Raw genomic sequence first — 68,986 nt, 5'->3', positions numbered from 1 at the left:
AGCCGGAGGGACACCCGAGGCCCACGGCCCTGAGACCCCTTTGCAAAAAGCCGGCTTCCCACGGAAACAGTTTTCCTTAGGTGCAGACCCTCTCACAAGTGGTTGTGGCAAGGTAAAGCAAATGCCCTCCACTTCTCTGGAAGAAACCACAGTGCCCAGCCATGTTCTAAGCCCTCCCATCCTCCCTGGGCTTCTGGCAGCAGGAGTGAAAAGAGAGGAGCAGAGCACTGGGACCCGTTTGACAAAAACTGGCTTCCCACGGGAAAGCCTTTCTCCACGTGCAGACATGCTCCCAGGTGCCTGTGGCAAGGGGAAGGAAATGCCATACACTGACCTGGAAGAGTCCACAGGGCCCAGGCACAGTCTGAACCCATCCCTCAACCCGGCGGTTTTGGTAGCAGGAGTTCAAGCCCAACGAACACAGCCCGGAGACCCCTGGGGCAAAAACGGCTTCCGACGAACAATAGGTGCTTGCTGTGGAACACCTATCCCAAGTGGGGGTAGCCAGCTCAACAAAATGCCACACACCCAGGTGTAAGAAACAACATTGCCCAGGCATGGTCTAAGCCCCTCACCTCGTCCCTGTGCTTTGGGGAGCCGGAGGGACACGCGAAGCCCACGGCCCTGAGACCCCTTTGCAAAAAGCCGGCTTCCCACGGAAACAGTTTTCCTGAGGTGCAGACCCTCTCACAAGTGGTTGTGGCAAGGTAAAGCCAATGCCCTCCACTTCTCTGGAAGAAACCACAGTGCCCAGCCATGTTCTAAGCCCTCCCATCCTCCCTGGGCTTCTGGCAGCAGGAGTGAAAAGAGAGGAGCAGAGCACTGGGACCCGTTTGACAAAAACCGGCTTCCCACGGGAAAGTCTTTCTCCACGTGCAGACATGCTCCCAGGTGCCTGTGGCAAGGGGAAGGAAATGCCATACACTGACCTGGAAGAGACCACAGGGCCCAGGCACAGTCTGAACCCTTCCCTCAACCCGGCGGTTTTGCTAGCAGGAGTTCTAGCCCAACGAACACAGCCCGGAGACCCCTGGGGCAAAAACGGCTTCCGACGAACAATAGGTGCTTGCTGTGGAACACCTATCCCAAGTGGGGGTAGCCAGGTCAACAAAATGCCACACACCCAGGTGTAAGAAACAACATTGCCCAGGCATGGTCTAAGCCCCTCACCTCGTCCCTGTGCTTTGGGGAGCCGGAGGGACACCCGAGGCCCACGGCCCTGAGACCCCTTTGCAAAAAGCCGGCTTCCCACGGAAACAGTTTTCCTTAGGTGCAGACCCTCTCACAAGTGGTTGTGGCAAGGTAAAGCAAATGCCCTCCACTTCTCTGGAAGAAACCACAGTGCCCAGCCATGTTCTAAGCCCTCCCATCCTCCCTGGGCTTCTGGCAGCAGGAGTGAAAAGAGAGGAGCAGAGCACTGGGACCCGTTTGACAAAAACTGGCTTCCCACGGGAAAGCCTTTCTCCACGTGCAGACATGCTCCCAGGTGCCTGTGGCAAGGGGAAGGAAATGCCATACACTGACCTGGAAGAGACCACAAGGCCCAGGCACAGTCTGAACCCTTCCCTCAACCCGGCGTTTTTGGTAGCAGGAGTTCAAGCCCAACGAACACAGCCCGGAGACCCCTGGGGCAAAAACGGCTTCCGACGAACAATAGGTGCTTGCTGTGGAACACCGATCCCAAGTGGGTGTAGCCAGCTCAACAAAATGCCACACACCCAGGTGTAAGAAACAACATTGCCCAGGCATGGTCTAAGCCCCTCAGCACGTCCCTGTGCTTTGGGGAGCCGGAGGGACACCCGAGGCCCACGGCCCTGAGACCCCTTTGCAAAAAGCCGGCTTCCCACGGAAACAGTTTTCCTGAGGTGCAGACCCTCTCACAAGTGGTTGTGGCAAGGTAAAGCAAATGCCCTCCACTTCTCTGGAAGAAACCACAGTGCCCAGCCATGTTCTAAGCCCTCCCATCCTCCCTGGGCTTCTGGCAGCAGGAGTGAAAAGAGAGGAGCAGAGCACTGGGACCCGTTTGACAAAAACCGGCTTCCACGGGAAAGTCTTTCTCCACGTGAAGACATGCTCCCAGGTGCCTGTGGCAAGGGGAAGGAAATGCCATACACTGACCTGGAAGAGACCACAGGGCCCAGGCACAGTCTGAACCCTTCCCTCAACCCGGCGGTTTTGCTAGCAGGAGTTCAAGCCCAACGAACACAGCCCGGAGACCCCTGGGGCAAAAACGGCTTCCGACGAACAATGGGTGCTTGCTGTGGAACACCTATCCCAAGTGGGGGTAGCCAGCTCAACAAAATGCCACACACCCAGGTGTAAGAAACAACATTGCCCAGCCATGGTCTAAGCCCCTCACCTCGTCCCTGTGCTTTGGGGAGCCGGAGGGACACACGAGGCCCATGGCCCTGAGACCCCTTTGCAAAAAGCCGGCATCCCTAGGAGACAGTTTTCCTGAGGTGTAGACCCTCTCCCAAGTGGTTGTGGCAAGGTAAAACCAATGCCCTCCACTTCTCTGGAAGAAACCACAGTGCCCAGCCATGTTCTAAGCCCTCCCATCCTCCCTGGGCTTCTGGCAGCAGGAGTGAAAAGTGAGGAGCAGAGCACTGGGACCCGTTTGACAAAAACCGGCTTCCACGGGAAAGTCTTTCTCCACGTGCAGACATGCTCCCAGGTGCCTGTGGCAAGGGGAAGGAAATGCCATACACTGACCTGGAAGAGACCACAGGGCCCAGGCACAGTCTGAACCCTTCCCTCAACCCGGCGGTTTTGCTAGCAGGAGTTCAAGCCCAACGAACACAGCCCGGAGACCCCTGGGGCAAAAACGGCTTCCGACGAACAATGGGTGCTTGCTGTGGAACACCTATCCCAAGTGGGGGTAGCCAGCTCAACAAAATGCCACACACCCAGGTGTAAGAACCAACATTGCGCAGGCATGGTCTAAGCCCCTCACCTCGTCCCTGTGCTTCGGGGAGCCGGAGGGACACACGAGGCCCATGGCCCTGAGACCCCTTTGCAAAAAGCCGGCTTCCCACGGAAACAGTTTTCCTGAGGTGCAGACCCTCTCACAAGTGGTTGTGGCAAGGTAAAGCCAATGTCCTCCACTTCTCTGGAAGAAACCACAGTGCCCAGGCATGTTCTAAGCCCTCCCATCCTCCCTGGGCTTCTGGCAGCAGGAGTGAAAAGAGAGGAGCAGAGCACTGGGACCCGTTTGACAAAAACCGGCTTCCCACGGGAAAGTCTTTCTCCACGTGCAGACATGCTCCCAGGTGCCTGTGGCAAGGGGAAGGAAATGCCATACACTGACCTGGAAGAGACCACAGGGCCCAGGCACAGTCTGAACCCTTCCCTCAACCCGGCGGTTTTGCTAGCAGGAGTTCTAGCCCAACGAACACAGCCCGGAGACCCCTGGGGCAAAAACGGCTTCCGACGAACAATAGGTGCTTGCTGTGGAACACCTATCCCAAGTGGGGGTAGCCAGCTCAACAAAATGCCACACACCCAGGTGTAAGAAACAACATTGCCCAGGCATGGTCTAAGCCCCTCACCTCGTCCCTGTGCTTTGGGGAGCCGGAGGGACACCCGAGGCCCACGGCCCTGAGACCCCTTTGCAAAAAGCCGGCTTCCCACGGAAACAGTTTTCCTGAGGTGCAGACCCTCTCACAAGTGGTTGTGGCAAGGTAAAGCAAATGCCCTCCACTTCTCTGGAAGAAACCACAGTGCCCAGCCATATTCTAAGCCCTCCCATCCTCCCTGGGCTTCTGGCAGCAGGAGTGAAAAGAGAGGAGCAGAGCACTGGGACCCGTTTGACAAAAACTGGCTTCCTACGGGAAAGCCTTTCTCCACGTGCAGACATGCTCCCAGGTGCCTGTGGCAAGGGGAAGGAAATGCCATACACTGACCTGGAAGAGACCACAAGGCCCAGGCACAGTCTGAACCCTTCCCTCAACCCGGCGGTTTTGGTAGCAGGAGTTCAAGCCCAACGAACACAGCCCGGACACCCCTGGGGCAAAAACGGCTTCCGACGAACAATAGGTGCTTGCTGTGGAACACCTATCCCAAGTGGGGGTAGCCAGCTCAACAAAATGCCACACACCCAGGTGTAAGAAACAACATTGCCCAGGCATGGTCTAAGCCCCTCACCTCGTCCCTGTGCTTTGGGGAGCCGGAGGGACACCCGAGGCCCACGGCCCTGAGACCCCTTTGCAAAAAGCCGGCTTCCCACGGAAACAGTTTTCCTTAGGTGCAGACCCTCTCACAAGTGGTTGTGGCAAGGTAAAGCCAATGCCCTCCACTTCTCTGGAAGAAACCCCAGTGCCCAGCCATGTTCTAAGCCCTCCCATCCTCCCTGGGCTTCTGGCAGCAGGAGTGAAAAGAGAGGAGCAGAGCACTAGGACCCGTTTGACAAAAACCGGCTTCCCACGGGAAAGTCTTTCTCCACGTGCAGACATGCTCCCAGGTGCCTGTGGCAAGGGGAAGGAAATGCCATACACTGACCTGGAAGAGACCACAGGGCCCAGGCACAGTCTGAACCCATCCCTCAACCCGGCGGTTTTGCTAGCAGGAGTTCAAGCCCAACGAACACAGCCCGGAGACCCCTGGGGCAAAAACGGCTTCCGACGAACAATAGGTGCTTGCTGTGGAACACCTATCCCAAGTGGGGGTAGCCAGCTCAACAAAATGCCACACACCCAGGTGTAAGAAACAACATTGCCCAGGCATGGTCTAAGCCCCTCACCTCGTCCCTGTGCTTTGGGGAGCCGGAGGGACACCCGAGGCCCACGGCCCTGAGACCCCTTTGCAAAAAGCCGGCTTCCCACGGAAACAGTTTTCCTGAGGTGCAGACCCTATCCCAAGTGGTTGTGGCAAGGTAAAGCCAATGCCCTCCACTTCTCTGGAAGAAACCACAGTGCCCAGCCATGTTCTAAGCCCTCCCATCCTCCCTGGGCTTCTGGCAGCAGGAGTGAAAAGTGAGGAGCAGAGCACTGGGACCCGTTTGACAAAAACATGCTTCCACGGGAAAGTCTTTCTCCACGTGCAGACATGCTCCCAGGTGCCTCTGGCAAGGGGAAGGAAATGCCATACACTGACCTGGAAGAGACCACAGGGCCCAGGCACAGTCTGAACCCTTCCCTCAACCCGGCGGTTTTGCTAGCAGGAGTTCAAGCCCAACGAACACAGCCCGGACACCCCTGGGGCAAAAACGGCTTCCGACGAACAATGGGTGCTTGCTGTGGAACACCTATCCCAAGTGGGGGTAGCCAGCTCAACAAAATGCCACACACCCAGGTGTAAGAAACAACATTGCCCAGGCATGGTCTAAGCCCCTCACCTCGTCCCTGTGCTTTGGGGAGCCGGAGGGACACGCGAAGCCAACGGCCCTGAGACCCCTTTGCAAAAAGCCGGCTTCCCACGGAAACAGTTTTCCTGAGGTGCAGACCCTCTCACAAGTGGTTGTGGCAAGGTAAAGCCAATGTCCTCCACTTCTCTGGAAGAAACCACAGTGCCCAGCCATGTTCTAAGCCCTCCCATCCTCCCTGGGCTTCTGGCAGCAGGAGTGAAAAGAGAGGAGCAGAGCACTGGGACCCGTTTGACAAAAACCGGCTTCCCACGGGAAAGTCTTTCTCCACGTGCAGACATGCTCCCAGGTGCCTGTGGCAAGGGGAAGGAAATGCCATACACTGACCTGGAAGAGACCACAGGGCCCAGGCACAGTCTGAACCCTTCCCTCAACCCGGCGGTTTTGCTAGCAGGAGTTCTAGCCCAACGAACACAGCCCGGAGACCCCTGGGGCAAAAACGGCTTCCGACGAACAATAGGTGCTTGCTGTGGAACACCTATCCCAAGTGGGGGTAGCCAGCTCAACAAAATGCCACACACCCAGGTGTAAGAAACAACATTGCCCAGGCATGGTCTAAGACCCTCACCTCGTCCCTGTGCTTTGGGGAGCCGGAGGGACACCCGAGGCCCACGGCCCTGAGACCCCTTTGCAAAAAGCCGGCTTCCCACGGAAACAGTTTTCCTGAGGTGCAGACCCTCTCACAAGTGGTTGTGGCAAGGTAAAGCAAATGCCCTCCACTTCTCTGGAAGAAACCACAGTGCCCAGCCATATTCTAAGCCCTCCCATCCTCCCTGGGCTTCTGGCAGCAGGAGTGAAAAGAGAGGAGCAGAGCACTGGGACCCGTTTGACAAAAACTGGCTTCCTACGGGAAAGCCTTTCTCCACGTGCAGACATGCTCCCAGGTGCCTGTGGCAAGGGGAAGGAAATGCCATACACTGACCTGGAAGAGACCACAAGGCCCAGGCACAGTCTGAACCCTTCCCTCAACCCGGTGGTTTTGGTAGCAGGAGTTCAAGCCCAACGAACACAGCCCGGAGACCCCTGGGGCAAAAACGGCTTCCGACGAACAATAGGTGCTTGCTGTGGAACACCTATCCCAAGTGGGGGTAGCCAGCTCAACAAAATGCCACACACCCAGGTGTAAGAAACAACATTGCCCAGGCATGGTCTAAGCCCCTCACCTCCTCCCTGTGCTTTGGGGAGCCGGAGGGACACCCGAGGCCCACGGCCCTGAGACCCCTTTGCAAAAAGCCGGCTTCCCACGGAAACAGTTTTCCTTAGGTGCAGACCCTCTCACAAGTGGTTGTGGCAAGGTAAAGCAAATGCCCTCCACTTCTCTGGAAGAAACCACAGTGCCCAGCCATGTTCTAAGCCCTCCCATCCTCCCTGGGCTTCTGGCAGCAGGAGTGAAAAGAGAGGAGCAGAGCACTGGGACCCGTTTGACAAAAACTGGCTTCCCACGGGAAAGTCTTTCTCCACGTGCAGACATGCTTCCAGGTGCCTGTGGCAAGGGGAAGGAAATGCCATACACTGACCTGGAAGAGACCACAGGGCCCAGGCACAGTCTGAACCCTTCCCTCAACCCGGCGGTTTTGCTAGCAGGAGTTCTAGCCCAACGAACACAGCCCGGAGACCCCTGGGGCAAAAACGGCTTCCGACGAACAATAGGTGCTTGCTGTGGAACACCTATCCCAAGTGGGGGTAGCCAGCTCAACAAAATGCCACACACCCAGGTGTAAGAAACAACATTGCCCAGGCATGGTCTAAGCCCCTCACCTCGTCCCTGTGCTTTGGGGAGCCGGAGGGACACCCGAGGCCCACGGCCCTGAGACCCCTTTGCAAAAAGCCGGCTTCCCACGGAAACAGTTTTCCTTAGGTGCAGACCCTCTCACAAGTGGTTGTGGCAAGGTAAAGCCAATGCCCTCCACTTCTCTGGAAGAAACCCCAGTGCCCAGCCATGTTCTAAGCCCTCCCATCCTCCCTGGGCTTCTGGCAGCAGGAGTGAAAAGAGAGGAGCAGAGCACTGGGACCCGTTTGACAAAAACCGGCTTCCCACGGGAAAGTCTTTCTCCACGTGCAGAGATGCTCCCAGGTGCCTGTGGCAAGGGGAAGGAAATGCCATACACTGACCTGGAAGAGACCACAGGGCCCAGGCACAGTCTGAACCCATCCCTCAACCCGGCGGTTTTGCTAGCAGGAGTTCAAGCCCAACGAACACAGCCCGGAGACCCCTGGGGCAAAAACGGCTTCCGACGAACAATAGGTGCTTGCTGTGGAACACCTATCCCAAGTGGGGGTAGCCAGCTCAACAAAATGCCACACACCCAGGTGTAAGAAACAACATTGCCCAGGCATGGTCTAAGCCCCTCACCTCGTCCCTGTGCTTTGGGGAGCCGGAGGGACACCCGAGGCCCACGGCCCTGAGACCCCTTTGCAAAAAGCCGGCTTCCCACGGAAACAGTTTTCCTGAGGTGCAGACCCTATCCCAAGTGGTTGTGGCAAGGTAAAGCCAATGCCCTCCACTTCTCTGGAAGAAACCCCAGTGCCCAGCCATGTTCTAAGCCCTCCCATCCTCCCTGGGCTTCTGGCAGCAGGAGTGAAAAGAGAGGAGCAGAGCACTGGGACCCGTTTGACAAAAACCGGCTTCCCACGGGAAAGTCTTTCTCCACGTGCAGACATGCTCCCAGGTGCCTGTGGCAAGGGGAAGGAAATGCCATACACTGACCTGGAAGAGACCACAGGGCCCAGGCACAGTCTGAACCCTTCCCTCAACCCGGAGGTTTTGCTAGCAGGAGTTCAAGCCCAACGAACACAGCCCGGATACCCCTGGGGCAAAAACGGCTTTTGACGAACAATGGGTGCTTGCTGTGGAACACCTATCCCAAGTCGGGGTAGCCAGCTCAACAAAATGCCACACCCCCAGGTGTAAGAAACAACATTGCCCAGGCATGGTCTAAGCCCCTCACCTCGTCCCTGTGCTTTGGGGAGCCGGAGGGACACCCAAGGCCCACGGCCCTGAGACCCCTTTGCAAAAAGCCGGCTTCCCACGGAAACAGTTTTCCTGAGGTGCAGACCCTATCCCAAGTGGTTGTGGCAAGGTAAAGCCAATGCCCTCCACTTCTCTGGAAGAAACCACAGTGCCCAGCCATGTTCTAAGGCCTCCCATCCTCCCTGGGCTTCTGGCAGCAGGAGTGAAAAGTGAGGAGCAGAGCACTGGGACCCGTTTGACAAAAACATGCTTCCACGGGAAAGTCTTTCTCCACGTGCAGACATGCTCCCAGGTGCCTGTGGCAAGGGGAAGGAAATGCCATACACTGACCTGGAAGAGACCACAGGGCCCAGGCACAGTCTGAACCCTTCCCTCAACCCGGCGGTTTTGCTAGCAGGAGTTCAAGCCCAACGAACACAGCCCGGACACCCCTGGGGCAAAAACGGCTTCCGACGAACAATGGGTGCTTGCTGTGGAACACCTATCCCAAGTGGGGGTAGCCAGCTCAACAAAATGCCACACACCCAGGTGTAAGAAACAACATTGCCCAGGCATGGTCTAAGCCCCTCACCTCGTCCCTGTGCTTTGGGGAGCCGGAGGGACACGCGAAGCCAACGGCCCTGAGACCCCTTTGCAAAAAGCCGGCTTCCCATGGAAACAGTTTTCCTGAGGTGCAGACCCTCTCACAAGTGGTTGTGGCAAGGTAAAGCCAATGTCCTCCACTTCTCTGGAAGAAACCACAGTGCCCAGGCATGTTCTAAGCCCTCCCATCCTCCCTGGGCTTCTGGCAGCAGGAGTGAAAAGAGAGGAGCAGAGCACTGGGACCCGTTTGACAAAAACCGGCTTCCCACGGGAAAGTCTTTCTCCACGTGCAGACATGCTCCCAGGTGCCTGTGGCAAGGGGAAGGAAATGCCATACACTGACCTGGAAGAGACCACAGGGCCCAGGCACAGTCTGAACCCTTCCCTCAACCCGGCGGTTTTGCTAGCAGGAGTTCTAGCCCAACGAACACAGCCCGGAGACCCCTGGGGCAAAAACGGCTTCCGACGAACAATAGGTGCTTGCTGTGGAACACCTATCCCAAGTGGGGGTAGCCAGCTCAACAAAATGCCACACACCCAGGTGTAAGAAACAACATTGCCCAGGCATGGTCTAAGCCCCTCACCTCGTCCCTGTGCTTTGGGGAGCCGGAGGGACACCCGAGGCCCACGGCCCTGAGACCCCTTTGCAAAAAGCCGGCTTCCCACGGAAACAGTTTTCCTGAGGTGCAGACCCTCTCACAAGTGGTTGTGGCAAGGTAAAGCAAATGCCCTCCACTTCTCTGGAAGAAACCACAGTGCCCAGCCATATTCTAAGCCCTCCCATCCTCCCTGGGCTTCTGGCAGCAGGAGTGAAAAGAGAGGAGCAGAGCACTGGGACCCGTTTGACAAAAACTGGCTTCCTACGGGAAAGCCTTTCTCCACGTGCAGACATGCTCCCAGGTGCCTGTGGCAAGGGGAAGGAAATGCCATACACTGACCTGGAAGAGACCACAAGGCCCAGGCACAGTCTGAACCCTTCCCTCAACCCGGCGGTTTTGGTAGCAGGAGTTCAAGCCCAACGAACACAGCCCGGAGACCCCTGGGGCAAAAACGGCTTCCGACGAACAATAGGTGCTTGCTGTGGAACACCTATCCCAAGTGGGGGTAGCCAGCTCAACAAAATGCCACACACCCAGGTGTAAGAAACAACATTGCCCAGGCATGGTCTAAGCCCCTCACCTCGTCCCTGTGCTTTGGGGAGCCGGAGGGACACCCGAGGCCCACGGCCCTGAGACCCCTTTGCAAAAAGCCGGCTTCCCACGGAAACAGTTTTCCTTAGGTGCAGACCCTCTCACAAGTGGTTGTGGCAAGGTAAAGCAAATGCCCTCCACTTCTCTGGAAGAAACCACAGTGCCCAGCCATGTTCTAAGCCCTCCCATCCTCCCTGGGCTTCTGGCAGCAGGAGTGAAAAGAGAGGAGCAGAGCACTGGGACCCGTTTGACAAAAACTGGCTTCCCACGGGAAAGCCTTTCTCCACGTGCAGACATGCTCCCAGGTGCCTGTGGCAAGGGGAAGGAAATGCCATACACTGACCTGGAAGAGACCACAGGGCCCAGGCACAGTCTGAACCCATCCCTCAACCCGGCGGTTTTGGTAGCAGGAGTTCAAGCCCAACGAACACAGCCCGGAGACCCCTGGGGCAAAAACGGCTTCCGACGAACAATAGGTGCTTGCTGTGGAACACCTATCCCAAGTGGGGGTAGCCAGCTCAACAAAATGCCACACACCCAGGTGTAAGAAACAACATTGCCCAGGCATGGTCTAAGCCCCTCACCTCGTCCCTGTGCTTTGGGGAGCCGGAGGGACACGCGAAGCCCACGGCCCTGAGACCCCTTTGCAAAAAGCCGGCTTCCCACGGAAACAGTTTTCCTGAGGTGCAGACCCTCTCACAAGTGGTTGTGGCAAGGTAAAGCCAATGCCCTCCACTTCTCTGGAAGAAACCACAGTGCCCAGCCATGTTCTAAGCCCTCCCATCCTCCCTGGGCTTCTGGCAGCAGGAGTGAAAAGAGAGGAGCAGAGCACTGGGACCCGTTTGACAAAAACCGGCTTCCCACGGGAAAGTCTTTCTCCACGTGCAGACATGCTCCCAGGTGCCTGTGGCAAGGGGAAGGAAATGCCATACACTGACCTGGAAGAGACCACAGGGCCCAGGCACAGTCTGAACCCTTCCCTCAACCCGGCGGTTTTGCTAGCAGGAGTTCTAGCCCAACGAACACAGCCCGGAGACCCCTGGGGCAAAAACGGCTTCCGACGAACAATAGGTGCTTGCTGTGGAACACCTATCCCAAGTGGGGGTAGCCAGCTCAACAAAATGCCACACACCCAGGTGTAAGAAACAACATTGCCCAGGCATGGTCTAAGCCCCTCACCTCGTCCCTGTGCTTTGGGGAGCCGGAGGGACACCCGAGGCCCACGGCCCTGAGACCCCTTTGCAAAAAGCCGGCTTCCCACGGAAACAGTTTTCCTTAGGTGCAGACCCTCTCACAAGTGGTTGTGGCAAGGTAAAGCAAATGCCCTCCACTTCTCTGGAAGAAACCACAGTGCCCAGCCATGTTCTAAGCCCTCCCATCCTCCCTGGGCTTCTGGCAGCAGGAGTGAAAAGAGAGGAGCAGAGCACTGGGACCCGTTTGACAAAAACTGGCTTCCCACGGGAAAGCCTTTCTCCACGTGCAGACATGCTCCCAGGTGCCTGTGGCAAGGGGAAGGAAATGCCATACACTGACCTGGAAGAGACCACAAGGCCCAGGCACAGTCTGAACCCTTCCCTCAACCCGGCGTTTTTGGTAGCAGGAGTTCAAGCCCAACGAACACAGCCCGGAGACCCCTGGGGCAAAAACGGCTTCCGACGAACAATAGGTGCTTGCTGTGGAACACCGATCCCAAGTGGGTGTAGCCAGCTCAACAAAATGCCACACACCCAGGTGTAAGAAACAACATTGCCCAGGCATGGTCTAAGCCCCTCAGCACGTCCCTGTGCTTTGGGGAGCCGGAGGGACACCCGAGGCCCACGGCCCTGAGACCCCTTTGCAAAAAGCCGGCTTCCCACGGAAACAGTTTTCCTGAGGTGCAGACCCTCTCACAAGTGGTTGTGGCAAGGTAAAGCAAATGCCCTCCACTTCTCTGGAAGAAACCACAGTGCCCAGCCATGTTCTAAGCCCTCCCATCCTCCCTGGGCTTCTGGCAGCAGGAGTGAAAAGAGAGGAGCAGAGCACTGGGACCCGTTTGACAAAAACCGGCTTCCACGGGAAAGTCTTTCTCCACGTGAAGACATGCTCCCAGGTGCCTGTGGCAAGGGGAAGGAAATGCCATACACTGACCTGGAAGAGACCACAGGGCCCAGGCACAGTCTGAACCCTTCCCTCAACCCGGCGGTTTTGCTAGCAGGAGTTCAAGCCCAACGAACACAGCCCGGAGACCCCTGGGGCAAAAACGGCTTCCGACGAACAATGGGTGCTTGCTGTGGAACACCTATCCCAAGTGGGGGTAGCCAGCTCAACAAAATGCCACACACCCAGGTGTAAGAAACAACATTGCCCAGCCATGGTCTAAGCCCCTCACCTCGTCCCTGTGCTTTGGGGAGCCGGAGGGACACACGAGGCCCATGGCCCTGAGACCCCTTTGCAAAAAGCCGGCATCCCTAGGAGACAGTTTTCCTGAGGTGTAGACCCTCTCCCAAGTGGTTGTGGCAAGGTAAAACCAATGCCCTCCACTTCTCTGGAAGAAACCACAGTGCCCAGCCATGTTCTAAGCCCTCCCATCCTCCCTGGGCTTCTGGCAGCAGGAGTGAAAAGTGAGGAGCAGAGCACTGGGACCCGTTTGACAAAAACCGGCTTCCACGGGAAAGTCTTTCTCCACGTGCAGACATGCTCCCAGGTGCCTGTGGCAAGGGGAAGGAAATGCCATACACTGACCTGGAAGAGACCACAGGGCCCAGGCACAGTCTGAACCCTTCCCTCAACCCGGCGGTTTTGCTAGCAGGAGTTCAAGCCCAACGAACACAGCCCGGAGACCCCTGGGGCAAAAACGGCTTCCGACGAACAATGGGTGCTTGCTGTGGAACACCTATCCCAAGTGGGGGTAGCCAGCTCAACAAAATGCCACACACCCAGGTGTAAGAACCAACATTGCGCAGGCATGGTCTAAGCCCCTCACCTCGTCCCTGTGCTTCGGGGAGCCGGAGGGACACACGAGGCCCATGGCCCTGAGACCCCTTTGCAAAAAGCCGGCTTCCCACGGAAACAGTTTTCCTGAGGTGCAGACCCTCTCACAAGTGGTTGTGGCAAGGTAAAGCCAATGTCCTCCACTTCTCTGGAAGAAACCACAGTGCCCAGGCATGTTCTAAGCCCTCCCATCCTCCCTGGGCTTCTGGCAGCAGGAGTGAAAAGAGAGGAGCAGAGCACTGGGACCCGTTTGACAAAAACCGGCTTCCCACGGGAAAGTCTTTCTCCACGTGCAGACATGCTCCCAGGTGCCTGTGGCAAGGGGAAGGAAATGCCATACACTGACCTGGAAGAGACCACAGGGCCCAGGCACAGTCTGAACCCTTCCCTCAACCCGGCGGTTTTGCTAGCAGGAGTTCTAGCCCAACGAACACAGCCCGGAGACCCCTGGGGCAAAAACGGCTTCCGACGAACAATAGGTGCTTGCTGTGGAACACCTATCCCAAGTGGGGGTAGCCAGCTCAACAAAATGCCACACACCCAGGTGTAAGAAACAACATTGCCCAGGCATGGTCTAAGCCCCTCACCTCGTCCCTGTGCTTTGGGGAGCCGGAGGGACACCCGAGGCCCACGGCCCTGAGACCCCTTTGCAAAAAGCTGGCTTCCCACGGAAACAGTTTTCCTGAGGTGCAGACCCTCTCACAAGTGGTTGTGGCAAGGTAAAGCAAATGCCCTCCACTTCTCTGGAAGAAACCACAGTGCCCAGCCATATTCTAAGCCCTCCCATCCTCCCTGGGCTTCTGGCAGCAGGAGTGAAAAGAGAGGAGCAGAGCACTGGGACCCGTTTGACAAAAACTGGCTTCCTACGGGAAAGCCTTTCTCCACGTGCAGACATGCTCCCAGGTGCCTGTGGCAAGGGGAAGGAAATGCCATACACTGACCTGGAAGAGACCACAAGGCCCAGGCACAGTCTGAACCCTTCCCTCAACCCGGCGGTTTTGGTAGCAGGAGTTCAAGCCCAACGAACACAGCCCGGAGACCCCTGGGGCAAAAACGGCTTCCGACGAACAATAGGTGCTTGCTGTGGAACACCTATCCCAAGTGGGGGTAGCCAGCTCAACAAAATGCCACACACCCAGGTGTAAGAAACAACATTGCCCAGGCATGGTCTAAGCCCCTCACCTCGTCCCTGTGCTTTGGGGAGCCGGAGGGACACCCGAGGCCCACGGCCCTGAGACCCCTTTGCAAAAAGCCGGCTTCCCACGGAAACAGTTTTCCTTAGGTGCAGACCCTCTCACAAGTGGTTGTGGCAAGGTAAAGCAAATGCCCTCCACTTCTCTGGAAGAAACCACAGTGCCCAGCCATGTTCTAAGCCCTCCCATCCTCCCTGGGCTTCTGGCAGCAGGAGTGAAAAGAGAGGAGCAGAGCACTGGGACCCGTTTGACAAAAACTGGCTTCCCACGGGAAAGCCTTTCTCCACGTGCAGACATGCTCCCAGGTGCCTGTGGCAAGGGGAAGGAAATGCCATACACTGACCTGGAAGAGACCACAGGGCCCAGGCACAGTCTGAACCCATCCCTCAACCCGGCGGTTTTGGTAGCAGGAGTTCAAGCCCAACGAACACAGCCCGGAGACCCCTGGGGCAAAAACGGCTTCCGACGAACAATAGGTGCTTGCTGTGGAACACCTATCCCAAGTGGGGGTAGCCAGCTCAACAAAATGCCACACACCCAGGTGTAAGAAACAACATTGCCCAGGCATGGTCTAAGCCCCTCACCTCGTCCCTGTGCTTTGGGGAGCCGGAGGGACACGCGAAGCCCACGGCCCTGAGACCCCTTTGCAAAAAGCCGGCTTCCCACGGAAACAGTTTTCCTGAGGTGCAGACCCTCTCACAAGTGGTTGTGGCAAGGTAAAGCCAATGCCCTCCACTTCTCTGGAAGAAACCACAGTGCCCAGCCATGTTCTAAGCCCTCCCATCCTCCCTGGGCTTCTGGAAGCAGGAGTGAAAAGAGAGGAGCAGAGCACTGGGACCCGTTTGACAAAAACCGGCTTCCCACGGGAAAGTCTTTCTCCACGTGCAGACATGCTCCCAGGTGCCTGTGGCAAGGGGAAGGAAATGCCATACACTGACCTGGAAGAGACCACAGGGCCCAGGCACAGTCTGAACCCTTCCCTCAACCCGGCGGTTTTGCTAGCAGGAGTTCTAGCCCAACGAACACAGCCCGGAGACCCCTGGGGCAAAAACGGCTTCCGACGAACAATAGGTGCTTGCTGTGGAACACCGATCCCAAGTGGGTGTAGCCAGCTCAACAAAATGCCACACACCCAGGTGTAAGAAACAACATTGCCCAGGCATGGTCTAAGCCCCTCAGCACGTCCCTGTGCTTTGGGGAGCCGGAGGGACAGCCGAGGCCCACGGCCCTGAGACCCCTTTGCAAAAAGCCGGCTTCCCACGGAAACAGTTTTCCTGAGGTGCAGACACTCTCACAAGTGGTTGTGGCAAGGTAAAGCAAATGCCCTCCACTTCTCTGGAAGAAACCACAGTGCCCAGCCATGTTCTAAGCCCTCCCATCCTCCCTGGGCTTCTGGCAGCAGGAGTGAAAAGAGAGGAGCAGAGCACTGGGACCCGTTTGACAAAAACCGGCTTCCACGGGAAAGTCTTTCTCCACGTGAAGACATGCTCCCAGGTGCCTGTGGCAAGGGGAAGGAAATGCCATACACTGACCTGGAAGAGACCACAGGGCCCAGGCACAGTCTGAACCCTTCCCTCAACCCGGCGGTTTTGCTAGCAGGAGTTCAAGCCCAACGAACACAGCCCGGAGACCCCTGGGGCAAAAACGGCTTCCGACGAACAATGGGTGCTTGCTGTGGAACACCTATCCCAAGTGGGGGTAGCCAGCTCAACAAAATGCCACACACCCAGGTGTAAGAAACAACATTGCCCAGCCATGGTCTAAGCCCCTCACCTCGTCCCTGTGCTTTGGGGAGCCGGAGGGACACACGAGGCCCATGGCCCTGAGACCCCTTTGCAAAAAGCCGGCATCCCTAGGAGACAGTTTTCCTGAGGTGTAGACCCTCTCCCAAGTGGTTGTGGCAAGGTAAAACCAATGCCCTCCACTTCTCTGGAAGAAACCACAGTGCCCAGCCATGTTCTAAGCCCTCCCATCCTCCCTGGGCTTCTGGCAGCAGGAGTGAAAAGTGAGGAGCAGAGCACTGGGACCCGTTTGACAAAAACCGGCTTCCACGGGAAAGTCTTTCTCCACGTGCAGACATGCTCCCAGGTGCCTGTGGCAAGGGGAAGGAAATGCCATACACTGACCTGGAAGAGACCACAGGGCCCAGGCACAGTCTGAACCCTTCCCTCAACCCGGCGGTTTTGCTAGCAGGAGTTCAAGCCCAACGAACACAGCCCGGAGACCCCTGGGGCAAAAACGGCTTCCGACGAACAATGGGTGCTTGCTGTGGAACACCTATCCCAAGTGGGGGTAGCCAGCTCAACAAAATGCCACACACCCAGGTGTAAGAACCAACATTGCGCAGGCATGGTCTAAGCCCCTCACCTCGTCCCTGTGCTTCGGGGAGCCGGAGGGACACACGAGGCCCATGGCCCTGAGACCCCTTTGCAAAAAGCCGGCTTCCCACGGAAACAGTTTTCCTGAGGTGCAGACCCTCTCACAAGTGGTTGTGGCAAGGTAAAGCCAATGCCCTCCACTTCTCTGGAAGAAACCACAGTGCCCAGCCATGTTCTAAGGCCTCCCATCCTCCCTGGGCTTCTGGCAGCAGGAGTGAAAAGAGAGGAGCAGAGCACTGGGACCCGTTTGACAAAAACCGGCTTCCACGGGAAAGTCTTTCTCCACGTGCAGACATGCTCCCAGGTGCCTGTGGCAAGGGGAAGGAAATGCCATACACTGACCTGGAAGAGACCACAGGGCCCAGGCACAGTCTGAACCCTTCCCTCAACCCGGCGGTTTTGCTAGCAGGAGTTCAAGCACAACGAACACAGCCCAGAGACCCCTGGGGCAAAAACGGCTTCCGACGAACAATGGGTGCTTGCTGTGGAACACCTATCCCAAGTGGGGGTAGCCAGCTCAACAAAATGCCACACACCCAGGTGTAAGAAACAACATTGCCCAGGCATGGTCTAAGCCCCTCACCTCGTCCCTGTGCTTTGGGGAGCCGGAGGGACACCCGAGGCCCACGGCCCTGAGACCCCTTTGCAAAAAGGATGCTTCCCACGGAAACAGTTTTCCTGAGGTGCAGACCCTATCCCAAGTGGTTGTGGCAAGGTAAAGCCAATGCCCTCCACTTCTCTGGAAGAAACCACAGTGCCCAGGCATGTTCTAAGGCCTCCCATCCTCCCTGGGCTTCTGGCAGCAGGAGTGAAAAGAGAGGAGCAGAGCACTGGGACCCGTTTGACAAAAACCGGCTTCCCACGGGAAAGTCTTTCTCCACGTGCAGACATGCTCCCAGGTGCCTGTGGCAAGGGGAAGGAAATGCCATACACTGACCTGGAAGAGACCACAGGGCCCAGGCACAGTCTGAACCCTTCCCTCAACCCGGCGGTTTTGCTAGCAGGAGTTCAAGCCCAACGAACACAGCCCGGAGACCCCTGGGGCAAAAACGGCTTCCGACGAACAATAGGTGCTTGCTGTGGAACACCTATCCCAAGTGGGGGTAGCCAGCTCAACAAAGCCACACACCCAGGTGTAAGAAACAACATTGCCCAGCCATGGTCTAAGCCCCTCACCTCGTCCCTGTGCTTTGGGGAGCCGGAGGGACACACGAGGCCCATGGCCCTGAGACCCCTTTGCAAAAAGCCGGCATCCCACGGAGACAGTTTTCCTGAGGTGTAGACCCTCTCCCAAGTGGTTGTGGCAAGGTAAAACCAATGCCCTCCACTTCTCTGGAAGAAACCACAGTGCCCAGCCATGTTCTAAGCCCTCCCATCCTCCCTGGGCTTCTGGCAGCAGGAGTGAAAAGTGAGGAGCAGAGCACTGGGACCCGTTTGACAAAAACCGGCTTCCACGGGAAAGTCTTTCTCCACGTGCAGACATGCTCCCAGGTGCCTGTGGCAAGGGGAAGGAAATGCCATACACTGACCTGGAAGAGACCACAGGGCCCAGGCACAGTCTGAACCCTTCCCTCAACCCGGCGGTTTTGCTAGCAGGAGTTCAAGCCCAACGAACACAGCCCGGAGACCCCTGGGGCAAAAACGGCTTCCGACGAACAATGGGTGCTTGCTGTGGAACACCTATCCCAAGTGGGGGTAGCCAGCTCAACAAAATGCCACACACCCAGGTGTAAGAACCAACATTGCGCAGGCATGGTCTAAGCCCCTCACCTCGTCCCTGTGCTTCGGGGAGCCGGAGGGACACACGAGGCCCATGGCCCTGAGACCCCTTTGCAAAAAGCCGGCATCCCACGGAGACAGTTTTCCTGAGGTGTAAACCCTCTCCCAAGTGGTTGTGGCAAGGTAAAGCCAATGCCCTCCACTTCTCTGGAAGAAACCACAGTGCCCAGCCATGTTCTAAGCCCTCCCATCCTCCCTGGGCTTCTGGCAGCAGGAGTGAAAAGTGAGGAGCAGAGCACTGGGACCCGTTTGACAAAAACCGGCTTCCCACGGGAAAGTCTTTCTCCACGTTCAGACATGCTCCCAGGTGCCTGTGGCAAGGGGAAGGAAATGCCATACACTGACCTGGAAGAGACCACAGGGCCCATGCACAGTCTGAACACTTCCCTCAACCCGGCGGTTTTGCTAGCAGGAGTTCTACCCCAACGAACACAGCCCGGAGACCCCTGGGGCAAAAACGGCTTCCGACGAACAATAGGTGCTTGCTGTGGAACACCTATCCCAAGTGGGGGTAGCCAGCTCAACAAAATGCCACACACCCAGGTGTAAGAAACAACATTGCCCAGGCATGGTCTAAGCCCCTCACCTCGTCCCTGTGCTTTGGGGAGCCGGAGGGACACCCGAGGCCCACGGCCCTGAGACCCCTTTGCAAAAAGCCGGCTTCCCACGGAAACAGTTTTCCTGAGGTGCAGACCCTCTCACAAGTGGTTGTGGCAAGGTAAAGCCAATGCCCTCCACTTCTCTGGAAGAAACCACAGTGCCCAGCCATGTTCTAAGGCCTCCCATCCTCCCTGGGCTTCTGGCAGCAGGAGTGAAAAGAGAGGAGCAGAGCACAGGGACCCGTTTGACAAAAACCGGCTTCCACGGGAAAGTCTTTCTCCACGTGCAGACATGCTCCCAGGTGCCTGTGGCAAGGGGAAGGAAATGCCATACACTGACCTGGAAGAGACCACAGGGCCCAGGCACAGTCTGAACCCTTCCCTCAACCCGGCGGTTTTGCTAGCAGGAGTTCAAGCACAACGAACACAGCCCACAGACCCCTGGGGCAAAAACGGCTTCCGACGAACAATGGGTGCTTGCTGTGGAACACCTATCCCAAGTGGGGGTAGCCAGCTCAACAAAATGCCACACACCCAGGTGTAAGAAACAACATTGCCCAGGCATGGTCTAAGCCCCTCACCTCGTCCCTGTGCTTTGGGGAGCCGGAGGGACACCCGAGGCCCACGGCCCTGAGACCCCTTTGCAAAAAGGATGCTTCCCACGGAAACAGTTTTCCTGAGGTGCAGACCCTATCCCAAGTGGTTGTGGCAAGGTAAAGCCAATGCCCTCCACTTCTCTGGAAGAAACCACAGTGCCCAGCCATGTTCTAAGCCCTCCCATCCTCCCTTGGCTTCTGGCAGCAGGAGTGAAAAGAGAGGAGCAGAGCACTGGGACCCGTTTGACAAAAACCGGCTTCCCACGGGAAAGTCTTTCTCCACGTTCAGACATGCTCCCAGGTACCTGTGGCAAGGGGAAGGAAATGCCATACACTGACCTGGAAGAGACCACAGGGCCCAGGCACAGTCTGAACCCTTCCCTCAACCCGGCGGTTTTGCTAGCAGGAGTTCAAGCCCAACGAACACAGCCCGGAGACCCCTGGGGCAAAAACGGCTTCCGACGAACAATGGGTGCTTGCTGTGGAACACCTATCCCAAGTGGGGGTAGCCAGCTCAACAAAATGCCACACACCCAGGTGTAAGAAACAACATTGCCCAGGCATGGTCTAAGCCCCTCACCTCGTCCCTGTGCTTTGGGGAGCCGGAGGGACACCCGAGGCCCACGGCCCTGAGACCCCTTTGCAAAAAGCATGCTTCCCACGGAAACAGTTTTCCTGAGGTGCAGACCCTATCCCAAGTGGTTGTGGCAAGGTAAAGCCAATGCCCTCCTCTTCTCTGGAAGAAACCACAGTGCCCAGGCATGTTCTAAGGCCTCCCATCCTCCCTGGGCTTCTGGCAGCAGGAGTGAAAAGAGAGGAGCAGAGCACTGGGACCCGTTTGACAAAAACCGGCTTCCCACGGGAAAGTCTTTCTCCACGTGCAGACATGCTCCCAGGTGCCTGTGGCAAGGGGAAGGAAATGCCATACACTGACCTGGAAGAGACCACAGGGCCCAGGCACAGTCTGAACCCTTCCCTCAACCCGGCGGTTTTGCTAGCAGGAGTTCAAGCCCAACGAACACAGCCCGGAGACCCCTGGGGCAAAAACGGCTTCCGACGAACAATAGGTGCTTGCTATGGAACACCTATCCCAAGTGGGGGTAGCCAGCTCAACAAAATGCCACACACCCAGGTGTAAGAAACAACATTGCCCAGGCATGGTCTAAGCCCCTCACCTCGTCCCTGTGCTTTGGGGAGCCGGAGGGACACACGAGGCCCATGGCCCTGAGACCCCTTTGCAAAAAGCCGGCATCCCACGGAGACAGTTTTCCTGAGGTGTAGACCCTCTCCCAAGTGGTTGTGGCAAGGTAAAACCAATGCCCTCCACTTCTCTGGAAGAAACCACAGTGCCCAGCCATGTTCTAAGCCCTCCCATCCTCCCTGGGCTTCTGGCAGCAGGAGTGAAAAGAGAGGAGCAGAGCACTGGGACCCGTTTGACAAAAACCGGCTTCCCAAGGGAAAGTCTTTCTCCACGTGCAGACATGCTCCCAGGTGCCTGAGGCAAGGGGAAGGAAATGCCATACACTGACCTGGAAGAGACCACAGGGCCCAGGCACAGTCTGAACCCTTCCCTCAACCCGGCGGTTTTGCTAGCAGGAGTTCAAGCCCAACGAACACAGCCCGGAGACCCCTGGGGCAAAAACGGCTTCCGACGAACAATAGGTGCTTGCTGTGGAACACCTATCCCAAGTGGGGGTAGCCAGCTCAACAAAATGCCACACCCCCAGGTGTAAGAAACAACATTGCCCAGGCATGGTCTAAGCCCCTCACCTCGTCCCTGTGCTTTGGGGAGCCGGAGGGACACCCGAGGCCCACGGCCCTGAGACCCCTTTGCAAAAAGCCGGCTTCCCACGGAAACAGTTTTCCTGAGGTACAGACCCTATCCCAAGTGGTTGTGGCAAGGTAAAGCAAATGCCCTCCACTTCTCTGGAAGAAACCACAGTGCCCAGCCATGTTCTAAGCCCTCCCATCCTCCCTGGGCTTCTGGCAGCAGGAGTGAAAAGAGAGGAGCAGAGCAGTGGGACCCGTTTGACAAAAACCGGCTTCCCACGGGAAAGTCTTTCTCCACGTGCAGACATGCTCCCAGGTGCCTGAGGCAAGGGGAAGGAAATGCCATACACTGACCTGGAAGAGACCACAGGGCCCAGGCACAGTCTGAACCCTTCCCTCAACCCGGCGGTTTTGCTAGCAGGAGTTCAACCCCAACGAACACAGCCCGGAGACCCCTGGGGCAAAAACGGCTTCCGACGAACAATAGGTGCTTGCTGTGGAACACCTATCCCAAGTGGGGGTAGCCAGCTCAACAAAATGCCACACACCCAGGTGTAAGAAACAACATTGCCCAGGCATGGTCTAAGCCCCTCACCTCGTCCCTGTGCTTTGGGGAGCCGGAGGGACACCCGAGGCCCACGGCCCTGAGACCCCTTTGCAAAAAGCCGGCTTCCCACGGAAACAGTTTTCCTGAGGTGCAGACCCTATCCCAAGTGGTTGTGGCAAGGTAAAGCCAATGCCCTCCACTTCTCTGGAAGAAACCCCAGTGCCCAGCCATGTTCTAAGCCCTCCCATCCTCCCTGGGCTTCTGGCAGCAGGAGTGAAAAGAGAGGAGCAGAGCACTGGGACCCGTTTGACAAAAACCGGCTTCCCACGGGAAAGTCTTTCTCCACGTGCAGACATGCTCCCAGGTGCCTGTGGCAAGGGGAAGGAAATGCCATACACTGACCTGGAAGAGACCACAGGGCCCAGGCACAGTCTGAACCCTTCCCTCAACCCGGAGGTTTTGCTAGCAGGAGTTCAAGCCCAACGAACACAGCCCGGAGACCCCTGGGGCAAAAACGGCTTTTGACGAACAATGGGTGCTTGCTGTGGAACACCTATCCCAAGTGGGGGTAGCCAGCTCAACAAAATGCCACACCCCCAGGTGTAAGAAACAACATTGCCCAGGCATGGTCTAAGCCCCTCACCTCGTCCCTGTGCTTTGGGGAGCCGGAGGGACACCCGAGGCCCACGGCCCTGAGACCCCTTTGCAAAAAGCCGGCTTCCCACGGAAACAGTTTTCCTGAGGTGCAGACCCTATCCCAAGTGGTTGTGGCAAGGTAAAGCCAATGCCCTCCACTTCTCTGGAAGAAACCACAGTGCCCAGACATGTTCTAAGCCCTCCCATCCTCCCTGGGCTTCTGGCAGCAGGAGTGAAAAGTGAGGAGCAGAGCACTGGGACCCGTTTGACAAAAACATGCTTCCACGGGAAAGTCTTTCTCCACGTGCAGACATGCTCCCAGGTGCCTGTGGCAAGGGGAAGGAAATGCCATACACTGACCTGGAAGAGACCACAGGGCCCAGGCACAGTCTGAACCCTTCCCTCAACCCGGCGGTTTTGCTAGCAGGAGTTCAAGCCCAACGAACACAGCCCGGACACCCCTGGGGCAAAAACGGCTTCCAACGAACAATGGGTGCTTGCTGTGGAACACCTATCCCAAGTGGGGGTAGCCAGCTCAACAAAATGCCACACACCCAGGTGTAAGAAACAACATTGCCCAGGCATGGTCTAAGCCCCTCACCTCGTCCCTGTGCTTTGGGGAGCCGGAGGGACACGCGACGCCAACGGCCCTGAGACCCCTTTGCAAAAAGCCGGCTTCCCACGGAAACAGTTTTCCTGAGGTGCAGACCCTATCCCAAGTGGTTGTGGCAAGGTAAAGCCAATGTCCTCCACTTCTCTGGAAGAAACCACAGTGCCCAGCCATGTTCTAAGCCCTCCCATCCTCCCTGGGCTTCTGGCAGCAGGAGTGAAAAGAGAGGAGCAGAGCACTGGGACCCGTTTGACAAAAACCGGCTTCCCACGGGAAAGTCTTTCTCCACGTGCAGACATGCTCCCAGGTGCCTGTGGCAAGGGGAAGGAAATGCCATACACTGACCTGGAAGAGACCACAGGGCCCAGGCACAGTCTGAACCCTTCCCTCAACCCGGCGGTTTTGCTAGCAGGAGTTCTAGCCCAACGAACACAGCCCGGAGACCCCTGGGGCAAAAACGGCTTCCGACGAACAATAGGTGCTTGCTGTGGAACACCTATCCCAAGTGGGGGTAGCCAGCTCAACAAAATGCCACACACCCAGGTGTAAGAAACAACATTGCCCAGGCATGGTCTAAGCCCCTCACCTCGTCCCTGTGCTTTGGGGAGCCGGAGGGACACCCGAGGCCCACGGCCCTGAGACCCCTTTGCAAAAAGCCGGCTTCCCACGGAAACAGTTTTCCTGAGGTGCAGACCCTCTCACAAGTGGTTGTGGCAAGGTAAAGCAAATGCCCTCCACTTCTCTGGAAGAAACCCCAGTGCCCAGCCATATTCTAAGCCCTCCCATCCTCCCTTGGCTTCTGGCAGCAGGAGTGAAAAGAGAGGAGCAGAGCACTGGGACCCGTTTGACAAAAACTGGCTTCCTACGGGAAAGCCTTTCTCCACGTGCAGACATGCTCCCAGGTGCCTGTGGCAAGGGGAAGGAAATGCCATACACTGACCTGGAAGAGACCACAAGGCCCAGGCACAGTCTGAACCCTTCCCTCAACCCGGCGGTTTTGGTAGCAGGAGTTCAAGCCCAACGAACACAGCCCGGAGACCCCTGGGGCAAAAAACGGCTTCCGACGAACAATAGGTGCTTGCTGTGGAACACCTATCCCAAGTGGGGGTAGCCAGCTCAACAAAATGCCACACACCCAGGTGTAAGAAACAACATTGCCCAGGCATGGTCTAAGCCCCTCACCTCGTCCCTGTGCTTTGGGGAGCCGGAGGGACACCCGAGGCCCACGGCCCTGAGACCCCTTTGCAAAAAGCCGGCTTCCCACGGAAACAGTTTTCCTGAGGTGCAGACCCTCTCACAAGTGGTTGTGGCAAGGTAAAAGCAAATGCCCTCCACTTCTCTGGAAGAAACCACAGTGCCCAGCCATGTTCTAAGCCCTCCCATCCTCCCTGGGCTTCTGGCAGCAGGAGTGAAAAGAGAGGAGCAGAGCACTGGGACCCGTTTGACAAAAACTGGCTTCCCACGGGAAAGCCTTTCTCCACGTGCAGACATGCTCCCAGGTGCCTGTGGCAAGGGGAAGGAAATGCCATACACTGACCTGGAAGAGACCACAGGGCCCAGGCACAGTCTGAACCCTTCCCTCAACCCGGCGGTTTTGCTAGCAGGAGTTCAAGCCCAACGAACACAGCCCGGAGACCCCTGGGGCAAAAACACCTTCCGACGAACAATAGGTGCTTGCTGTGGAACACCTATCCCAAGTGGGGGTAGCCAGCTCAACAAAATGCCACACACCCAGGTGTAAGAAACAACATTGCCCAGGCATGGTCTAAGCCCCTCACCTCGTCCCTGTGCTTTGGGGAGCCGGAGGGACACCCGAGGCCCACGGCCCTGAGACCCCTTTGCAAAAAGCCGGCTTCCCACGGAAACACTTTTCCTTAGGTGCAGACCCTCTCACAAGTGGTTGTGGCAAGGTAAAGCCAATGCCCTCCACTTCTCTGGAAGAAACCACAGTGCCCAGCCATGTTCTAAGCCCTCCCATCCTCCCTGGGCTTCTGGCAGCAGGAGTGAAAAGAGAGGAGCAGAGCACTGGGACCCGTTTGACAAAAACTGGCTTCCCACGGGAAAGCCTTTCTCCACGTGCAGACATGCTCCCAGGTGCCTGTAGCAAGGGGAAGGAAATGCCATACACTGACCTGGAAGAGACCACAGGGCCCAGGCACAGTCTGAACCCATCCCTCAACCCGGCGGTTTTGGTAGCAGGAGTTCAAGCCCAACGAACACAGCCCGGAGACCCCTGGGTCAAAAACGGCTTCCGACGAACAATAGGTGCTTGCTGTGGAACACCTATCCCAAGTGGGGGTAGCCAGCTCAACAAAATGCCACACCCCCAGGTGTAAGAAACAACATTGCCCAGGCATGGTCTAAGCCCCTCACCTCGTCCCTGTGCTTTGGGGAGCCGGAGGGACACCCGAGACCCACGGCCCTGAGACCCCTTTGCAAAAAGCAGGCTTCCCACGGAAACAGTTTTCCTGAGGTGCAGACCCTATCCCAAGTGGTTGTGGCAAGGTAAAGCAAATGCCCTCCACTTCTCTGGAAGAAACCACAGTGCCCAGCCATGTTCTAAGCCCTCCCATCCTCCCTGGGCTTCTGGCAGCAGGAGTGAAAAGAGAGGAGCAGAGCACTGGGACCCGTTTGACAAAAACCGGCTTCCCACGGGAAAGTCTTTCTCCACGTGCAGACATGCTCCCAGGTGCCTGTGGCAAGGGAAAGGAAATGCTATACACTGACCTGGAAGAGACCACAGGGCCCAGGCACAGTCTGAACCCTTCCCTCAACCCGGTGGTTTTGCTAGCAGGAGTTCAAGCCCAACGAACACAGCCCGGAGACCCCTGGGGCAAAAACGGCTTCCGACGAACAATAGGTGCTTGCTGTGGAACACCTATCCCAAGTGGGGGTAGCCAGCTCAACAAAATGCCACACACCTAGGTGTAAGAAACAACATTGCCCAGGCATGATCTAAGCCCCTCACCTCGTCCCTGTGCTTTGGGGAGCCGGAGGGACACACGAGGCCCATGGCCCTGAGACCCCTTTGCAAAAAGCCGGCTTACCACGGAAACAGTTTTCCTGAGGTGCAGACCCTATCCCAAGTGGTTGTGGCAAGGTAAAGCCAATGCCCTCCACTTCTCTGGAAGAAACCACAGTGCCCAGCCATGTTCTAAGCCCTCCCATCCTCCCTGGGCTTCTGGCAGCAGGAGTGAAAAGTGAGGAGCAGAGCACTGGGACCCGTTTGACAAAAACCGGCTTCCCAAGGGAAAGTCTTTCTCCACGTGCAGACATGCTCCCAGGTGCCTGTGGCAAGGGGAAGGAAATGCCATACACTGACCTGGAAGAGACCACAGGGCCCAGGCACAGTCTGAACCCTTTCCTCAACCCGGCGGTTTTGCTAGCAGGAGTTCAAGCCCAACGAACACAGCCCGGAGACCCCTGGGGCAAAAACGGCTTCCGACGAACAATAGGTGCTTGCTGTGGAACACCTATCCCAAGTGGGGGTAGCCAGCTCAACAAAATGCCACACACCCAGGTGTAAGAAACAACATTGCCCAGGCATGGTCTAAGCCCCTCACCTCGTCCCTGTGCTTTGGGGAGCCGGAGGGACACCCGAGACCCACGGCCCTGAGACCCCTTTGCAAAAAGCCGGCTTCCCACGGAAACAGTTTTCCTGAGGTGCAGACCCTATCCCAAGTGGTTGTGGCAAGGTAAAGCCAATGCCCTCCACTTCTCTGGAAGAAACCACAGTGCCCAGCCATGTTCTAAGCCCTCCCATCCTCCCTGGGCTTCTGGCAGCAGGAGTGAAAAGAGAGGAGCAGAGCACTGGGACCCGTTTGACAAAAACCGGCTTCCACGGGAAAGTCTTTCTCCACGTGCAGACATGCTCCCAGGTGCCTGTGGCAAGGGGAAGGAAATGCCATACACTGACCTGGAAGAGACCACAGGGCCCAGGCACAGTCTGAACCCTTCCCTCAACCCGGCGGTTTTGCTAGCAGGAGTTCAAGCCCAACGAACACAGCCTGGAGACCCCTGGGGCAAAAACGGCTTCCGACGAACAATAGGTGCTTGCTGTGGAACACCTATCCCAAGTGGGGGTAGCCAGCTCAACAAAATGCCACACACCCAGGTGTAAGAAACAACATTGTCCAGCCATGGTCTAAGCCCCTCACCTCGTCCCTGTGCTTTGGGGAGCCGGAGGGACACCCGAGGCCCATGGACCTGAGACCCCTTTGCAAAAAGCCGGCTTCCCACGGAAACAGTTTTCCTGAGGTGCAGACCCTCTCACAAGTGGTTGTGGCAAGGTAAAGCAAATGCCCTCCACTTCTCTGGAAGAAACCACAGTGCCCAGCCATGTTCTAAGCCCTCCCATCCTCCCTGGGCTTCTGGCAGCAGGAGTGAAAAGAGAGGAGCAGAGCACTGGGACCCGTTTGACAAAACCGGCTTCCCACGGGAAAGTCTTTCTCCACGTGCAGACATGCTCCCAGGTGCCTGTGGCAAGGGGAAGGAAATGCCATACACTGACCTGGAAGAGACCACAGGGCCCAGGCACAGTCTGAACCCTTCCCTCAACCCGGCGGTTTTGCTAGCAGGAGTTCAAGCCCAACGAACACAGCCCGGAGACCCCTGGGGCAAAAACGGCTTCCGACGAACAATAGGTGCTTGCTGTGGAACACCTATCCCAAGTGGGGGTAGCCAGCTCAACAAAATGCCACACACCCAGGTGTAAGAAGCAACATTGCCCAGGCATGGTCTAAGCCCCTCACCTCGTCCCTGTGCTTTGGGGAGCCGGAGGGACACCCGAGACCCACGGCCCTGAGACCCCTTTGCAAAAAGCAGGCTTCCCACGGAAACAGTTTTCCTGAGGTGCAGACCCTATCCCAAGTGGTTGTGGCAAGGTAAAGCCAATGCCCTCCACTTCTCTGGAAGAAACCACAGTGCCCAGCCATGTTCTAAGCCCTCCCATCCTCCCTGGGCTTCTGGCAGCAGGAGTGAAAAGAGAGGAGCAGAGCACTGGGACCCGTTTGACAAAAACCGGCTTCCCACGGGAAAGTCTTTCTCCACGTGCAGACATGCTCCCAGGTGCCTGTGGCAAGGGGAAGGAAATGCCATACACTGACCTGGAAGAGACCACAGGGCCCAGGCACAGTCTGAACCCATCCCTCAACCCGGCGGTTTTGCTAGCAGGAGTTCAAGCCCAACGAACACAGCCCGGAGACCCCTGGGGCAAAAACGGCTTCCGACGAACAATAGGTGCTTGCTGTGGAACACCTATCCCAAGTGGGGGTAGCCAGCTCAACAAAATGCCACACACCCAGGTGTAAGAAACAACATTGCCCAGGCATGGTCTAAGCCCCTCACCTCGTCCCTGTGCTTTGGGGAGCCGGAGGGACACCCGAGGCCCACGGCCCTGAGACCCCTTTGCAAAAAGCAGGCTTCCCACGGAAACAGTTTTCCTGAGGTGCAGACCCTATCCCAAGTGGTTGTGGCAAGGTAAAGCCAATGCCCTCCACTTCTCTGGAAGAAACCACAGTGCCCAGCCATGTTCTAAGCCCTCCCATCCTCCCTGGGCTTCTGGCAGCAGGAGTGAAAAGAGAGGAGCAGAGCACTGGGACCCGTTTGACAAAAACCGGCTTCCCACGGGAAAGTCTTTCTCCACGTGCAGACATGCTCCCAGGTGCCTGTGGCAAGGGGAAGGAAATGCCATACACTGACCTGGAAGAGACCACAGGGCCCAGACACAGTCTGAACCCTTCCCTCAACCCGGCGGTTTTGCTAGCAGGAGTTCAAGCCCAACGAACACATCCCGGAGACCCCTGGGGCAAAAACGGCTTCCGACGAACAATAGGTGCTTGCTGTGGAACACCTTTCCCAAGTGGGGGTAGCCAGCTCAACAAAATGCCACACACCCAGGTGTAAGAAACAACATTGCCCAGGCATGGTCTAAGCCCCTCACCTCGTCCCTGTGCTTTGGGGAGCCGGAGGGACACCCGAGGCCCACGGCCCTGAGACCCCTTTGCAAAAAGCCGGCTTCCCACGGAGACAGTTTTCCTGAGGTGTAGACCCTCTCCCAAGTGGTTGTGGCAAGGTAAAGCCAATGCCCTCCACTTCTCTGGAAGAAACCACAGTGCCCAGCCATGTTCTAAGCCCTCCCATCCTCCCTGGGCTTCTGGCAGCAGGAGTGAAAAGAGAGGAGCAGAGCACTGGGACCCGTTTGACAAAAACCGGCTTCCCACGGGAAAGTCTTTCTCCACGTGCAGACATGCTCCCAGGTGCCTGTGGCAAGGGGAAGGAAATGCCATACACTGACCTGGAAGAGACCACAGGGCCCAGGCACAGTCTGAACCCTTCCCTCAACCCGGCGGTTTTGCTAGCAGGAGTTCAAGCCCAACGAACACAGCCCGGACACCCCTGGGGCAAAAACGGCTTCCGACGAACAATGGGTGCTTGCTGTGGAACACCTATCCCAAGTGGGGGTAGCCAGCTCAACAAAATGCCACACACCCAGGTGTAAGAAACAACATTGCCCAGGCATGGTCTAAGCCCCTCACCTCGTCCCTGTGCTTTGGGGAGCCGGAGGGACACCCGAAGCCCACGGCCCTGAGACCCCTTTGCAAAAAGCCGGCTTCCCACGGAAACAGTTTTCCTGAGGTGCAGACCCTATCCCAAGTGGTTGTGGCAAGGTAAAGCCAATGCCCTCCACTTCTCTGGAAGAAACCACAGTGCCCAGCCATGTTCTAAGCCCTCCCATCCTCCCTGGGCTTCTGGCAGCAGGAGTGAAAAGAGAGGAGCAGAGCACTGGGACCCGTTTGACAAAAACCGGCTTCCCACGGGAAAGTCTTTCTCCACGTGCAGACATGCTCCCAGGTGCCTGTGGCAAGGGGAAGGAAATGCCATACACTGACCTGGAAGAGACCACAGGGCCCATGCACAGTCTGAACCCTTCCCTCAACCCGGCGGTTTTGCTAGCAGGAGTTCTAGCCCAACGAACACAGCCCGGAGACCCCTGGGGCAAAAACGGCTTCCGACGAACAATAGGTGCTTGCTGTGGAACACCTATCCCAAGTGGGGGTAGCCAGCTCAACAAAATGCCACACACCCAGGTGTAAGAAACAACATTGTCCAGCCATGGTCTAAGCCCGTCACCTCGTCCCTGTGCTTTGGGGAGCCGGTGGGACACCCGAGGCCCACGGCCCTGAGACCCCTTTGCAAAAAGCCGGCTTCCCACGGAAACAGTTTTCCTGAGGTGCAGACCCTATCCCAAGTGGTTGTGGCAAGGTAAAGCCAATGCCCTCCACTTCTCTGGAAGAAACCACAGTGCCCAGCCATGTTCTAAGCCCTCCCATCCTCCCTGGGCTTCTGGCAGCAGGAGTGAAAAGAGAGGAGCAGAGCACTGGGACCCGTTTGACAAAAACCGGCTTCCCACGGGAAAGTCTTTCTCCACGTGCAGACATGCTCCCAGGTGCCTGTGCAAGGGGAAGGAAATGCCATACACTGACCTGGAAGAGACCACAGGGACCAGGCACAGTCTGAACCCTTCCCTCCACCCGGCGGTTTTCCTAGCAGGAGTTCAAGCCCAAGGAACACAGCCCGGAGACCCCTGGGGCAAAAACGGCTTCCGACGAACAATAGGTGCTTGCTGTGGAACACCTATCCCAAGTGGGGGTAGCCAGCTCAACAAAATGCCACACACCCAGGTGTAAGAAACAACATTGCCCAGGCATGGTCTAAGCCCCTCACCTCGTCCCTGTGCTTTGGGGAGCCGGAGGGACACCCGAGGCCCACGGCCCTGAGACCCCTTTGCAAAAAGCAGGCTTCCCACGGAAACAGTTTTCCTGAGGTGCAGACCCTCTCACAAGTGGTTGTGGCAAGGTAAAGCCAATGCCCTCCACTTCTCTGGAAGAAACCACAGTGCCCAGCCATGTTCTAAGCCCTCCCATCCTCCCTGGGCTTCTGGCAGCAGGAGTGAAAAGAGAGGAGCAGAGCACTGGGACCCGTTTGACAAAAACCGGCTTCCCACGGGAAAGTCTTTCTCCACGTGCAGACATACACCCAGGTGCCTGTGGCAAGGGGAAGGAAATGCCATACACTGACCTGGAAGAGACCACAGGGCCCAGGCACAGTCTGAACCCTTCCCTCAACCCGGCGGTTTTGCTAGCAGGAGTTCAAGCCCAACGAACACAGCCCGGACACCCCTGGGGCAAAAACGGCTTCCGACGAACAATGGGTGCTTGCTGTGGAACACCTATCCCAAGTGGGGGTAGCCAGCTCAACAAAATGCCACACACCCAGGTGTAAGAAACAACATTGCCCAGGCATGGTCTAAGCCCCTCACCTCGTCCCTGTGCTTTGGGGAGCCGGAGGGACACCCGAAGCCCACGGCCCTGAGACCCCTTTGCAAAAAGCCGGCTTCCCACGGAAACAGTTTTCCTGAGGTGCAGACCCTATCCCAAGTGGTTGTGGCAAGGTAAAGCCAATGCCCTCCACTTCTCTGGAAGAAACCACAGTGCCCAGCCATGTTCTAAGCCCTCCCATCCTCCCTGGGCTTCTGGCAGCAGGAGTGAAAAGAGAGGAGCAGAGCACTGGGACCCGTTTGACAAAAACCGGCTTCCCACGGGAAAGTCTTTCTCCACGTGCAGACATGCTCCCAGGTGCCTGTGGCAAGGGGAAGGAAATGCCATACACTGACCTGGAAGAGACCACAGGGCCCATGCACAGTCTGAACCCTTCCCTCAACCCGGCGGTTTTGCTAGCAGGAGTTCTAGCCCAACGAACACAGCCCGGAGACCCCTGGGGCAAAAACGGCTTCCGACGAACAATAGGTGCTTGCTGTGGAACACCTATCCCAAGTGGGGGTAGCCAGCTCAACAAAATGCCACACACCCAGGTGTAAGAAACAACATTGTCCAGCCATGGTCTAAGCCCGTCACCTCGTCCCTGTGCTTTGGGGAGCCGGTGGGACACCCGAGGCCCACGGCCCTGAGACCCCTTTGCAAAAAGCCGGCTTCCCACGGAAACAGTTTTCCTGAGGTGCAGACCCTATCCCAAGTGGTTGTGGCAAGGTAAAGCCAATGCCCTCCACTTCTCTGGAAGAAACCACAGTGCCCAGCCATGTTCTAAGCCCTCCCATCCTCCCTGGGCTTCTGGCAGCAGGAGTGAAAAGAGAGGAGCAGAGCACTGGGACCCGTTTGACAAAAACCGGCTTCCCACGGGAAAGTCTTTCTCCACGTGCAGACATGCTCCCAGGTGCCTGTGCAAGGGGAAGGAAATGCCATACACTGACCTGGAAGAGACCACAGGGACCAGGCACAGTCTGAACCCTTCCCTCCACCCGGCGGTTTTCCTAGCAGGAGTTCAAGCCCAAGGAACACAGCCCGGAGACCCCTGGGGCAAAAACGGCTTCCGACGAACAATAGGTGCTTGCTGTGGAACACCTATCCCAAGTGGGGGTAGCCAGCTCAACAAAATGCCACACACCCAGGTGTAAGAAACAACATTGCCCAGGCATGGTCTAAGCCCCTCACCTCGTCCCTGTGCTTTGGGGAGCCGGAGGGACACCCGAGGCCCCCGGCCCTGAGACCCCTTTGCAAAAAGCAGGCTTCCCACGGAAACAGTTTTCCTGAGGTGCAGACCCTCTCACAAGTGGTTGTGGCAAGGTAAAGCCAATGCCCTCCACTTCTCTGGAAGAAACCACAGTGCCCAGCCATGTTCTAAGCCCTCCCATCCTCCCTGGGCTTCTGGCAGCAGGAGTGAAAAGAGAGGAGCAGAGCACTGGGACCCGTTTGACAAAAACCGGCTTCCCACGGGAAAGTCTTTCTCCACGTGCAGACATACACCCAGGTGCCTGTGGCAAGGGGAAGGAAATGCCATTCACTGACCTGGAAGAGACCACAGGGCCCAGGCACAGTCTGAACACTTCCCTCAACCCGGCGGTTTTAGTAGCAGGAGTTCTAGCCCAACGAACACAGCCCGGAGACCCCTGGGGCAAAAATGGCTTCCGACGAACAATAGGTGCTTGCTGTGGAACACCTATCCCAAGTGGGAGTAGCCAGCTCAACAAAATGCCACACACCCAGGTGTAAGAAACAACATTGCCCAGGCATGGTCTAAGCCCCTCACCTCGTCCCTGTGCTTTGGGGAGCCGGAGGGACACCCGAGGCCCACGGCCCTGAGACCCCTTTGCAAAAAGACGGCTTCCCACGGAAGGAGTTTTCCTGAGGTGCAGACCCTCTCACAAGTGGTTGTGGCAAGGTAAAGCAAATGCCCTCCACTTCTCTGGAAGAAATCACAGTGCCCAGCCATGTTCTAAGCCCTCCCATCCTTCCTGGGCTTCTGTCAGCAGGAGTGAAAAGAGAGGAGCAGAGCACTGGGACCCGTTTGACAAAAACCGGCTTCCCACGGGAAAGTCTTTCTCCACGTGCAGACATGCTCCCAGGTGCCTGTGGCAAGGGGAAGGAAATGCCATACACTGACCTGGAAGAGACCACAGGGCCCAGGCACAGTCTGAACCCTTCCCTCAACCCGGCGGTTTTGTAGCAGGAGTTCAAGCCCAACGAACACAGCCCGGAGACCCCTGGGGCAAAAACGGCTTCCGACGAACAATAGGTGCTTGCTGTGGAACACCTATCCCAAGTGGGGGTAGCCAGCTCAACAAAATGCCACACACCCAGGTGTAAGAAACAACATTGCCCAGGCATGGTCTAAGCCCCTCACCTCGTCCCTGTGCTTTGGGGAGCCGGAGGGACACCCGAGGCCCACGGCCCTGAGACCCCTTTGCAAAAAGCAGGCTTCCCACGGAAACAGTTTTCCTGAGGTGCAGACCCTATCCCAAGTGGTTGTGGCAAGGTAAAGCAAATGCCCTCCACTTCTCTGGAAGAAACCACAGTGCCCAGCCATGTTCTAAGCCCTCCCATCCTCCCTGGGCTTCTGGCAGCAGGAGTGAAAAGAGAGGAGCAGAGCACTGGGACCCGTTTGACAAAAACCGGCTTCCCACGGGAAAGTCTTTCTCCACGTGCAGACATGCTCCCAGGTGCCTGTGGCAAGGGGAAGGAAATGCCATACACTGACCTGGAAGAGACCACAGGGCCCAGGCACAGTCTGAACACTTCCCTCAACCCGGCGGTTTTGGTAGCAGGAGTTCTAGCCCACCGAACACAGCCCGGAGACCCCTGGGGCAAAAACGGCTTCCGACGAACAATAGGTGCTTGCTGTGGAACACCTATCCCAAGTGGGGGTAGCCAGCTCAACAAAATGCCACACACCCAGGTGTAAGAAACAACATTGCCCAGGCATGGTCTAAGCCCCTCACCTCGTCCCTGTGCTTTGGGGAGCCGGAGGGACACCCGAGGCCCACGGCCCTGAGACCCCTTTGCAAAAAGACGGCTTCCCACGGAAACAGTTTTCCTGAGGTGCAGACCCTCTCACAAGTGGTTGTGGCAAGGTAAAGCAAATGCCCTCCACTTCTCTGGAAGAAATCACAGTGCCCAGCCATGTTCTAAGCCCTCCCATCCTTCCTGGGCTTCTGGCAGCAGGAGTGAAAAGAGAGGAGCAGAGCACTGGGACCCGTTTGACAAAAACCGGCTTCCCACGGGAAAGTCTTTCTCCACGTGCAGACATGCTCCCAGGTGCCTGTGGCAAGGGGAAGGAAATGCCATACACTGACCTGGATGAGACCACAGGGCCCAGGCACAGTCTGAACCCTTCCCTCAACCCGGCGGTTTTGCTAGCAGGAGTTCAACCCCAACGAACACAGCCCGGAGAACCCTGGGGCAAAAACGGCTTCCGACGAACAATAGGTGCTTGCTGTGGAACACCTATCCCAAGTGGGGGTAGCCAGCTCAACAAAATGCCACACACCCAGGTGTAAGAAACAACATTGCCCAGGCATGGTCTAAGCCCCTCACCTCGTCCCTGTGCTTTGGGGAGCCGGAGGGACACCCGAGGCCCACGCCCCTGAGACCCCTTTCCAAAAAGCCGGCTTCCCACGGAAACAGTTTTCCTGAGGTGCAGACCCTATTCCATGTGGTTGTGGCAAGGTAAAGCCAATGCCCTCCACTTCTCTGGAAGAAACCACAGTGCCCAGCCATGTTCTAAGCCCTCCCATCCTCCCTGGGCTTCTGGCAGCAGGAGTGAAAAGAGAGGAGCAGAGCACTGGGACCCGTTTGACAAAAACGGGCTTCCCACGGGAAAGTCTTTCTCCACGTGCAGACATGCTCCCAGGTGCCTGTGGCAAGGGGAAGGAAATGCCATACACTGACCCGGAAGAGACCACAGGGCCCAGGCACAGTCTGAACCCTTCCCTCAACCCGGTGGTTTTGCTAGCAGGGGTTCTAGCCCAACGAACACAGCCCGGAGACCCCTGGGGCAAAAACGGCTTCCGACGAACAATAGGTGTTTGCTGTGGAACACCTATCCCAAGTGGGGGTAGCCAGCTCAACAAAATGCCACACACCCAGGTGTAAGAAACAACATTGTCCAGCCATGGTCTAAGCCCCTCACCTCGTCCCTGTGCTTTGCGGAGCCGGAGGGACACCCGAGGCCCATGGCCCTGAGACCCCTTTGCAAAAAGCCGGCTACCCACGGAAACAGTTTTCCTGAGGTGCAGACCCTCTCACAAGTGGTTGTGGCAAAGTAAAGCCAATGCCCTCCACTTCTCTGGAAGAAACCACAGTGCCCAGCCATGTTCTAAGCCCTCCCATCCTCCCTGGGCTTCTGGCAGCAGGAGTGAAAAGAGAGGAGCAGAGCACTGGGACCCGTTTGACAAAACCGGCTGCCCACGGGAAAGTCTTTCTCCACGTGCAGACATGCTCCCAGGTGCCTGTGGCAAGGGGAAGGAAATGCCATACACTGACCTGGAAGAGACCACAGGGCCCAGGCACAGTCTGAACCCTTCCCTCAACCCGGCGGTTTTGCTAGCAGGAGATCAACCCCATCGAACACAGCCCGGAGACCCCTGGGGCAAAGACGGCTTCCGACGAACAATAGCTGCTTGCTGTGGAAAACCTATACTAAGTGGGTGTAGCCAGGTCCACGAAATGCCACACACCCAGGTGTAAGAAACAACATTGCCCAGGCATGGTCGAAGCCCCTCACCTCGTCCCTGTGCTTTGGGGAGCCGGAGGGACACCCGAGGCCCACGGCCCTGAGACCCCTTTGCAAAAGGCCGGCTTCCCACGGAGACACTTTTCCTGAGGTGCAGACCCTATCCCAAGTGGTTGTGGCAAAGTAAAGCAAATGCCCTCCACTTCTCTGGAAGAAACCACAGTGCCCAGCCATGTTCTAAGCCCTCCCATCCTCCCTGGCCTTCTGGCAGCAGGAGTGAAAAGAGAGGAGCAGAGCACTGGGACCTGTTTGACAAAAACCGGCTTCCCACGGGAAAGTCTTTCTCCACGTGCAGACATGCTCCCAGGTGCCTGTGGCAAGGGGAAGGAAATGTCATACACTGACCTGGAAGAGACCACAGGGCCCAGGCACAGTCTGAACCCTTCCCTCATCCCAGCGGTTTTGCTAGCAGGAGTTCAAGCCCAACGAACACAGCCCGGAGACCCCTGGGGCAAAGACATCTTCCGACGAACAATAGGTGCTTGCTGTGGAAAACCTATCCCAAGTGTGGGTAGCCAGGACAACAAAATGCCACACACCCAGGTGAAAGAAACAACATTGCCCAGGCATGGTCTAAGCCACTCACCTCGTAGCTGTGCTTTCGGGAGTCGGAGGGACACCCGAGGCCCACGGCCCTGAGACCCCATTGCAAAAAGCCGGCTTCCCATGGAAACAGTTTTCCTGAGGTGCAGACCCTCTCCCAAGTGGTTGTGGCAAGGTAAAGCAAATGCCCTCCACTTCTCTGGAAGAAACCACAGTGCCTAGCCATGTTCTAAGCCCTCCCATCCTCCCTGGGCTTCTGGCAGCAGGAGTGAAAAGAGAGGAGCAGAGCACTGGGACCCGTTTGACAAAAACCGGCTTCCCACGGGAAAGTCTTTCTCCACGTGCAGACATGCTCCCAGGTGCCTGTGGCAAGGTGAAGGAAATGCCATACACTGACCTGGAAGAGACCACAGGGCCCAGGCATAGTCTGGGCCCTTACCTCATCCCGGCGGTTTTGCTAGCAGGAGTTCAACCCCAACGAACACAGCCCGGAGACTCCTGGGGGGAAAACGGCTTCCGAATAGCAATATGCTCTTGCTGTGGAAAACCTATCCCAAGTGGGAGTAGCCAGGTCAACAATGCCACACACCGTGGTGTAAGAAACAACATTGTCCAGGCATGGTCTAAGCCCCTCACCTCGTCCATGTGGTTTGGGGAGCCGTAGGGACATCCGAGGCCCACGGGCCTGAGACCCGTTTGGCCAAAAGGCGGCCTCCCACGGAAGCAGTTTTCCTGAGATGCAGACCCTCTCACAAGTGGTTGTGGCAAGGTAAAGCAAATGCCATCCACTTCTCTGGAGAAACCACAGTGCCCAGCCATGTTCTAAACCCTCCCATACTCACTGGGCTTCTGGCAGCCGGAGTGAAATGAGAGGAGCACAGCACTGGGACCCGTTTGAGAAAAACCGGCGTCCCACGGGAAAGACTTTCTCCACGTGCAGTCATGCTTCCAAGTTCCTGTGGCAAGGGGAAGGAAATGCCATACACTGACCTGGAAGAGACCACAGGGCCCAGGCACAGTCTGAGCCCTTACCTCATCCCGGCGGTTTTGCTAGCAGGAGTTCAACCCCAACGAACACAGCCCGGAGACCCCTGGGGCAAAAACGGCTTCCGACGAACAATATGCTCTTGCTGTGGAAAAAATATCCCAAGTGGGGGTAGCCAGGTAAAGAAAATGCCACACACCCAGGTGTAAGAAACAACATTGCCCAAGCATGGTCTAAGCCCCTCACCTCGTCCCTGTGCTTTGGGGAGCCGGAGGGACACCCGAGGCCCACGGGTTGAGACCCGTTTGGCCAAAAGCCGACTTCCCACGGAAACAGTTTTCCTGAGGTGCAGACCCTCTCCCAAGTGGTTGTGGCAAGGTAAAGCAAATGCCATCCACTTATCTGGAAGAAACCACAGTGCCCAGGCATGTTCTAAGCCCTCCCATCCTCACTGGGCTTCTGGCAGCAGGAGTGAAAAGAGAGGAGCACAGCACTGGGACCCGTTCGACAAAACCCGGCTTCCCACGGGAAATTCTTTCTCCACGTGCAGACATGCTCCCAGGTGCCTGTGGCAAGGGGAAGGAAATGCCATACACTGACCTGGAAGAGACCACAGGGCCCAGGCACAGTCTGAGCCCTTCCCTCATCCCGGCGGTTTTGCTAGCAGGAGTTCAACCCCAATGAACACAGCCCGGAGACCCCTGGGGCAAAAACGGCTTCCGACGAACAATAGGTGCTTGCTGTGGAAAACCTATCCCAAGTGGGGGTAGCCAGGTAAACAAAATGCCACACACCCAGGTGTAAGAAACAATATTGCCCAGGCATCGTCTAAGCCCCTCACATTGTCTCTGTGCTTTTGGGTTAGGGTTCGGGTTAGGGTTAGGGTTCGGGTTCGGGTTAGTGTTCGGGTTCGGGTTAGGGTTCGGGTTCGGGTTCGGTTTCGGGTTAGGTTTCGGTTTCGGGTTCTGGTTCGGGTTTGGGTTCGGGTTCGGGTTCTGGTTCGGGTTTGGGTTCGGGTTCAGGTTCGGTTTCGGGTTCGGGTTTGGGTTCTGGTTCGTGTTATGGTACGGGTTCGGGTTCGGGTTCGGGTCGGGTTCGGGTTAGTGTTAGGGTTCGGGTTCGGGTTCAGTTTAGGCTTCGGGTTAGGGTTCGGGTTAGGTTTCGGGTTCGGTTTCGGGATAGGTTTCGGGTTAGGGTTCGGGTTCGGGTACGGGTTCGGGTTCGGGTTCGGGTTCTGGTTCAGTTTAGGGTTCGGATTTGGGTTCGGGTTCATGTTAGGGTTCGGGTTCGGGTTAGGTTTCGGGTTCGGGTTAGGGTTCGGGTTAGGGTTCGGGTTCGGGTTTGGGTTTAGGGTTCGGGTTTGGGTTAGGGTTGGGGTTAGGGTTAGGGTTCGGGTTCGTTTTAGGATTCGGGTTAGGGTTCGGGTAGGGTTCGGGTGAGGGTTCGGGTTAGGATACGGGTTAAGGTTAGGGTTAGGGTTCGGGTTCAGGTTCAGGTTAGGGTTCGGGTTAGGATTAGGGTTCGGGTTCGGGTTCGGGTTAGGGTTAGGGTTAGGGTTCGCGTTAGGGTTAGGGTTAGGTTTCGGGTTTGGTTAGGTCTAGGGTTCGGGTTAGGGTTAGGGGTAGGGTTCGGGTTAGGGTTAGGGTAGGGTTAGGGTTAGGGTTCGGGTTCGGGTTAGGGTTCGGTTTAGGTTTCGGATTCGGGTTCGGGTTCTGGTTCGGGTTAGGGTTCGCGTTATTGTTAGGGTTAGCGTTAGGGTTAGGGTTGGGGTTCGGGTTAGGGTTCGGGTTCGGGTTAGGGTTAGGGTTCGGGTTTGGTTTCGGGTTAGGGTTAGGGTTAGGGTTAGGGTTCGGTTTAGGGTTAGGGGTAGGGTTAGGGTTCGGGTTAGGGTTACGGTTCGGGTTAGGTTTCGGGTTCGGGTTAGGGTTAGGGTTCGGGTTAGGCTTAGGGTTAGGGTTAGGGTGAGGGTTAGGGTTCGGTTTAGGGTTAGGTTTAGGGTTAGGGTTCGGGTTAGCGTTAGGGTTAGGGTTAGGGTTCGGGTTAGGGTTAGTGTTCCTCTTAGAGTTTGGTTTAGGGTTAGGGTTAGGGTTAGGTTTGGGTTAGGGTTAGGGTTTGGATTCGGGTTCGGGTTAGGGTTAGGTATAGGGTTCGGGTTAGGGTTACAGTTAGCGTTCGGGTTAGGGTTCGGGTTCGTGTTAGGGTTCGGTTTCGTGTTAGGGTTAGGGTTCGGGGTAGGGTTAGGGTTCGTGTGAGGTTTAGGGCTAGGGTTAGTATTAGGTTTCGGGTTACGGTTAGGGTTCAGTTTCGGGTTCGGTTTCGGGTTCAGGTTCGGGATAGGGTTAGGGTTAGGGTTAGGGTTAGGGTTAGGGTTCGGGTTAGGTTTCGGGTTAGGGTTCGGGTTGGGTTAGGGTTAGGGTGAGGATTCGGGTTCGGGTTAGGGTTCGGGTTAGGGTTAGGGTTCGTATTCGGGTTAGGGTTAGGGTTCAGGTTAGGTTAAGGGTGAGGGTTAGGGTTCGGGTTAGAGTTAGGGTTAGGGTTAGGGTTAGGGTTAGGGTTCAGGTTAAGGTTAGGGTTAGGTTTTAGGTTGGGTTAGTGTTAGGGTTCGGGTGAGTTAGGGTTAGGGTTAGGGTTAGGGTTAGGGTTAGGGTTAGGGTTAGGGTTCGTGTTCGGTTGAGGGTTCTGGTTCGGGTTAGGGTTCGGGTTAGGGTTAGGGTCCGGGTTCGGGTTAGGGTTAGGGTTCGGGTTAGGGTTAGGGTTCGGGTTCGTGTTTGGGTTAGGGTTCGGGTTAGGGTTCGGGTAGGGTTTGGGTTAGGGTTAGCGTTAGGGTTAGGGTTAGGGTTAGGGTTCGGGTTCGGGTTAGGGTTAGGGTTCAGCTTAGGGTTAGGTTTCGGGTTAGGGTTCGGGTTAGGGTTAGGGTTAGGGTTAGGGTTCGGGTTCGGGTTAGGGTTTGGGTTAGTTTTAGGGTTAGGGTCGGGTTAGGGTTAGGGTTTGGGTTAGGGTTATGGTTAGGGTTAGGGTTAGGGTTAGCGTTAGGGTTCGGGTTAGGGTTCAGGTTAGGGTTAGGGTTCAGGTTAGATTAGGGTTAGTGTTAGGGTTAGGGTTCGGGTTAGGGTTCCGGTTATCGTTAGGGTTAGGGTTAGGTTTCGGGTTAGGGTTAGTGTGCGGGTTCGGTTTTGGGTTAGGGATTGGGTTCGGGTAACGTTTGGGTTAGGGTTAGTGTTTGGCTTCGGGTTCGGGTTAGGTTTAGGGTTAGGGTTCGGGTTAGGGCTAGGGTTAGGGTTCAGGTTCAGGTTCCAGTTAGGGTTCGTGTTCGGGTTAGCGTTAGTGTTAGGTTTAGTGTTTGGGTTCGGGTTCGGGTTAGGGTTCGGGTTCGGGTTAAGGTTAGGTTTCAGGTTAGGGTTAGGGTTTGAATTAGGGTAGGGTTAGGGTTAGGTTCGGGTTAGGGTTATGTTTCGGGTTCGTGTTAGGGTTCGGGTTCGCATTCAGGTTAGAGTTAGGGTTAGGTATCGGATTAGGGGTCGGGTTAGGGTTCGGGGTAGGGTTTGGGGTAGGGTTACGGTTAGGGGTAGGGTTAGGGTTAGGGTTCGGGGTAGGGTTAGAGTTCGGATTAGGGTTAGGCTTCGGGTTAGGGTTACGGTTAGGGTTCGGGTTCGGGTTCGGGTTAGTTTTAGGGTTAGGGTTCAGTTTAGGGATAGGGTTAGGGTAAGGGTCGGGTTAGGGTTCGGGTTACGGTTCGGGTTTGGGTAGGGTTAGGGTTCGGGTTAGGGTTCGGGTTAGGGTTATGGTTAGGTTTCGGGTTCGGGTTAGGGTTTGGGTTAGGGTTAGGGTTAGGGTTAGGTTCAGGTTAGGGTTAGGTTATGGGTTCTTGTTAGGTTTCGGGTTCGCGTTCAGGTTAGGGTTAGGGTACGGGTTAGGGTTAGGTTTAGGGTTAAGGTTGAGGTTAGGGTTCGGGTTCGGGTTAGGGTTCCTCTTAGTGTTCGGTTTAGGGTTAGGGTTACGGTTAGGTTTGCGTTAGGTTTAGGGTTTGGATTCGGATTCGGGTTAGTGTTAGGGTTAGGGTTCGGGTTAGGGTTACGGTTAGTGTTCGGATTTGGTTTCGGGTTCGGGATAGGGTTAGGTTTCCGGTTACGTTTAGTGTTCAGGTTCGGGTACGGTTTTGGGTTCAGGTTCGGGTTCGGGTTAGGGTTAGGGTTAGTGTTAGGTTTCGGGTTAGGGTTAGGGTTTGGATTCGGATTCGGGTTAGGGTTAGTGTTAGGGTTAGGGTTAGGGTTCGGGTTCGGGTTAGGGTTAGGGTTAGTTTTAGGGTTAGGGTTAGGGTTAGGGTTATGGTTATGGTTAGGGTTAGGGTTAGCGTTAGGTTTCGGGTTAGGGTTCGGGTTAGGGTTCGGGTTGTGTTAGGGTTAGGGTTAGGGTTAGGGTTAGGGTTAGGGTTAGGGTTATGGTTAGGGTTAGGGTTAGTTTTAGGGTTAGGATCGGGTTAGGGTTAGGGTTTGGGTTAGGGTTAGCGTTAGGGTTCGGGTTAGGGTTCGGGTTAGGGTTCGGGTTGGATTAGGGTTAGGGTTAGGGTTCGGGTTCGGGTTCGAGTTCGGGTTAGGGTTAGGGTTAGGGTTAGGGTTAGGGTTAGGGTTAGGGTTCAGGTTAGGGATAGGGTTGGGGTAAGGGTCGGGTTAGGGTTCGGGTTACAGTTCGGGTTCGGGTTAGGGTTAGGTTTAGGGTTCGGTTTCTGGTTTGAGTAGGGTTACGGTTAGGGTTCGGGTTAGGGTTAGGGTGAGGTTTAGGGTTTGGGTTCGCGTTAGGTTTAGGTTTAGGTTAGGGTTAGGGTTAGGGTTAGGGTTCGGGTGAGGTTTAGGGCTCGGGTTAGGGTTAGGGTTAGGGTTAGGGTTAGGGTTAGGTTTCCGGTTAGGGTTAGGGTTCTGATTAGGATTTGCATTCGGCTTAGGGTTAGGGTTCGGGTTCAGTTTCGGCTTCAGATTTGGGTTAGAGTAGGGTGAGGTTTCAGGTTAGGGTTAGTGTTAGGGTTAGTGTTAGGGTTAGGGTTCGGGTTAGGGTTCCGGTTATGGTTAGGGTAGGGTTAGGTTTCGGGTTAGGGTTAGTGTGCGGGTTCGGTTTTGGGTTAAGGATTGGGTTCGGATAACTTTTGGGTTAGGGTTAGTGTTTGGCTTCAGGTTTGGGTTAGGTTTAGGGTTAGGGTTCGGGTTAGGGTTAGGGTAGGGTTCAGGTTCAGGTTCCAGTTAGGGTTCGTGTTCGGGTTAGCGTTAGTGTTAGGTTTAGTGTTTGGGTTCGGGTTCAGGTTAGGGTTCAGGTTCAGGTTCGGGTTAAGGTTAGGTTTCGGGTTCGGGTTAGGGTTTGGATTAGGGTAGGGTTAGGGTTAGGTTCGAGTTAGAGTTAGGTTTCGGGTTCGTGTTAGGGTTCGGGTTCGCATTCAGGTTAGAGTTAGGGTTAGGTATCGGATTAGGGTTCGGGTTACGTTTCGGGTTAGGGTACGGGGTAGGGTTACGGTTAGGGTTAGGGTTCGGGTTCGGGTTAGTGTTAGGGTTAGGGTTAGGGTTCAGTTTAGGGATAGGGTGACGGTTAGGGTTAGGGTTAGGATTAGGGTTAGGGTTCGGGTTAGGGTTACGGTTAGGGTTAGGGTTAGGGTTAGGGTTCGGGGTAGGGTTAGAGTTCGGATTAGGTTTAGGCTTCGGGTTAGGGTTACGGTTAGGGTTCGGGTTCAGGTTCGGGTTAGGTTTAGGGTTAGGGTTCAGTTTAGGGAAGGGTTAGGGTAAGGGTCGGGTTAGGGTTCGGGTTACGGTTCGGGTTTGGGTTAGGGTTAGGGTTCGGGTTAGGGTTCGGGTTAGGGTTAGGGTTCGGGTGAGGTTTAGGGTTAGGGTTAGGGTTAGGGTTACGGTTCGGGTTAGGGTTAGGGTGAGGTTAGGGTTAGGGTTAGGGTTAGGGTTAGGGTTTATGGTTAGGGTTAGGGTTAGGGTTAGGGTTAGGGTTAGGGTTAGGTTTCAGTTTAGGGATCGGGTTAGGGTTAGTGTCGGGTTAGGGTTCGGGTTACGGTTAGCCTTAGGGTTAGGGTTCTGGTTCGGGTTAGGGTTAGGTTTAGGTTTAGGGTTAGGGTTAGGGTTCGGATTCGGGTTAGGGTTCGGGTTAGGGTTAGAGTTCCTCTTAGGGTTGGGTTAGGGTTAGTGTTAGGGTTCAGGTTAGGGTTCGAGTTCGCGTTAGGGTTAGGGTTATGGTTCAGATTCAGGTTAGGGTTCGGGTTAGGGTTAGAGTTCCTCTTAGTGTTTGGGTTAGGGTTAGGTTTAGGGTTAGGTTTGGGTTAGGGTTAGGGTTTGGATTTGGGTTCGGGTTAGGGTTAGGGTTAGGGTTCGGTTTAGGGTTAGCGTTAGGGTTCGGGTTCGGGTTCGGGTCCGGGTTAGGGTTCGGGTTAGGGTTAGGGTTCTGGTTCGGGTTAGGGTTAGGGTTCGGGTGAGGTTTAGGGTTAGGGTTAGGGTTAGGGTTAGGGTTTATGGTTAGGGTTAGGGTTAGGGTTAGGGTTAGGGTTAGGGTTCAGGTTAGGGATAGGGTTGGGGTAAGGGTCGGGTTAGGGTTCGTGTTACAGTTCGGGTTCAGGTTAGGGTTAGGTTTAGGGTTCGGTTTCTGGTTATGAGTAGGGTTAGGGTTAGGGTTCGGGTGAGGTTTCGGGCTAGGGTTAGGATTAGGTTTCGGGTGTCGGTTAGGGTTCAGGTTCGGGTTCGGTTTCGGGTTCAGGTTCGGGTTCAGCTTTCGGTTAGGGTTAGGGTTAGCGTTCCGTTTCTGGTTATGGTTAGGGTTAGGGTTAGGGTTAGTGTTCGGGTTAGTGTTCGGGTTCGGGTTAGGGTTAGGGTTTGTGTTAGGTTTAGGATTAGGGTTAGGGTTAGGGTTCGGGTTAGGGATAGGGTGAGGTTTAGGGTTTGGGTTCGGGTTAGGTTTAGGTTAGGTTAGGTTAGGGTTAGGGTTAGGGTTAGGGTTAGGGTTCGGGTGAGGTTTAGGGCTATGGTTAGGGTTAGGTTTAGGGTTAGGGTTATGTTTCCGGTTAGGGTTAGGGTTCTGATTAGGATTTGCGTTCGGCTTAGGGTTAGGGTTCAGGTTCAGTTTCGGCTTCAGATTTGGGTTAGGTTAGGGTGAGGTTTCAGGTTAGGGTTAGGGTTAGGGTTAGGGTTAGGTTTAGGGTTCGGGTTAGGGTTAGGGTTCAGGTTAGATTAGGGTTAGTGTTAGGGTTAGGGTTCGGGTTAGGGTTCCGGTTATGGTTAGGGTAGGGTTAGGTTTCGGGTTAGGGTTAGTGTGCGGGTTCGGTTTTGGGTTAGGGATTGGGTTTGGGTAACGTTTGGGTTAGGGTTAGTGTTTGGCTTCGGGTTCGGGTTAGGTTTAGGGTTAGGGTTCGGGTTAGGGTTAGGGTTAGGGTTCAGGTTCAGGTTCCAGTTAGGGTTCGTGTTCGGGTTAGCGTTAGTGTTAGGTTTAGTGTTTGGGTTCGGGTTAGGGTTAGGGTTAGGGTTAGGGTTAGGGTTAGGTTTCGGGTTAGGGTTAGGGTTCGGGTTCGGGTTAGGGTTAGGGTTAGGGTCAGGATTAGGGTTAGGGTTAGGGTTAGGGTCGGGTTAAGGTTAGGGTTTGCGTTAGGGTTATGGTTAGGGTTAGGGTTCGGGTTTGCGTTAGGGTTCGGGTTAGGGTTCGGATTAGGGTTCGGGTTGGGTTAGGGTTAGGGTTAGGGTTCGGGTTTGGGTTAGAGTTCGGGTTAGGGTTAGGGTCAGGGTTCGGGTTAGGGTTAGGGTTAGGGTTAGGGTTATCGTTTGGGTTCGGTGTAGGGTTAGGGTTAGGGTTAGGGTTAGGGGTTATGGTTAGGGTTAGGGTTAGGGTTCGGGTGAGGTTTAGGGCTAGGTTTAGGATTAGGTTTCGGGTTACGGTTAGGGTTCAGGTTCGGGTTCAGTTGCGGATTCAGGTTCGGGTTAGGGTTAGGGTTAGTGTTCGGGTTTGGGTTCGTGTTAGGGTTAGGGTTCAGGTTTGGTTTAGGATATGGGTTCGGGTTAGGGTTAGGGTTCAATTACGGGTTCAGGTTCGGGGTAGGGTAGGGTGAGGTTTCATGTTAAGGTTAGGGTTAGGGTTAGTGTTAGGGTTCGGGTTAGGGTTCTGGTTAGGGTTAGGGTTCCTCTTACGGTTGGCGTTAGGGTTGGGGTTAGGGTTAGGTTCGGGTTAGGGTTAGGGTTCGGGTTAGGGTTCGGGTTAGGGTTAGATTTAGGGTTAGGGTTCAGGTTAGGGATAGGGTTAGGGTTAGGGTCGGGTTAGGGTTAGGGTTCGGGTTCGGGTTAGGGATCCGGTTCGGGTCCGGGTTAGGTTAGGCTTAGGGTTCGGTTTATGGTTCGGGTTAGTGTTAGTGTTAAGGTTAGTGTTAGGGTTAGGGTTACGGTTCGGGTTAGTGTTAGAGTGAGGTTTAGGGTTTGGTTTCGCGTTAGGTTTAGGGTTAGGGTTAGGGTTCGGGTTCGGTTAGGGTTAGGGTTCAGGTTAAGGTTAGGGTTAGGATTCGGATTGTGTTAGGGTTAGGGTTCGGGTGAGTTAGTGTTAGAGTTAGGGTTACGGTTCGTGTTTGGTTGAGGGTTCAGCTTCGGGTTAGGGTTAGGGTTAGGGTTAGAGTTAGGGTTAGGGTTAGGGTTAGGGTTAGGTTTCAGGTTAGGGATAGGGTTAGTGTTAGGGTAGGGTTAGGGTTAGGGTGCGGGTTATGGTTTCGGTTAGGGTTAGGGTTCTGGTTCGTGTTAGGGTTAGGGTTAGGGTTAGGGGCAGGGTTAGGGTTCAGGTGATGCTTAGGGTTAGGGTTAGGGTTAGGGTTAGGGTTAGGGTTAGGTTTCGGGTTAGGGTTAGGGTTCGGGTTCGGGTTAGGGTTAGGGTTCATGTTAAGGTTAGGGTTAGGTTTTCGTTTGGGTTAGGGTTAGGGTTAGGGTTAGGGTTAGGGGTTAGGGTTAGGGTTAGGGTTAGGGTTCGGGTTTGGGTTCGTGTTCGGGTTAGGGTTCGGGTTTGGGTTAGGATATGGGTTCGGGTTTGGGTTAGGGTTAGGGTTCAATTTCGGGTTCAGGTTCGGGTTAGGGTAGGGTGAGGTTTCATGTTAAGGTTAGGGTTAGGGTTAGTGTTAGGGTTCGGGTTATGGTTCCGGTTTGGGTTAGGGTTCCTCTTAGGGTTGGGGTTAGGGTTGGGGTTAGGGTTAGGTTCGGGTTAGGGTTAGGTTTAGGGTTAGGGTTCAGGTTAGGGATAGGGTTAGGGTTAGGGTTCGGGTTCGGGTTAGGGATCCGGTTCGGGTCCGGGTTAGGTTAGGCTTAGGGTTAGGGTTAGGGTTCGGGTTAGCGTTAGGGTTAGGGTTAGTGTTAGGTTTAGGGTTACGGTTCGGGTTAGGGTTAGAGTGAGGTTTAGGGTTTGGTTTCGGGTTAGGTTTAGGGTTAGGGTTAGGGTTCGGGTTCGGTTAGGGTTAGGGTTCAGGTTAAGGTTAGGGTTAGGATTCGGGTTGTGTTAGGGTTAGGGTTCGGGTGAGTTAGTGTTAGAGTTAGGGTTACGGTTCGTGTTTGGTTGAGGGTTCAGCTTCGGGTTAGGGTTAGGGTTAGGGTTAGAGTTAGGGTTAGGGTTAGGGTTAGGTTTCAGGTTAGGGATAGGGTTAGTGTTAGGGTAGGGTTAGGGTTAGGGTGCGGGTTATGGTTACGGTTAGGGTTAGGGTTCTGGTTCGGGTTAGGGTTAGGGTTAGGGTTAGGGGCAGGGTTAGGGTTCAGGTGATGCTTAGGGTTAGGGTTAGAGTTAGGGTTAGGGTTAGGGTTAGGGTTCTGGTTCTGGTTCGGGTTAGGGTTAGGGTTAGGGTTAGGGTTAGTTTTCGGGTTAGGGTTTGGGTTCGGGTTCGGGTTAGGGTTAGGGTTCATGTTAAGGTTAGGGTTAGGTTTTGGTTTGGGTTAGGGTTAGCATTCGGGTGAGTTTGAGTTAGGGTTAGGGTTAGGGTTCATGTTCGGTTGACGGTTCAGGTTCGGGTTAGGGTTAGGGTTTGGGTTCGGGTTAGCGTTAGGGTTAGGGTTCGGGTTAGGGTTACAGTTCGGCTTAGGGTTAGGGTGAGGTTTAGTGTTTGGGCTCGGGTTAGGTTTAGAGTTATGGTTAGGGTTAGGGTTACAGTTCGGCTTAGGGTTAGGGTGAGGTTTAGTGTTTGGGCTCGGGTTAGGTTTAGAGTTATAGTTAGGGTTCAGGTTCGGATTAGGGTTAGGGTTTTGGTTAAGGTTAGGGTTAGGTTTTGGTGTGGGTTAGGGTTAGGGTTCGTGGTCGGTTGAGGGTTCAGGTTCGGGTTAGGGTTAGGGTTAGGGTTAGGCTTCGGGTTAGGCTTCGGTTTTGGGTTAGGGGTAGGGTTAGGTTTCGGGTTCGCGTTAGTGTTTGGGTTTGGTTTCGGGTTAGGGTTAGGGTTAGGGTTAGGTTTCAGGTTAGGGATAGGGTTAGTGTTAGGGTAGGGTTAGGGTTAGGGTTAGGGTTCGGGTTATGGTTACGGTTAGGGTTAGGGTTCTGGTTCGGGTTAGGGTTAGGGTTAGGGTTAGGGGCAGGGTTAGGGTTCAGGTGATGCTTAGGGTTAGGGTTAGGGTTAGGGTTAGGGTTAGGGTTATTGTTTGGGCTCGGGTTAGGTTTAGAGTTATGGTTAGGGTTCAGGTTCGGATTAGGGTTAGGGTTTTGGTTAAGGTTAGGGTTAGGTTTTGGTGTGGGTTAGGGTTAGGGTTCGTGGTCGGTTGAGGGTTCAGGTTCGGGTTAGGGTTAGGATTAGGGTTAGGGTTCGGGTTAGGCTTCGGTTTAGGGTTAGGGGTAGGGTTAGGGTTCGGGTTAGCGTTAGTGTTTGGGTTTGGTTTCGGGTTAGGGTTAGGGTTAGGGTTAGGTTTCAGGTTAGGGATAGGGTTAGTGTTAGGTTAGGGTTAGGGTTAGGGTTCGGGTTATGGTTACGGTTAGGGTTAGGGTTCTGGTTCGGGTTAGGGTTAGGGTTAGGGTTAGGGGCAGGGTTAGGGTTCAGGTGATTCTTAGGGTTAGGGTTAGGGTTAGGGTTAGGGTAAGGGTTCATGTTCGGTTGAGGGTTCAGGTTCGGGTTAGGGTTAGGGTTTGGGTTCGGGTTAGCTTTAGGGTTAGGGTTAGGGTTAGGGTTAGAGTTCGGCTTAGGGTTAGGGTGAGGTTTAGGGTTTGGGTTCGGGTTAGGTTTAGGGTTATGGTTCGGGTTTAGGTTCGGGTTAGGGTTTAGGTTAAGTTAGGATTAGGTTTTGGTGTGGGTTAGGGTTAGGGTTCGTGTTCGGTTGAGGGTTCAGGTTCGGGTTCGGGTTAGGGTTAGGGTTAGGGTTCGGGTTAGGGTTCGGTTTAGGGTTAGGGGTAGGGTTAGGGTTCGGGTTAGCGTTAGTGTTTGGGTTTGGTTTCGGGTTAGGGTTAGTGTTAGGGTTCAGATTAGGTTTCGAGTTCGGGTTAGGGTTAGGGTTAGGGTTAGGGTTAAAGTTGAGGTTAGGGTTCGGGTTCGGGTTAGGGTTCCTCTTAGGGTTCGGTTTAGGGTTAGGGTTAGGGTTAGGTTTGGGTTAGGTTTAGGGTTTGGATTCGGATTCGGGTTAAGTTTAGGGTTAGGGTTCGGTTTAGCGTTACAGTCAGGGTTCGGGTTAGGTTTCGGGTTAGCGATAGGGTTAGGTTTCGGGTTACGATTAGGGTTCAGGTTCGGGTTCGGTTTCGGGTTCAGGTTCGGGTTCGGGTTAGGGTTAGGTTTCAGGTTAGGGATAGGGTTAGGGTTAGTGTCGGGTTACGGTTATGGTTAGGGATCGGGTTAGGGTTATGGTTAGGTTTAGGGTTCGGGTTGGGTTAGGGTTAGGCTTAGGGTTAGGGTTAGGGTTAGTGTCCGGGTTCGGTTTTGGGTTCGGGTTAGGGTTCGGGTTAGGGTTAGGGTTAGGGTTCAGGTTAGGGATAGGGTTAGGGTTAGGGTTAGCGTCAGGGTTAGGGTTAGGGTCGGGTTAGGGTTAGGGTTTGGGTTAGGGTTACGGTTAGGGTTAGGGTTCGTGTTAGCGTTAGGGTTCGGGATAGGGTTCGGGTTAGGTTTCGGGTTGGGTTAGGGTTAGTGTTAGGATTCGGGTTCGGGTTAGAGTTCGGGTTAGGGTTCGGTTAGGTTTCGGGTTTAGGTTAGGGTTCGGGTTAGGGTTAGGGTTCGGGTTCGGGTTAGGGTTAGGGTTCGGGTGAGGTTTAGGGTTAGGGTTAGGGTTAGGGTTAGGGTTAGGTTTCAGGTTAGGGAGAGGGTTAGGGTAAGGGTCGGGTTAGGGTTCGGGTTACGGTTCAGGTTTGGGTTAGGGTTAGGGTTCCGGTTAATGTTCGGGTTCGGGTTAAGGTTAGGTTTCGGGTTAGGGTTAGGGTTTGGTTTAGGGTTAGGATTTGGGTTAGGTTCGGGTTAGGGTTAGGTTTCGGTTTAGTGTTAGGGTTCGGGTTCGCGTTCAGGTTAGGGTTAGGGTTAGGGATCGGGTTACACTTCGGGTAGGGTTAGAGTTCGGGTTCAGGTTTGGGTTAGGGTTAGGGTTCGGTTTAGGGTTCAGGTTAGGGTTAGGGTTAGGGTTAGGGTTAGGGTTAGGGTTAGGGTTAGGGTTAGGGTTAGGGTTAGGGTTAGATTTTGGGTTCGGGTTCGGGTTTGGGTTCGTGTTAGGGTTAGGGTTAGGGTTCAGGTTACGGTTAGGGTTTAAGTTAGGTTTCGGGTTAGGGTTAGTGTTAGCGTTCAGGTGAGGGTTCGAGTTCGGGTTAGTGTTAGTGTTACGATTCGGGATCCGGTTAGGGTTCGGGTTAGGGTTAGAGTTCCCCTTAGGGTTCGGGTTAGGGTTAGGGTTAGGGTTAGGTTCGGGTTAGGGTTAGGGTTTGGATTCGGGTTCAGGTTAGGGATAGGGTTCGGGTTCGGGTTAGGGTTACGTTTAGGGTTCGGGTTAGGGTTCGGGTTCGGGATAGGGTTAGATTTCAGGTTACGGTTAGGGTTAGGGTTAGAGTTAGGGTTCCGGTTAGGGTTCGGGTTAGGGGTAGGGTTTGGGTTAGGGCTAGGGTTCGGTTTAGGATTAGGGTTCATGTTAGGGTTATTGTTAGGGCTCAGGGTAGGGTTAGGGTTAGGGTTAGGTGTTATGGTTAGGGTTAGGGTTCGGGTTAGGGTCAGAGTCATGGTCAGGATCAGGGTCAGGGTCTGGGTCAGGGTATAGTGTTTGGGTTCCCTTAGGGTACGGTTCGGGTAAGAGACCACAGTGCCAAGGCACCGTCTGAGTCCTTCCCTTATCCCGGCGGTTTTGACAAAAGACATCAACCCGAACGAACCCAGCCCGGAGACGCCCTGGGGCAAAAACGGCTTCCGAGGAACAATATGCTCTTGATGTGGAAAACCTATCCCAAGTGGGGGTAGCCAGGTAAACAAAATGCCACACACCCAGGTGTAAGAGACATTGCCCAGGCATGGTATAAGCCCCTCACCTCGTCCCTGTGCTTTTGGGAGCCTGAGGGACACCCGAGGCCCACGGCCCTGAGACCCGTTTGGCAAAAAGCCGGCTTCCAACGGAAACAGTTTTCCTGAGGTGCGGACCCTATCACAAGTGGTTGTGGCAAGGTAAAGCAAATGCCATCCACTTCTCTGGAAGAAACCACAGTGCCCAGCCATGTGCTAAGCCCTCCCATCGTCACTGGGCTTCTGGCAGCAGGAGGGAAAAGAGGGGAGCACAACACTGGGACCCGTTTGAGAAAAACCGGCTTCCCACGAAAAAGTCTTTCTTCACGTGTAGACATGCTCCCAAGTCCCTTTGGCAAAGTTTAAAGAAAGCCATACACTGACCTGTAAGAGACCACAGGGCCCAGGCACCATCTGAGCCCTTCCCTCATCCTGGCGGTTTTGCTAGCAGGAGTTCAACCCGAAGGAACCCAACCCGGAGACCTCCTGGGGCAAAAACGGCTTCCTAAGCGCAATATGCTCTTGCTGTGGAAAACCTATCCCAACTGTGGGTAGCCAGGTAAACAAAATGCCACACACCCAGGCGTAAGAGACAACATTGCCCAGGCATGGTCTAAGCCCCTCACATCGTCCCTGTGCTTTTGGGAACCTGAGAGACACCTGAGGCCCACGGCCCTGAGACCCGTTTGGCAAAAAGCCGGCTTCCAATGGAAATAGTTTTCCTGAGTGCGGACCCTATCACAAGTGGTTGTGGCAAGGTAAAGCAAATGCCATCCACTTCTCTGGAAGAAACCACAGTGCCCAGCCATGTGCTAAGCCCTCCCATCGTCACTGGGTTTCTGGCAGCAGGAGGGAAAAGAGAGGAGCACAGCACTGGGACCCGTTTGACAAAAACCGGCTTCCCACGAAAAAGTCTTTCTACATGTGCAGACATGCTCCCAAGTGCCTGTGGGAAGGTGAAGGAAATGCCATACACTGACCTGTAACAGACCTCAGGGTCCAGGCACCGTCTGAGCCCTTCCATCATCCCGGCGGTTTTCCTAACAGGAGTTCAACCCGAAGGAACCCAGCCCGGACACCCCTTGGGGCAAAAATGGCTTCCGAGCAGCAATATGCTCTTGCTGTGGAAAACCTATCCCAAGTGGGGGTAGCCAGGTAAACAAAATGCCACACACCCAGGTGTAAGAGACAACATTCCCCAGGCATGGTCTAAGCCCCTCACCTCATCCCTGTGCTTTTGGCAGCCTGAGGGATACCCGAGACCCACGGCCCTGAGACCCGTTTGGCAAAAAGCCGGCATCCAACGGAAACAGTTTTCCTGAGGTGCGGACCCTTTCACAAGTGGTTGTGGCAAGGTAAAGCAAATGCCATCCACTTCTCTGGAAGAAACCACAGTGCCCAGCCATGTTCTAAGCCCTCCCATCCTCACTGGGCTTCTGGCAGCAGGAGTGAAAAGAGAGGAGCACAGCACTGGACCCGTTTGACAAAAACCGGCTTCCCAGGAAAAAGTCTTTCTTCACGTGCAGACATTCTCCCAAGTGCCTGTGGCAATGTGAAGGAAGTGCCATACACTGACCTGTAAGAGACCACAGGGCCCAGGCACCATCTGAGCTCTTCCCGCATCCCGGCGGTTTTGCTAGCAGGAGTTCAATCCAAAGGAACCCAGCCCGGAGACCCCCTGGGGCAAAAAGGGCTTCCGACAAACAATATGCTCTTGCTGTGGAAAACCTATCCCAAGTCGGGGTAGCCAGGTAAACAAAATGCCACACACCCAGGTGTAAGAGACATTGCCCAGGCATGGTCTAAGCCCCTCACCTCGTCCCTGTGCTTTGGGGAGCCGGAGGGACACTGGAGGCCCACGGCCCTGAGACCCGTTTGGCAAACAGCCGGTTTCCAACAGAAGCTGTTTTCCTGAGCTGCAGACCCTCCTAAGGTTTGCGTTAGCCCCCAGGAGGCCCTTAGGCCCAATCCTCTGGCTGTGTGGCACGCGGTGGGGCGGGCCGAGGGGACTGAGCTGGCGAGCAGGACCATGGGCCCACAGGTTTTGGCGTGGGGGACTTTGAAGATCCTCAGGGGCTAGGAGGGCCCTGCCCCTTCTCCTGCCCCGTATGACCGGTGGGCCCCCTAGAGGCCCAGGTGGCGTGGGGCTGCAGGGTGACTATGGCGCTGGGTCTTGGGTCCCGAAACTCCACCGCTGTGGTGCCAGGCACCTTGGGTGGGCCCCTCAGGAGCCCACCTAGAGTTAGTGTTAGCCCCAGCGAGGCCCGCAAGCCCGACCTGCTGGATGTGCAGCGAGCAGAGGGGCAGCCCAAGATGAGGGCGCTGAGGACTGGGAGCGTGGGCCCAAGCGTTTTGGCGCGGGGGGCCTTCAAAAGTCGTCAGGGGCTCAGAGTGCCCTGCACGTTCTCCGGCTCTGAATGACCGGCGGCGCCAATAATGGCCTCTGTGGCGGTGAGGCGAAGGGTGAATCCAGCGCTGGGGCTCGGGGGTCCCAATCCCCCCGGCGTTGCGGTGCCAGGCTCCTTGGGAGGGGCCCCTCCGGGCAGAACAAGGGTTAGGATTAGCCCCCAGGAGGCCGGCAGGAAGGATCCACCGGCGGTGTGGCTGGGGGTGGGGTTGTGTTGGGGGGGTGTGTGCGGCCTGAGGGGAGGGCGCTGGAGAGCAGAGCATGGCCCCAAGTGTTTTGGCGCAGGGGGCCTTCGAAGCACCCCGGGGGCTCAGAGGGCCCTACCCTTTCACCCCCGCTGAATGACCGGCGGCGCCCCTAGTGGCCTGGATGGCGGGGGGCTGCAGGGTGAGTCCACCGCTGGGGTTTGGAGGTTCCCAATCCCTGGCGTTGGGGCGCCAAGCCCCTTGGGATGGGCCCCTCGGGGACCCACCTAGGGTTTGGGTTAGCCCCCAGGAGGCCTTCAGGCCCAATCCCCTGGCTGTGTGGCTCGCAGTGGGGCGGACCGAGGGGAGGGAGCTGGCGAGCGGACCGTGGGCCCACAGGTTTGGCGCGGGGCCTTCTAAGGAGGTCGGGGGCTCCGAGGGCCCTGCCCCTTCTCCCGCCTGAATGACCAGCGGCGCCCCTAGCAGCCCGGGTGCCAGGGGGCTGCAGGGTGAGTCCGGCCCTGGGGCTAGGACGTCCAGGATCCCAGGCATGGCCGCGCAAGACCCCTTGGGAGGGGCCCCTCTGGGACAGCCCTAGGGTTAAGGCTACCCCCAGGTGGCTGGCAGGTCCGATCCGCCTGCTGTCTTTCGAGCGGAGGGGCCGGTTGAGCTGAGGGCGTTGACTAGTGGGAACATGGGCCCAAGCGCTTTGGGGCGGGGGGCCATCGAAGGTCGGCGGGGGCTCAGAGGGCCCTGCCCTTTCTCCAGCCCTGAATGAGCGGCAGCGCCCCTAGTGGCCCAGGTGGTGGAGGGGCAGCAGTGTTAGTCTTGCCCTGGGGCTCGGGGGTCCCCAATGCCCGGAGTTGCGGTGCCAGGACCCTTGGGAGGGGCCCCTCGGGGGCCCACCTAGGGTTAGGATTAGCCCCCAGGACGCCGGCAGGCAGGATCCACCGGCGGTGTGGCGAGCCGGGGGGCGGGCCGAGGGGAGGGCGCTGGAGAGCAGGAGCGTGGGCCCAAGTGTTTTGGCGCAGGGGGCCTTCGAAGCTCGCCGGGGGCTCGGAGGGCCCTACCTGTTCTCCCCCCCTGAATGACCGGCGGAGCCCGAAGCGGCCCCGGTGGCGGGGGGCTGCAGGGTGAGTCCAGCGCTGGGGTTGGAGGTTCCCAATCCCCGGCGTTGGGGCGCCAAGCACCTTGGGATGGTCCCCTTGGGGACCCTCCTAGGATTTGGGTTAGCCCCCAGGAGGCCGTCAGGCCCAATCTCCTGGCTGTGTGGCACGCGGTGGGGCGGGCCGAGGGGACGGAGCTGGCGAGCGGGACCGTGGGCCCACAGGTTTTGGCGTGGGGGCCTTCGAAGATCCTCAGGGGCTAGGAGGGCCCTGCCCCTTCTCCCGCCTGAATGACCGGCGGCGCCCCTAGCGGCCCTGGTGGCGGGGGCTTCAGGGTGTGTCCGGCCCTGGGGCTAGGACGTCCAGGATCCCGGGCGTGGCAGCGCAAGGCCCCTTGGGAGGGGCCCCTCAGGAACCATCCAGGGTTAGGGTTAGCCCCCAGGAGGCCGGCAGGTCTGATCTGCCTGCTGTGTTTCGAGCGGAGGGGCAGGTTGAGGTGAGGGCGCTGACTAGTGGGAACGTGGGCCCAAGCGCTTTGGGGCGGGGGGCCATCGAAGGTCCGCGGGGGCTCGGAGGGCCCTGCCCCTTCTCCAGGCCTGAATGAGAGACAGCGCCCCTAGTGGCCCAGGTGGTGGACGGCAGCAGTGTTAGTCTTGCCCTGGGGCTCGGGGGTCCCCAATCTCCAGCATTGCGGCCCCAGGCCCCTTGTCAGGGGCCTCTCGGGGACCGACCTAGGGTTAGGGTTAGCAAGAAGGATGCCGGCAGGCCCGAAATGCCTGCAGTGCAGCGAGTGGAGGGGCGGGCGGAGTGAGGGCGCTGGCGAGGTGGAGCCTTGGCCCAAACATTTTGGAGCGGGGGGGGCCTTCGAAAGTTACCTGGGGCACAGAGGGCCCTGCCCGTTCTCACGCCCTGAATGACCGGCGGGCTCCCTAGCGACCCAGGTGGCGGGGGGCTGCAGGGTGAGTCCGGCGCTGGGTCTCCGGTCCCCAATCCCCTGCGTTGGGGCGCCAGGCCCCTGGGGAGGTGCCCCTCAGGAGCCCACCTAGAGTTAGGGTTAGCCCCCAGGAGGCTGGCAAGCCCTATCTGCTGGATGTGCCGCGAGCGGAGGGGCAGGCTGAGCTGAGGGGGCTGAGGAGTGGGAGCGTGGGCCCAAGCGTTTTGGCGCGGGGGGCCTTCCAAAGTCGTCAGGGGCTCGGAATGCCCTGCACGTTCTCCTGCTCTGAATGACCCGCGGCGCCAATAACGGCCTGGGTAGCGGTGGGGCGGAGGGTGAGTCCAGCGCTGGGGCTCGGGGGTCCCAATCCCCCGCGTTGCAGTGCCAGGCCCCTTGGGAGGGGCCCCTTGGAGGCCGAACTAGGGTTAGGATTAGCCCCCAGGGGGCCGGCAGGTAAGATCCACCGGCGGTGTGGCTAGCGGGGGGGGGGGGGGGGAGGGGGGAGCCGGAGGGGAGGGCGCTGGAGAGCGGAGCTTGGGCCCAAGTGTTTTGGCGCGGGGGCCTTGGAAGCTCGCCGGGGGCTCGGAGGGCCCTACCCATTCCCCCCTGAATGACCGGCGGCGCCCCTAGCGGCCCGGGTGGCAGGGGGCTGCAGGGTGATTCCAGCGCTGGGGTTTGGAGGTTCCCAATCCCCAGCGTTGGGGCGCCAAGCCCCTTGGGATGGGCCCCTCAGGGACCCACCTGGGATTGCGTTAGCCCCCAGGAGGCCGTCAGGCCCAATCCCCTGGCTGTGTGGCGCGCGGTGGGGCGGGCCGAGGGGACGGAGCTGGCGAGCGGGACCTTGGGACCACAGGTTTTGGCGTGGGGGCCTTCGACGATCCTTAGGGGCTAGGAGGGCCCTGCCCCTTTTCCCGCCTGAATGACCGGCGGCGCCCCTAGCGGCCCCTGTGGCGGGGGCTGCAGGGTGTGTCGGGCCCTGTGGCTAGGAGGTACAGGATCCCCGGCGTGCCTCTCCAGGCCCCTTGGGAGGGGCCCCTCGGGGACCGACCTAGGGTTAGGGTTAGCCCCCAGGAGGCCGGCAGGTCTGATTCGCCTGCTGTTTTTTGAGCGGAGCGACAGGTTGAGGTGAGGGCGCTGACTAGTGGGAACGTGGGCCCAAGCCCTTTGGGGAGGGGGGCCATCGAAGGTCGGCGGGGGTTCGGAGGGCCCTGCCCCTTCTCCCGCCTAAATGACCGGCAGCGCCCCTGCGGCCCAGGTGCCTGGGGGCTGCGGGTAAAGTCCAGCGCTCGGTCTCGGGTCCCCAATCCCCGGCATTGGGGCGCCAGGCCCCTTGGGTGGGGCCCCTCAGGAACCCACCTAGAGTTCGGGTTAGCCCCCAGGAGTCCCGCAAGCCCGATCTGCTGGATGTGCGGCGAGCAGAGGGGCAGGCCGAGCTGAGGGCGCTGAGGACTGGGAGCGTGGGCCCAAGCGTTTTGGCGCGGGGGGGCCTTCAAAAGTTGTCAGGGGCTCGGAGTGCCCTGCACGTTCTCCCGCTCTGAATGATAGGCAGCGCCAGTAATGGCCTGGGTGGCGGTGGGGCAAAGGGTGAGTCCAGCGCTGGGGCTCGGGAGTCCCAATCCCCGGTGTTGCGGTGCTAGGCCCCTTGGGAGTGGCCCTTCGGGGCCGAACAAAGGTTAGAATTAGCCCCCAGGAGGCCGGCAGGAAGGATCCACGGGCGGTGTGTGGCGAGCGGGGGGGGGGTGGGCGGCCGGAGGAGAGGGCGCTGGAGAGCGGAGCGTGGCCCCAAGTGTTTTGGCGCAGGGGGCCTTCGAAGCTCCCCAGGGGCTCAGAGGGCCCTACCCGTTCTCCCCGCCTGAATGATCGGCGGCGGCTGAAGCGGCCCGGGTGGCGGGGGGCTGCAGGGTGAGTCCAGCGCTGGGGTTTGGAGGTTCCCAATCCCCGGCATTGGGGCACCAAGCCCCTTGGGATGGGCCCCTCGGGGACCCACCTAGGGTTTGGGTTAGCCCCCAGGAGGCCTTCAGGCCCAATCCCCTGGCTGTGTGGCTCGCGGTGGGGCGGACCGAGGGGAGGGAGCTGGCGAGCGGGACCGTGGGCCCACAGGTTTTGGCGCGGGGCCTTCTAAGGAGGTCGGGGGCTCCGAGGGCCCTGCCCCTTCTCCCGCCTGAATAACCGGCGGCGCCCCTAGCAGCCCGGGTGCCAGGGGGCTGCAGGGTGAGTCCGGCCCTGGGGCTAGGACGTCCAGGATCCCCGGCATGGCCGCGCAAGACCCCTTGGGAGGGGCCCCTCCGGGACAGCCCTAGGGTTAAGGTTACCCCCAGGTGGCCGGCAGGTCCGATCCGCCTGCTGTCTTTCGAGCGGAGGGGCCGGTTGAGGTGAGGGCGCTGACTAGTGGGAACATGGGCCCAAGCGCTTTGGGGCAGGGGGCCATCGAAGGTCGGCGGGGGCTCAGAGGGCCCTGCCCTTTCTCCAGCCCTGAATGAGCGGCAGCGCCCCTAGTGGCCCAGGTGGTGGAGGGGCAGCAGTGTTAGTCTTGCCCTGGGGCTCGGGGGTCCCCAATGCCCGGAGTTGCGGTGCCAGGACCCTTGGGAGGGGCCCCTCGGGGGCCCACCTAGGGTTAGGATTAGCCCCCAGGACGCCGGCAGGCAGGATCCACCGGCGGTGTGGCGAGCCGGGGGGCGGGCCGAGGGGAGGGCGCTGGAGAGGGGAGCGTGGGCCCAAGTGTTTTGGCGCAGGGGGCCTTCGAAGCTCCCCGGGGGCTCAGAGGGCCCTACCTGTTCTCCCCCCCTGAATGACCGGCAGCGCCCCTAGTGGCCCGGTTGGCGGGGGGCTGCAGGGTGAGTCCAGCGCTGGGGTTTGGAGGTTCCCAATCCCCAGCGTTGGGGTTCCAAGATCCTTGGGATGGGCCCCTCGGGGACCCACCTAGGGTTTGCCTTAGCCCCCAGGAGGCCGTCAGGCCCAATCCCCTAGCTGTGTGGCGCGCGGTGGGGCGGGCCGAGTGGACAGAGCTGGCGAGCGGGACCATGGGCCCACAGGTTTTGGCGTGGGGGCCTTCGAAGATCCTCAGGGGCTAGGAGGGCCCTGCCCCTTCTCCCGCCTGAATGACCGGCGGCGCCCCTAGCGGCCCTGGTGGCGGGGGCTTCAGGGTGTGTCCGGCCCTGGGGCTAGGACGTCCAGGATCCCGGGCGTGGCAGCGCAAGGCCCCTTGGGAGGGGCCCCTCGGGGACCAACAAGGGTTAGGGTTAGCCCCCAGGAGCCCGTCAGGCCCAATCCCCTGGCTGTGTGGCACGCGGTGGGGCGGGCCGAGGGGACGGAGCTGGCGAGCGGGACCGTGGGCCCACAGGTTTTGGCGTGGGGGACTTCGAAGATCCTCAGGGGCTAGGAGGGCCCTGCCCCTTCTCCCGCCCCGTATGACCGGTGGGCCCCCTAGAGGCCCAGGTGGCGGGGGGCTGCAGGGTGAGTCCGGCGCTGGGTCTCGGGTCCCCAACCTCCGCCGCTGTGGCGCCAGGCACCTTGTGTGGGGCCCCTCAGGAGCCCACCTAGAGTTAGTGTTAGCCCCCGGGAGGCCGGCAAGCCCGACCTGCTGGATGTGCGGCGAGCAGAGGGGTAGGCCGAGCTGAGGGCTCTGAGGAGTGGGAGCGTAGGCCCAACCGTTTTGGCGTGGGGGGGCCTTCGAAGGTTGCCTGGGGCACAGAGGGCCCTGCCCGTTCTCACGCCCTGAATGACCGGCGGGCCCCCTAGCGGCCCAGGTGGCGGGGGGCTGCGGGTAAAGTCCGGCGCTTGGTCTCGGGTCCTCAATCCCCGGCGTTGGGGCACCAGGCCCCTTGGGTGGGGCCCCTCAGGAGCCCACCTAGAGTTAGGGTTAGCCCCCAGGACTCCCGCAAGCCCGATCTGCTGGAGGTGCGGCGAACGGAGGGGCAGGCCGAGCTGAGGGCGCTGAAGAGTGGGAACGTGGGCCCAAGCGTTTTGGCGCGGGGGGCCTTCGAAAGTCATCAGGGGCTCGGAGTGCCTGCACGTTCTCCCACTCTGAATGACCGGCGGCGCCAATAACGGCCTGGGTGGCGGTGGGGCAGAGGGTGAGTCCAGCGCTGGGGCTCGGGGGTCCCAATCCCCGGCGTTGCGGTGCCAGGCCCCTTGGGAGTGGCCCCTCGGGAGCCGAACAAGGGTTCGGATTAGCCCCCAGGAGGCCGGCAGGCAGGATCCAGGGGCGGTGTGGCGAGCGGGGAGGGGGCGGCCGGAGGGGAGGGCGCTGGAGAGCGGAGCGTGGGCCCAAGTGTTTAGGCGCAGGGGCCTTCGAAGCTCCCCGGGAATTCGAAGGGCCTTACCCGTTCTCCCCCCCTTAATGACCGGCAGCGCTCCTAGTGGCCCTGGTGGCGTGGGGCTGCAGGGTGAGTCCAGCGCTAGGGTTTGGAGGTTCCCAATTCCCGGCGTTGGGGCGCCAAACCCCTTGGGATGGTCCCCTTGGGGACCCACCTAGGGTTTGCGTGAGCCCCCAGGAGGCCGTCAGGCCCAATCCCCTGGCTGTGTGGCGCGCGGAGGGGCGGGCCGAGGGGACGGAGCTGGCAAGCGGGACCGTGGGCCCACAGGTTTTGGCGTGGGGGCCTTCGAAGAGCCTCAGGGGCTAGTAGGGCCCTGCCCGTTCTCCCGCCTGAATGACCGGCGGCGCCCCTAGCGGCCCTGGTGGCGGGGGCTTCAGGGTGTGTCCGGCCCTGGGGCTAGGACGTCCAGGATCCCGGGCGTGGCTGCACAAGGCCCCTTCGGAGGGGACCCTCGGGGACTGACCTGGGGTTAGGGTTAGCCCCCAGGAGGCCGGCAGGTCCAATCCGCCTGCTGTGTTTGGAGCGGTGGGGCAGGTTGAGGTGAGGGCGCTGACTAGAGGGAACGTGGGCCCAAGCGCTTTGGGGCGGGGGGGGCCATCGAAGGTCGGCGGGTGCCGGAGGTCCCTGCCCCTTCTGCCGCCCTGAATGAGCGGCAGCGCCCCTAGTGCCCAGGTGGTGGAGGGGCAGCAGTGTTAGTCTGGCCCTGGGGCTCGGGGGTCCCCAATCCCCAGTGTTGCAGCCCCAGGCCCCTTGTCTGGGGCCTCTCGGGGACTACCTAGGGTCAGGGTTAGCAAGCAGGATGCCGGCAGGCCCGAAATGAACGCTGTGCAGCGAGTGGAGGGGCGGGCCGAATGAGGGCGCCGGCGAGCGGAAGCCTGGGGCCAAACATTTGGCGAGGGGTCCTTCGAAGGTAGCCGGGAGCTCAGAGTGCCCTGCCCGTTCTCCCGCCCTGTATGACCGGTGGGCCCCCTAGAGGCCCAGGTGGCGGGGGGCTGCAGGGTGAGTCCGGCGCTGGGTCTCTGGTCCCCAACCTCCGCCGCTGCGGCGCCGGGCCCTTGGGTGGGGCCCCTCAGGAACTCACCTAGAGTTAGTGTTAGCCCCCGGGAGGCCGGCAAGCCCGACCTGCTGGATGTGCGGCGATCAGAGGGGTAGGCCGAGCTGAGGGCGCTGAGGAGTGGGAGCAAGGGCCCAACCATTTTGGCGCAGGGGCCTTCGAAGGTCATCAGGGTCTAGGAGGGCCCTGCTCCCTCTCCCGCTTGAATGAACGGCGGCGCCCCTAGCGGCCGGAGTGGCGGGGGCCTGCAGGGTGATTCCACCGCTGGGGTTCAGTGGTTCCCAATCCCCGGCGTTGGGTTGCCAAGCCCCTTGGGAGGGTCCCATCGGGGACCAACCTAGGGTTCACGTTAGCCCCCATGCGGCCGGCAGGTGCAATCTGCTTGCTGTGTTTCCAGCGGAGGGGCGGGTTGAGGTGAGGGCGCTGACTAGTGGCAACGTGGGCCCAAGCGCCTTGGGGCGGGGGGCCATCGAATGTGGAAGGGGGCTCGGAGGGCCCTGCCTGTTCTGCCGCCCTGATGACAGGCGGCGCCAATAACGGCCCGGGTGGCGGTGGGGCGGAGGGTGAGTCCAGCGCTGGGTCTCGGGTCCCCAATCCCAGGCGTTGGGGCACCAGGCCCCTTGCGAGGGGCCCCTAAGGAGCCCACCTAGAGTTAGGGTTAGCCCCCAGGAGGCCGGCAAGCCCGATCTGCTGGATGTGCAGCGAGCGGAGGGGCAGGCCGAGCTGAGGGCGTTGAGGAGTGGGAGCGGGGGCCCAAGAGTTTGGCGTGGGGGCCTTCGAAATCCGCCAGGGGCTCGGTGTGCCCTGCACATTCTCCCGCCCTGAATGAGCAGCGGCGCCAATAAAGGCCCGGGTGGCGGTGTGGCGGAGGGTGAGTCCAGCGCTGGGGCGGGGGTCCCCAATCTCTGGCATTGCGGTGCCAGACCTCTTGGGAGGAGCCCCTTGGGGGCCGACCTAGGGTTAGGATTAGCCCCGAGGAGGCCGGCAGGCAGGATCCATGGGCGGTGTGGCGAGGGGGGGGCGGGCCGAGGGGAGGGCGCTGGTGAGTGGGAGCGTGGGCCCAAGTGTTTTGGCTCAGGCGGCCTACGAAGCTCGCCAGGGGCTTGGAGGGCCCTACCAGTTCTCGAGCCTGAATGACTGGCGGCGCCCCTAGCGGCCCGGGTGGCGGGGGGCTGCAGGGTGAGTCCAGCGCTGGGGTTCGGAGGGTCCCAATCCCCAGCGTTGGGGCGCCAAGCCCCTTGAGATGGGCCCTTCGGGGACCGACCTAGGGTTAGGATTAGCCTCCAGGAGTATGGTAGTCCGATCCGCCTGCTGTGTTTCGAGCGGAGGGGCGGGTTGAGGTGAGGGCGCTGACTAGTGGCAACGTGGGCCCAAGCGCTTGGGGAGCAGGTGCATCGAGGGTCCGGGGGGCTGGGAGGGCCCTGTATGTTCTGTTGCCCTGAATGAGCGGCAGTGCCCCTAGTGGCCCAGGTGGTGGAGGAAAGCAGTGTTAGTTTGGTCCTGGGGCTCAGGAGTCCCCAATCCCCAGCGTTGCAGCCCCAGGCCCCTTGTAATGGGCCTCTCGGGGACTGACCTAGGGTTAGGGTTAGCAAGCAGGATGCCGGCAGGCCCGAAATGCCGGCTGTGCTGTGAGTGGAGGGGCGGACGGAGTGAGGGCGCTGGCGAGCAGAAGCCTGGGCCCAAACATTTTGGCGCAGGGGGCCTTCAAAGGTCGCTGGGGGCTCAGAGTGCCCTGCCCGTTCTCCCCCCCTGATTAACCGGCGGGCCCCCTAGCGGCCCCGGGGGTGGGGGGCTGCAGGGTGAATCCGGTGCTGGGTCTCGGGTCCCCAATCCCTGGCGTTGGGGCGCCAAGCACCTTTGGATGGGCCCCTCGGGGACCCGCCTTGGGTTAGGCTTAGCCCCCAGGAGGCCATCAGGCCCAATCCCCTGGCTGTGTAGCGCGCGTTCCTTCGGGCCTGGGGAGGGAGCTGGTGAGCGGGACCGTGGGCCCACAGGTTTTGGCGCTGGGGCGGCCTTTGAAGGTCGTCAGGGGCTTGTAGGACCCTGGCCCTTCTACCGCCTGAATGACCGGCAGCGCTCCTAGCGGCCCGGGTGGCGGGTGGCTGCAGGGTGAGTCCGGCCCTGGGGTAGGACGTCCAGGATCCCGGGCATGGTGGCGCATGGCCCCTTGGGAGGGGCCCCTCGGGAACCGACCTAGGGTTAGGGTTAGCCCCCAGGAGGCCGGCCGGTCCGATCCGGCTGCTGTGTTTCGAGCGGAGGGGCGGGTTGAGGTGAGGGCGCTGACTAGTGGGAACGTGGGCCCAAGCGCTTTGGGGCAGGGGGCCATCGAATGTGGAAGGAGGCTTGGAGGGCCCTGCCTGTTCTCCCGCCAGGAATGAGCGGCAGCGCCTCTAGTGGCCCAGGTGGTGGAGGGGCAACAGTGTTAGTCCGGACCGGGGGCACTGGGTTCCCCAATCCCCAGCTTTGCATCCCCGGGCCCCTTATCAGGGGCCTCTCGGGGACTGACCTAGGGTTAGGGTTAGCAAGCAGGATGCTGGCATGCCCAAAATGCCGGCTGTGCGGCGAGTGGAGGGGTGGGCGGAGTGAGGGCGCTGCGAGCAGTAGCCTGGGCCCAAACATTTTGGCGCCTGGGGCCTTCCAAGGTCGATGGTGGCTCAGAGGGCCCTGCCCGTTCTGCCGCCGTGATGACAGGCGGCGCCAATAACGGCCCGGGTGGCGGTGGGGCGGAGGGTGAGTCCAGCGCTGGGTCTCGGGTCCCCAATCCCAGGCGTTGGGGCGCCAGGCCCCTTGTGAGGGGCCCATAAGGAGCCCACCTAGAGTTAGGGTTAGCCCCCAGGAGGCCGGCAAGCCCGATCTGCTGGATGTGCAGCGAGCGGCGGGGCAGGCCGAGCTGAGAGCGTTGAGGAGTGGGAGCGGGGCCCAAGAGTTTGGCGCGGGGGCCTTCGAAATGCGCCAGGGGCTCGGTGTGCCCTGCACATTCTCCCGCCCTGAATGACCAGCGGCGCCAATAAAGGCCCGGGTGGTGGTGTGGCGGAGGGTGAGTCCAGCGCTGGGGCGGGGGTCCCCAATCCCTGGCATTGCGGTGCCAGGCCCCTTGGGAGGGGCCCCTTGGGGGCCGACCTAGGGTTAGGATTAGCCTCCAGGAGTAAGGCAGGTCCGATCCGCCTGCTGTGTTTCGAGCGGAGGGGCGGGTTGAGGTGAGGGCGCTGACTAGTGGCAACGTGGGCCCAAGCGCTTTGGGGAGCGGGTGCATCGTCGGTCGGGGGGCTAGGAGGGCCCTGTATGTTCTGTTGCCCTGAATGAGCGGCCGCGCGCCTAGTGGCCCAGGTGGTGGAAGGCAGCAGTGTTAGTCTGGCCCTGGGGCTCGGGGGTCCCCAATCCCCAGCGTTGCAGCCCCAGGCCCCTTGTCATGGGCCTCTTGGGGACTGACCTAGGGTTAGGGTTAGCAAGCAGGATGCCGGCAGGCCCGAAATGCCGGCTGTGCTGTGAGTGTAGGGGCGGACAGAGTGAGGGCGCTGGCGAGCGGAAGCCTGGGCCCAAACATTTTGGCGCGGGGGCCTTAGAAGGTCGCTGGGGGCTCAGAGGGCCCTGCCTGTTCTCCCCCCCTGAATAACTGGCGGGCCCCCTAGCGGCCCCGGGGGTGGGGGGCTGCAGGGTGAATCCGGCGCTGGGTCTCGGGTCCCCAATCCCTGGCGTTGGGGCGCCAAGCACCTTGGGATGGGCCCCTCGGGGACCCACCTAGGTTTAGGCTTAGCCCCCAGGAGACCATCAGGCCCAATCCCCTGGCTGTGTAGGGCGCGTTGCGGCGGGCCAGGGGAGGGAGCTGGCGAGCGGGACCGTGGGCCCACAGGTTTTGGCGCTGGGGCGGCCTTCGAAGGTCTTCAGGGGCTTGTAGGACCCTGGCCCTTCTACCGCCTGAATGACCGGCGGCGCTCCTAGCGGCCCCGGGTGGCGGGTGGCTGCAGGGTGAGTCCGGCCCTGGGGTAGGACGTCCAGGATCCCGGGCATGGCGGCGCAAGGCCCTGTGGGAGGGGCCCCTCGGGAACCGACCTAGGGTTAGGGTTATCCCCCAGGAGGCCGGCAGGTCCGATCCGGCTGCTGTGTTTCGAGCGGAGGGGCGGGTTGAGGTGAGGGCGCTGAGTAGTGGGAACGTGGGCCCAAGCGCTATGGGAGCTTGTGCATCGTTGGTCGGGGGAGCTGGGAGGGCCCTGTATGTTCTCCTGCCCTGAATGAGCGGCAGCGCCCCTAGTGGCCCAGGTGGTGGAGGGGGAGTAGTGTTAGTTTGGCCCTGGGGCTCGAGGGTCCCCAATCCCCAGCGTTGCAGCCCCAGGCCCCTTGTCAGGGGCCTCTCGGGGACTGACTTAGGGTTAGGGTTAGCAAGCAGGATGCCGGCAGGCCCGAAATGGTGGCTGTGCGGCGAGTGGAGGGGCGGGCAGAGTGAGGGCGCTGGCGAGCAGGACCCTGGGCCCAAACATTTTGGTGCCTGGGGCCTTCCAAGGTCGCCTGTGACTCAGAGGTCCCTGCCCGTTCTGCCGCCCTTATGACAGGCGGCGCCAATAACGGCCCGGGTGGCGGTGGGGCGGAGGGTGAGTCCAGCGCTGGGGCGGGGGTCCCCAATCTCTGGCATTGTGGTGCCAGGCCCCTTGGGAGGAGCCCCTTGGGGGCTGACCTAGGGTTAGGATTAGCCCCGAGGAGGCCGGCAGGCAGGATCCATGGGCGGTGTGGCGAGGGGGGGGCGGGCCGAGGGGAGGGCGCTGGTGAGTGGGAGCATGGGCCCAAGTGTTTTGGCGCAGGCGGCCTTCGAAGCTCGCCAGGGTCTCAGAGGGCCCTACCCGTTCTCGAGCCTGAATGACTGGCGGCGCCCCTAGCGGCCCGGGTGGCGGGGGGCTGCAGGGTGAGTCCAGCGCTGGGATTCGGAGGTTCCCAATCCCCAGCGTTGGGGCGCCAAGCCCCTTGGGAGGGGCCCTTCGGGGACCGACCTAGGGTTAGGATTAGCCCCCAGGAGGCCGGCAGGTCCAATCCGCCTGCTGTGTTTCCAGCGGAGGGGCGGGTTGAGGTGAGGGCGCTGACAAGTGGGAACGTGGGCCCCAGCGCTTTGGGGCGGGGGGGGGCCATCGAAGGTGGGCGGGGGCTCGGAGGGCCCTGCCCCTTCTCCCGCCTGAATGACGGGCGGCGCCCCTAGCAGCCCAGGTGGCGGGGGGCTACGGGTAAAGTCCAGTGCTCCGTCTCGGGTCCCCAATCCCCGTCGTTTGGGCGCCAGGCCCTTTGGGAGGGGCCCCTCAGGAGCCCACCTAGAGTTAGGGTTAGCCCCCAGGAGGCCGGCAAGCCCTATCTGCTGGATGTGCGGCGAGCGGAGGGGCAGGCCGAGCTGAGGGTGCTGAGGAGTGGGAGCGTGGGCCCAAGCGTTTTGGCGCGGGGGGCCTTCCAATGTCGTCAGGGGCTCGGAATGCCCTGCACGTTCTCCCGCTCTGAATGATCGGCGGCGCCAATAACGGCCTGGGTGGCGGTGGGGCGGAGGGTGAGTCCAGCGCTGGGGCTCGGGGGTCCCAATCCTCAGTGTTGCAGTGCCAGGCCCCTTGGGAGGGGTCCCTTGGGGGCCGAACTAGGGTTAGGATTTGCCCCCAGGAGGCCGGCAGGCAGGATCCACCGGCGCTGTGGCGAGCAGGGGGGCTGGCCGAGGGGATTTCGCTGGAGAGCGGGAGCGTGGGCCCAAGTGTTTTGGCAGAGGGGGCCTTCGAAGCTCGCCGGGGGCTCGGAGGGCCCTACCTGTTCTCCCGCCCTGAATAACCGGCGGCACCTGAAGCGGCCCGGGTGGGTGGCGGGTGGCTGCAGGGTGTCCAGCGCTGGGCTTTGGAGGTTCCCAATCCCCGGCGTTGGGGCGCCAAGCCCCTTTGGATGGGCCCCTCGGGGACCCACCTAGGGTTTGCGTTAGCCCCCAGGAGTCCGTCAGGCCCAATCCCCTGGCTGTGTGGCGCAAGGTGGGGTGGGCCGAGGGGACGGAGCTGGCGAGCAAGACCATGGGCCCACAGGTTTTGGCGTGGGGGCCTTCGAAGATCCTCAGGGGCTAGGAGGGCCCTGCCCCTTCTCCCACCTGAATGACCGGCGGCGCCCCTAGCGGCCCCGGTGGCGGGGGCTGCAGGGTGTGTCCGACCCTGGGGCTAGGACGTCCAGGATCCCTGGCGTGGCTACGCAAGGCCCCTTGGGAGGGGCCCCTCGAGGACCGACCTAGGGTTAGGGTTAGCACCCAGGAGGCCGGCAGGTCCGATCCGCCTGCTGTGTTTCGAGCGGAGGGGCAGGTTGAGGTGAGGGCGCTGACTAGTGGGAACGTGGGCCCAAGCGCTTTGGGGCGGGGGGCCGTCGAGGGCAGCGGGGGCTCAGAGGTCCCTGCCCCTTCTGCCGCCCTGAATGAGCGGCAGCGCCCCTAGTGCCCAGGTGGTGGAGGGGCAGCAGTGTTAGTCTGTCTCTGGGGCTCGGGGGTCCCCAATCCCCAATGTTGCAGCCCCAGGCCCTTTGAAAGGGGCCTCTCGGGGACTGACCTAGGGTCAGGGTTACCAAGCCGGATGCCGGCAGGCCCGAAATGCCCGCTGTGCAGCGAGTGGAGGGGCGGGCCGAATGAGGGCGCTGGCGAGCGGGAGCCTGGGCTCAAACATTTGGCGGGGGGTCCTTCGAAGGTAGCCAGGAGCTCAGAGGGCCCTGCCCGTTCTCCCGCCCTGTATGACCGGTGGGCCCCCTAGAGGCTCAGGTGGCGGGGGGCTGCAGGGTGAGTCCGGCGCTGGGTCTCGGGTCCCCAATCTCTGGCGCTGAGGCGCCGGGCCCCTTGGGTGGGGCCCCTCAGGAGGCCACCTAGACTTAGTGTTAGCCCCCGTGAGTCCGGCAAGCCCGACCTGCTGGATGTGCGGTGAGCAGAGGGGTAGGCCGAGCTGAGGGCGCTGAGGAGTGGGAGCGTGGGCCCAACCGTTTTGGCGCGGGGGCCTTCGAAGTTCATCAGGGGCTAGGAGGGCCCTGCTCCTTCTCCCGCCTGAATGACCGGCGGCGCCCCTAGCGGCCAGAGTGGCGGGGGGCTGCAGGCTGATTCCACCGCTGGGGTTCAGTGGTTCCCAATCCCCAGCGTTGGGTCGCCAAGCCCCTTGGGAGGGGCCCCTCGGGGACCCACCTAGGGTTCAGCTTAGCCCCCAGGAGGCCGGCAGGTCCAATCCGCTTGCTGTGTTTCGAGCAGAGGGGCGGGTTGAGGTGAGGGCGCTGACTAGTGGGAACGTGGGCCCAAGCGCTTTGGGGCGGGGGGGGGGGGCCATCGAAGGTGGGCGGGGACTCGGAGGGCCCTGCCCCTTCTCCCGCCTGAATGACGGGCGGCGCCCCTAGCGGCCCAGGTGGCGGGGGGCTGCGGGTACAGTCCGGCGCTCCGTCTCGGGTCCCCAGTCCCCGGAGTTTGGGCGCCAGGCCCTTTGGGAGGTGCCCCTCAGGAGCCCACCTAGAGTTAGGGTTAGCCCCCAGGAGGCCGGCAAGCCCGATCTGCAGGATGTGCGGCGAGCGGAGGGGCAGGCCGAGCTGAGGGCGCTGAGGAGTGGGAGCGTGGGCCCAAGCGTTTTGGTGTTGGGGGCCTTCGAATGTCGTCAGGGGCTCGGAGGGCCCTACCCGTTCGACCCTGAATGACTGGCGGCGCCGCTAGCGGCCCGGGTGGCGAGGGGCTGCAGGGTGAGTCCAGTGCTGGGATTCGGAGGTTCCCAATCCCGAGCGTTGGGGCGCCAAGCCCCTTGGGATGGGCCCTTCGGA

The sequence above is a fragment of the Ursus americanus genome, unplaced genomic scaffold, assembly GCF_024610735.1.
Source record: "Ursus americanus isolate L20-20 unplaced genomic scaffold, mUrsAme1.1.p SCAF_119, whole genome shotgun sequence".
NCBI lineage: Eukaryota > Metazoa > Chordata > Mammalia > Carnivora > Ursidae > Ursus > Ursus americanus.
Note: the sequence above shows the minus strand (reverse complement) of the source record.